The sequence below is a fragment of the Carcharhinus amblyrhynchos genome, chromosome 7 (assembly GCF_965287045.1).
Source record: "Carcharhinus amblyrhynchos chromosome 7, sCarAmb.v2.hapA, whole genome shotgun sequence".
Classification (NCBI taxonomy): Eukaryota; Metazoa; Chordata; class Chondrichthyes; order Carcharhiniformes; family Carcharhinidae; genus Carcharhinus; species Carcharhinus amblyrhynchos.
Window position 1 is genome coordinate 3,979,695 of NC_137330.1, and position 72,089 is coordinate 4,051,783.

The following is a 72,089-nucleotide window of genomic DNA, read 5'->3' on the forward strand; positions in this document are numbered from 1 at the left end:
TGTGTGTGTCTCGCTCTGTCTCTGTCTCTCTCTCTCTGCGTCACTTTCCCTGTGTGTGTGTGTGTCTCTCTCTCTATCTCTCTAACTGTGTCTTTCTCTGTCCTTCTCTCATTGTCTCTCTCTTTCTCTCTGTTTGTCTCTCTCTTTCTGTCTGTCTTTCTCTCTCTGTCACTCTCCTTGTCTTTCTAATTGTGTCCCTCTGTCTGTCTGTCCCTCTCTCATTGTCTGTCTGTCTCTCTCTCTCTCCCTCTCTCTATTTCTCAAAAGGGTGTGGCCGCATTGCAATTTTTCCCTCAAACATCATAGTTCTTGGAGTTAACAGAACGAGCTGCAGGATGAGAGCAGGCCAACACTCCAGTGATCTGGGGAATGTGTTTGGAGTCTGGGAATACATTCCAATGACCAGATGGTGACCCAGCAAGAGAATGTTAACTTTTCATAAGAGAGGGCGGCTCAGAGTGGGGGAGAGAGAGAGAGAAACAGAGAAAGAGAGAGAAATAGAAAAGGAGAGAGAGAAAGAGGGCGAGAGAAAGAAATGGAAAGGCAAAAACACTGAAATGTGTAGAAGCAAGAGAGAGAAGAGGCAAATGAACAGGGATTAGAAAAGGGAGTGGGTTTAAACTGAGAAAGTGTCAAGATGGGCTGGAATACATATAATTAGATATATATTAGATATATATATTCCATTTCATACAATACTAATCAAAATGGAATAGAATGGTTTGAGAAGCATCAGAGGGTTAGCTAGCTGGCTGCCTTGACCACATTCCTACAGCAATCCAGTCAGTAAATACACAGTCACGGAGCATTAAACTGCATTAAACCTGCCGAGCAGGGCATCTCCTATCAGCACACAGGCTCAGCTGCTGTGTGACTGCTAGTAGTACAGGCAAGTCAAAGATAAGAATAGACAGAAAGCGGCCATTGAGCGCATAAAGTCTCTGATAGAGGGTCTGACAGAGAGAAAGAGAGAGACAGATAGAAAGGCAGGCCCACCCCCTGCCTTATCCCGTAACCCCATTTGTCCTGCTAATCCCTGTACGCATCTTTGGGACACTAAGGGACAATTTAGCACGGCCAATCCACCTAACCTGCACATCTTTGGACACATGGAGCACAGTATTCTTGCCCTGCCTGCCACAAGATTCGAAGCAGGTAGGATACGGACTGTGCAAAGGTCCACTGACCTCCAGCGGGATTCTCTGGTCTTGGGGCAAATGTGATTGGAAAAGGCTGACCTGAGGGACAGTCTGATGTGGCCAATCCATCTAACCTGCACATCTCTAGACAAAAAGGGGCAATTTAGTATGGCTAATCCCGCCAATGTAATTTTACCATGGACAATCCACCTAATCTTTGGAATGTGGGAGGAAAGCGGAATACTCAGAGGAAACCCATGCAGACATGGGGAGAACGTACAAACTCCACACAGACTGTCCGGAATTGAACCCAGGTCCCTGGCGCTGAGAAGCTGACATGTAATCAGCCATTGTGACTTTTCCCCAACTGTTTGGCGATCGAATCAGTCATGAGAGTTGAATGAGTCTTTTGTGTTCGTTCTCCCTAAAGGTCAAGATGAAAGGGTGAGGGGGTCACTGTGGCAGGGTACGGGTCACGTCTCTGTGGTGAAGGGTCACGCTGCTGGGGTGAGGGGTCAGTACGGTGGGGTGAAGGGTCACGCTGCTGGGGTGAGGAGTCATTATGGCAGGATAAGGGTTATGTCTCTGTGGTGAGAGGTCACTATGGCGGGGTGAAAGGTCATGTTGCTGGGGTGAGGGGAGGGGTCACTTCGACAAGGTGAGAGGCCATGAATGTGAGAAAGAAATTTGAGCGAGGAAGGTTTCCTTCAGGCCTGACATGCACCACCTCCCCGAGTCAAATAGATACAGTCTCTTTGTCGGTGCGTCTCGAGCTCTCTGCCAACGTCATCCCCTGGTCCGTACGCTCGGCGCTGCTCTGGTACAGCTGGATGAGGGTACTCAGTGACATTGGACAGTCAGCTTGCTTCAGACTCTTGCGCAGGATTCTTATAAACTTCCACTCACAGCGTGATTTCATGGCAAAACTTGGATTCTCCGAGTGAAGGACCTGGAGCAGAGAGAGTGAGAGTGAGAGATAGAGAGAGAAAGAGGGAAAGAAAGAGGCAGAGACAGAAAAAGAGGTAGAGAGAAACAAAGGTCGAGAGAAAGAGATAAAGTGAAAGAAAGAGGCAGAGAGAGAGAGACAGGGAGTGAGAGAGAAGAGATAGAAAATTTCTGAATAAGAGGTAGAGATTTTATATATATAGTGAGAGATAAGGAGTGAAGGAGAGGGAGTGTGAAAGGGATAGTGAGTGAGAGAGAGAGATAGAAATAGAGAGACGAGTGAGACCGAGAGAGATAGAAAATATAGTGAAAGCGAGAGAAACAGAGAGACAGGAAAAGAAAAAGAGAGGGAGAGACAGGAAAAAAGAGAGCAAGACAGAGCCCCTCCCACACTATGTAATTCCTCCTTCCTTCAATCCCCTCTTTCATTCCCTCCTCCCTCATTCACATAACTCACCACGAGTCACGCTTCCTAAGCCTCTCTCGCTCGCTCGCCTCTCAACCCCCAGCCCCTCACCACTCACTCCCCTTCATTCACTTCAATCTCCCTCTGTCCCTCCTCATGCCCTACCCTCTCCCTACCTCATCTCCTCCCTCACTCTCCTCACCTGTCCCACCTTCCCACTCTCCAGTCTCTCAGTCCCTCATGCTCCTTTCATCATTCTGCTGTCCCTCAGTCTCCACCCTCAATCCTTTCCCCATTCCCCCCCACAATCCCTCCCTCGTTCCCCACTCCTTCATCTCCCTCACCTTCGCTTCCCTAACTTCCCATCACTCCTTCCCCTTGCCACTCTCCTCCTCCACCCTTCTGCCCCTCCCATACTTCCCCTCCCTCACTTCCCCTGCCACACTTCTCCCTCCCCAATTCCCCTTCCGTCCCTCACACCCCCTCACTCACCCTCCCACTCCTTCAGTCCCTTCACATCCTCCTGCACCCTCACTCTGCCCATCCTCACTATCCCCTGTCTCACTACCCCCTTGCTTGCTCTTACTCCCTCACTCTGTCACCCCCACCCACTCTTACAGATGACTGCTTGGTCTTCCCCAGTACCCCTCCTATCCAGGCTGCCCCACTTCACCCCTCCCCTCGACCTCTCACTGAAACATTGAAACTAGGATCAGGAGTAGGCCCTTCGAGCCTGCTCCACCATTCATTTTGACCGTGGCTTATCATCGAATTCAATATTCTGATTTCCCCCTTCCCTCCTGTCTCCCCCGATCCCTTTAGCCCCAAGAGCTAGATCTAATTTCTTCTTGAAATCACATAATGTTTTGGCCTCAACTGCTTTCATTGGGAGTGAATCCCACCACCCTCTGGGTGAAGAAATTTCTCCTCGCCTCAGTTCAAAAAGGTTTACTCCCTATCCTCAAACTATAAACCATAGTTCTGGACTCCCCTATCACTGGGAACATTCTTTCTGAATCTAGTCTGTCTAACCCTGTTAGAATTTTATAACTTTCTATGAGATCCCCTCTCATTCTTCTAAAGCACAAGTGAATGTAATACTCATTGACTTAGTCCCTCCTCATATGACAGACCTGCCATCCCGGGAATCAGCCCGTTAAACCTTCACTGCACTCCCTCTAAAGCAAGGACCCCCTTCCTCTGCTGAGGAGACCCAAACTCCACACAATACTCCAGACGTGGCCTCGCCAACAGTTGCAGCGAAACCAGCCCAGCCCGGGCCCAGTCACTCACCTTCACCAGCTTGTTCTCGTATTCTGCAACTTGTTTTGAGACCCACGGGGTTTCAGGAGTGACAGTGGGAGACTGGGCTGTCAGCAAGTGGGGAGCACTGGTTCCACACGGGGCACAGTTGGACTTGCGGACGATCTGGAGGGCCGTCAGAGTCACGTTGACCAGCAAGGCCACTGGTTTCTTGCCGCACCTAGCGTCCAGGCCAACCTGATAGAGGAAGAGGAATTAGATGGGACCAACCAGCTCCAGAGGCATTTCCACAAACGATCCACACAGACAGGAGACAGGAGAGGGGCTGAATGGCCTCCTCCTGTTCCTGTGTGACAGACTCGAGGGGCTGAATGGCCTCCTCCTGTTCCTGTGTGACAGACTCGAGGGGCTGAATGGCCTCCCCCGTTCCTGTGTAACAGACTCGAGGGGCTGAATGGCCTCCTCTTGTTCATGTACAACAGACTCGAGGGGCTGAATGGACCTCCCCCTGTTCCTGTGTAACAGACTCGAGGGGCTGAATGGCCTCCCCCTGTTCCTGTGTAACAGACTCGAGGGGCTGAATGGCCTCCTCTTGTTCATGTACAACAGACTCGAGGGGCTGAATGGACCTCCCCCTGTTCCTGTGTAACAGACTCGAGGGGCTGAATGGCCTCCCCCTGTTCCTGTGTGACAGACTCGAGGGGCTGAATGGCCTCCTCTTGTTCATGTACAACAGACTCGAGGGGCTGAATGGACCTCCCCCTGTTCCTGTGTAACAGACTCGAGGGGCTGAATGGCCTCCCCCTGTTCCTGTGTGACAGACTCGAGGGGCTGAATGGCCTCCTCTTGTTCATGTACAACAGGCTCGAGGGGCTGAATGGACCTCCCCCTGTTCCTGTGTGACAGACTCGAGGGGCTGAATGGCCTCCTCTTGTTCATGTACAACAGACTCGAGGGGCTGAATGGACCTCCCCCTGTTCCTGTGTAACAGGCTCGAGGGGCTGAATGGACCTCCTCCTGTTCCTGTGTAACAGACTCGAGGGGCTGAATGGCCTCCTCTTGTTCATGTACAACAGACTCGAGGGGCTGAATGGACCTCCCCCTGTTCCTGTGTAACAGGCTCGAGGGGCTGAATGGACCTCCCCCTGTTCCTGTGTGACAGACTCGAGGGGCTGAATGGCCTCCTCTTGTTCATGTACAACAGACTCGAGGGGCTGAATGGACCTCCCCCTGTTCCTGTGTAACAGGCTCGAGGGGCTGAATGGACCTCCCCCTGTTCCTGTGTAACAGACTCGAGGGGCTGAATGGCCTCCTCTTGTTCATGTACAACAGACTCGAGGGGCTGAATGGACCTCCCCCTGTTCCTGTGTAACAGGCTCGAGGGGCTGAATGGACCTCCTCCTGTTCCTGTGTAACAGACTCGAGGGGCTGAATGGCCTCCTCTTGTTCCTGTGTAACAGACTCGAGGGGCTGAATGGCCTCCTCTTGTTCCTGTGTAACAGGCTCGAGGGGCTGAATGGCCTCCTCCTGTTCCTGTGTAACAGGCTCGAGGGGCTGAATGGCCTCTTCCTGTTCCTGTGTAACAGACTCGAGGGGCTGAATGGACCTCCCCCTGTTCCTGTGTAACAGGCTCGAGGGGCTGAATGGACCTCCTCCTGTTCCTGTGTAACAGGCTCGAGGGGCTGAATGGCCTCCTCCTGTTCCTGTGTAACAGGCTCAAGGGGCTGAATGGCCTCCTCCTGTTCCTGTGTAACAGGCTCGAGGGGCTGAATGGACCTCCTCCTGTTCCTGTGTAACAGGCTCGAGGGGCTGAATGGACCTCCTCCTGTTCCTGTGTAACAGGCTCGAGGGGCCGAATGGACCTCCTCCTGTTCCTGTGTAACAGGCTCGAGGGGCCGAATGGACCTCCTCCTGTTCCTACGCATCAGGCTGGCGGGCTGGCTGAATGGCCTCACTCTGTTGAGAATGGATTGTAGACGCTGTCCTTTACCGTCACGTTGAGCTGCTCCAAGCCTTTGATGAGCCAGTTGGTTTTGCTAAAGTTCTCTTGATCTTGCCAGAGCTGCTGATGAACAGCCAGCCAGTCCCCCAACAGTAAGGAAAGTGTGGTCCATATACAGAGGGAAGAATTCTAGAGGAGTAAACACCCAGGCGTCAGACACTAGATACCATGGAATTACACAGCGAGAAGATTAGAGCCAAGATATCGGCCAGTCAGACAGGTGTGCAGACTAAAAATGTTTTAGAGGCTTGCAAACCAAAGGATGCCTTAGAGACAGGTCAAACAGTTTTAGGAGAGAAATAGCAAATGGGAATATACTAAGAGGGATAGAGGAAGTGAGAGATCTTGGTGGATAAGTACACAGGGTCCCTGTAGGCAACAGTTCAAGTCACTAACTTTGTAAAGAAGACAGATGGAATACTCTCCTTCATTGAATAGAGTATAAAAGTAAGGATATAACGTTGGAATTGGAGAAAGAACTGGTGAGGCCGCAAAGCTGAAGTATTGCATGCAGTTCTGGTGACCACATTACAGGAAGGACGTAACTGTTTCAGAGAGAATGCAGAGGAGATTTACAACAATGTTGTCAGGGGCTGCAAAAGTGTAGCTATGAGGAGAGACTGGACAGGCTGGGGATATTTTCCTGGAATGTAGAAAGATGAGGGGTGATTTGATGGAGGTGTACAAAATTATGAGGGGCAGAGATTGAGCGGGCAAGATTAAATTGTTTCCCTTGGTGGAGAATTCTAGAGTAAGAAGTCTCACAACACCAGGTTAAAGTCCAACTAGTTTATTTGATAGTAAAACCACAAACTGCCGGAAACGCTGTTCCTTCGTCAGCCATTCACCTGGGGTGGGACGGTGAGTGGTTTGGTGGCGGGAGGGGGGGTTCCTTTCACAGGGGGATTGGTGAGGGGGTCCTTTCTCAGGGGGATTGGTGAGGGGGTCCTTTCACAGGGGGATTGGTGAGGGGGTCCTTTCTCAGGGGGGATTGGTGAGGGGGTCCTTTCTCAGGGGGATTGGTGAGGGGGTCCTTTCACAGGGGGGATTGGTGAGGGGGTCCTTTCACAGGGGGGATTGGTGAGGGGGTCCTTTCACAGGGGGATTGGTGAGGGGGTCCTTTCTCAGGGGGATTGGTGAGGGGGTCCTTTCACAGGGGGGGTTGGTGAGGGGGTCCTTTCACAGGGGGATTGGTGAGGGGGTCCTTTCACAGGGGGGATTGGTGAGGGGGTCCTTTCACAGGGGGATTGGTGAGGGGGTCCTTTCACAGGGGGGGTTGGTGAGGGGGTCCTTTCACAGGGGGATTGGTGAGGGGGTCCTTTCACAGGGGGGATTGGTGAGGGGGGTCCTTTCACAGGGCAGTGGGGTGAGCAGTTGAAGTTGACAATATTAAATGTAAACTCTGACTCATAATGAAAAACGTCTCACTTTGAGATCTTTGAGATTCACCCGGAGCTGCACTCTGTAATTCTTTGGGAACAAATGAACCTGCAAATAAGTAGAAACATTTATTGTGCTATCATATTTAGTACAATATAACCTATATCATTACAGAATATACCATGTCATGTTCAGTACAATAAAATCTTGTTCAGTCCAGACTATATCATATTTGGTACAATCAGGGTTGGCACTGTAGCACAGTGGTTAGCACTGCTGCCTCACAGCGCCAGGGACTCGGGTTCAATTCATGGCTCTGGTCACTGTCTGTGTGAAGTTTGCATGTTCTCCCCGTGTCTGCGTGAGTTTCATTCGGGTGCTCTGGTTTCCTCCCACACTCCAAAGTTCTGCAAGCTTGGCCACGCTAATTTGCCCCTTAGTGTCAGGGGGACTACCTAGGGTAAATGTGTGGGGTTATAGGGATAGGGCCTGGGTGGGATTGTGGTCAGTGCAGGCTCGATGGGCTGAATGGCCTCCTTCTGCTGAGTAGGGATTCTATGATTCCGTGAATAGAATCTGTATCATTACAGACGACAATATCATATTCAGTACAATAAAATCTGCATTATTCTTGAGTTGAACAGGGAGGATGAGAATTGTAGGGGCTGGAAGAAATTACAAAGATAGGGAGCGAGGGAGGCACTTGAACAGGAGGATGACAATTGTAGAGGCTGGAGGAGATTACAGAGATAGGGAGGGAGGTTTTGAAGAGGATGATTTGATAATTAAGGTTTGTGAGACTGGGACTCAGTGTGGGACAGTGAGCACAGATATAAACAGGAGAATGAGAATTGTTAGGGCTGGAGGAGATTACAGAAAAAGGGAGGGAGGGAGCGAGGGAGGGATTTGAACAGGAGGATGAGAATTGTTGGGGCTGGAGGAGATTACAGAGAAAGGGAGGGAGGTTTTGATGTTTTGTTAATTGAGGTTTGTGGGACTGGGAGCCCGTGTGGGTGAGTGAGCATAGGGAGGGGGTGAGGGGTGAGGGTAAGTGAATTATGACACAGGAGCATCAGTTGACATTGATAGTGATCTTTCAATTGTGCCTCAAGAATGCTTACTTACAAATGTGTTGTTCAGAACTGCGGCAGTGTTGTCCACAATATCAGTGCAGTGAGAGTCATTGTTAGCATGAAGGGGAGATATCATCAGAAACATCAAGATCCAAACTGAGGGAAACAAAGAGACGAGGATGAGTTTGGAACTGACAGAGAAATCACTGACGGTGTGTACTACTGACAACAAAACAGCATCAGGAGGTCCATTCAGCCCCTCCAGTCTGTTACACAGTAACAGGACAAGACCCATTCAGCCCTCTCAGGGAGAGGCTGAATTGCTGCCTACATCAATGATATTGTCCAATTCCATCTGCATGCAATTTTGGGTAGGATAAAGGATCAGAAACTCATGGAAGTTAGCCACTGGCAATTCTCTGATTAAAATCTAAACCTCTATGTTGTCCCCCATCAAACAGTCCCAGGACAGTTACAGCACGGGGTTAGATACAGAGTAAACCTCCCTGTACATTGTCCCCCATCAAACACTCCCTGGACAGTTACAGCAGGGAGTTAGATACCGAGTGAAGCTCATTCGACACTGTCCCTATCAAACACTCCCAGGACAGGTACATCAAGGAATTAGATACAGAATAAAGCTCTCTCGACACTGTCCCCATCAAACATTCCCAGGACAGGTACATCAAGGAATTAGATACAGAATAAAGCTCTCTCGACACTGTCCCCATCAAACATTCCCAAGACAGGTACAGCACGGGGTTAGATACAGAGTAAAGCACGGGGTTAGATACAGAGTAAAGCATGGGGTTAGATACAGAGTAAACCTCCCTCTATACTGTCCCCATCAAACACTCCCAGGTAGAGCACAGGAATAGAGATAGAGTAAAGTTTGCTCTAGATTGTCTCTATCAAACACTCCCAAGACAGATACAGCATGGAGTTATATACAGAGTGAAGCACGGGGTTAGATACAGAGTAAAACACGGGGTCAGACCCAGAATAAAGTGCGGGGTTACATACAGAATAAAACATAGAAATAGATACAGAGTAAAGCTCCCTCTACACTGTCCCATCAAACACTGTAAGAAGTCTGACAACAGCAGGTTTAAGATTTATTTGATAGTAAACTCACAAGCTTTCGAGGTTTGCCCCCCAACCCCCACCGCCAGGCGAACGGAGAGTACCGGCCTCAGATAGAGCACACAACAGCCCAAGTTCCGCACACATGAGGACGGTCTCAACAGGGATCTTGGGTTCATGTCACACTATCTGTAACCCCCGTGACTTGCCTGGCTTTGCAAAACCTCACTTACTGTACTGTCTGGAGACAAAACACATCTCTTTAACCTGTGCTCAATGCTCCTTCCACTCACATTGTTGGCCACTTTAAGACTTGAATAGCAGGTTAAGTGTGAAGATTTGCATTCTAATCAGTAATCTGTAAACTGTCTGTGCTGTTGTGTGCTTTATCTGAGGCCAGTACTCTCCATTTGCCTGGTGGGGAGGCAAACCTCGAAAGCTTGTGAGCTTACTATCAAATAAATCGGTTGGACTTAAACCTGGTGGTCAGACTTCAAATGTGTTTACCCCAGTCCAACGCCAGCATCTCCACATCATCAAACACTTCCAGGGCAGGTACAGCACGGGGTTAGATACAGAGTAAAGCCCTCTCTCTCTACATTGTCCCCCATCAAACAGTACAGGGTTAGATGCAAAGTAAAGCTCCCTCTATACTGTCCCATCAAACACTCCCAGGACAGGTACAGCATGGAGTTAGATACAGAGTGAATTATGGGGTTAGATACGGAGTAAGGCATTGGTTAGATACAGAATATAGCATGAGGTTAGCTATAGAGTAAAGCTTGAGGTTAGATACAGGGTAAAACACAGGGTTAGATACAGAGTAAAGCAAGGGGTTAGATATAGAGTAAAGCACAGGATTAGATACAGAGTAAAATGTGGGATTAGATACAGAGTAAAGCGCAGAATTAGATATAGAGTAAAGCATGGGGTTAGATACAGAGTAAAGGATGGAGTTAGATACAGAGTAAAACATAGAATTAAATACAGAGTAAAGTGTGGGTTACATACAGAGTAAAGCATGGGCTTAGATACAGAATAATCTCAATCTCCCTCTTTACTGTCCCCATCAAACATTCCCAGGACAGATACAGCAAGGGGTTAGATGTAGAGTAAAGCACGGGGTTAGATACAGAGTAAAGCACAGTGTTAGATACAGAGTAAAGCACAGTGTTAGATACAGAGTAGAGCACAGCATTAGATACAGAGTAAAGCACAGTGTTAGATACAGAGTAAAGCACAGTGTTAGATACAGAGTAAAGCACGGGCTTAGATACAGAGTAAAGCACAGTGTTAGATACAGAGTAAAGCACGGGGTTAGATACAGAGTAAAGCACGGGGTTAGATACAGAGTGAAGCACAGCGTTAGGTACAGAGTAAAGCACAGTGTTAGATACAGAGTAAAGCACAGCGTTAGATACAGAGTAAAGCACAGTGTTAGATACAGAGTAAAGCACGGGGTTAGATACAGAGTAAAGCACGGGGTTAGATACAGAGTAAAGCACAGCGTTAGGTACAGAGTAAAGCACAGTGTTAGATACAGAGTAAAGCACGGGGTTAGATACAGAGTAAAGCACAGTGTTAGATACAGAGTAAAGCACGGGGTTAGATACAGAGTAAAGCACAGTGTTAGATACAGAGTAAAGCACGGGGTTAGATACAGAGTAAAGCACAGTGTTAGATACAGAGTAAAGCACGGGGTTAGATACAGAGTAAAGCACGGGGTTAGATACAGAGTAAAGCACAGCGTTAGGTACAGAGTAAAGCACAGTGTTAGATACAGAGTAGAGCACAGCATTAGATACAGAGTAAAGCACAGTGTTAGATACAGAGTAAAGCACAGTGTTAGATACAGAGTAAAGCACGGGGTTAGATACAGAGTAAAGCACGGGGTTAGATACAGAGTAAAGCACAGCGTTAGGTACAGAGTAAAGCACAGTGTTAGATACAGAGTAAAGCACGGGGTTAGATACAGAGTAAAGCACAGTGTTAGATACAGAGTAAAGCACGGGGTTAGATACAGAGTAAAGCACGGGGTTAGATACAGAGTAAAGCACAGTGTTAGATACAGAGTAAAGCACGGGGTTAGATACAGAGTAAAGCACGGGGTTAGATACAGAGTAAAGCACGGGGTTAGATATAGAGTAAAGCACGGGGTTAGATACAGAGTAAAGCACAGTGTTAGATACAGAGTAAAGCACGGGGTTAGATACAGAGTAAAGCACGGGGTTAGATACAGAGTAAAGCACGGGGTTAGATACAGAGTAAAGCACGGGGTTAGATACAGAGTAAAGCACAATGTTAGATACAGAGTAAAGCACAATGTTAGATACAGAGTAAAGCACAGCGTTAGGTACAGAGTGAAGCACAGTGTTAGGTACAGAGTGAAGCACAGCGTTAGATACAGAGTAAAGCACAGTGTTAGATACAGAGTAAAGCACGGGGTTAGATACAGAGTAAAGCACAATGTTAGATACAGAGTAAAGCACAGTGTTAGGTACAGAGTGAAGCACAGCGTTAGATACAGAGTAAAGCACAGTGTTAGATACAGAGTAAAGCACAGTGTTAGATACAGAGTAATTTGGGGTTGATATACTGTCCACCATGTCGATTTGGAGATCACACACCTCTCATGACTTCCATCTTCCTTGGCGCAGTTGTTTTTCTCTCTGCCAGTCGTGTCTCTCTGTCTCTGCGATGCCTGAATGTCTCTCTCTCTTGCTGAATATTTGTATTTGTATGTGTGTGTGTGTGTGTGTGTGTGTGTATGTCCCCTTCTCTGCCTCCAGGATGTTGGTTTTCACACCTTGCTCCTAAAATATAATTTCATGACCAGATCATTATCTCTCGTGTTGAGGCCATTCTCCCCTCAGTTCTCGGAAAGTGTTATCTGATTCATTCTGCCCTCCCCTACTGATCCCTCAGCCTGTGGTGTGTGCCTTATTTTCCAATTCCCCACATCCGCTCAGCATCATTTCTATCTTGCTTGCGTTGCCCAAGACAGCCTCTCTCTCAGCTCCCCTGCTGATAAGACTCCCTATCTACATCTTTGTCACACATCCACGTAAACATTGGTCCTTTAGAGGACAAGAAGGGGGATGTAATAACTGGAAATGAGAAAATGGCTGAGACATTGAACAGATATTTTGTCTTGGTCTTCACAGTGGAAAACACAAATAACATGCCAAATATTGATGACAGGAGGGCTATGGCAGGTGAGAACCTAGAAACTATCATTATCACAAAAAATGTAGTCTTGGGTAAGTTAATGGGGCTAAAGGTAGACAAGTCTCCTGGTCCTGATGCATCCCAGGATACTAAAAGAGGTCACGGGAATAATAGCAAATGCACCCATGGTAGTTTACCAAAATTTGCTGGACTCTGGGGTGGTTCCCGCAGATTGGAAAATAGGAAATGTGACGCCACTGTTTAAAAAAGAAGGTAGACAAAAGTATAGACCAGTTAGTTTAACTTCTGTGGTAGGGAAAATGCTTGAATCTATCATCAAGAAAGAAATAGCGAGACATTTGGATTGAAGTTGTCCCATTGGTAAGACGCAGATGGTTTCATGAAGGGAAGGTCATGTTTGACTAATTTGGTGGAATTCTTTGAGAACATTACATGTATAGTGGACAATGGGGATCCTGTGGAAGTGGTGTATCTGCATTTCCAGAAGGCATTTGACAAGATGCCGCACCAAAGACTGTTACATAAGATAAAGTTATATGGTGTTGCAAGTAATAGCATGGATGGAGGATTGGTTAACTAACAGAAAGCAAAGAGTGGGGGTAAATGGGTGTTTTTCTGGTTGGCGATCAGTGACTAGTGGTGTGCCTCAGGGATCAGTGTTGGGGCCGCAATTATTTACAATTTACATAGATGATTTAGAATTGGAGACCAAGTGTAGTGTATCAAAATTCGCAGATGACACTAAGATGGGTGGCAGAGCAAAGTGTGCAGAGGACGCTGAAAGCCTGCAAAGGGGTATAGATAAACTAAGTGAGTAGGCGAGGGTCTGGCAGACGAAGGACACTGCTGGTAGATGTGAGGTCATCCATTTTGGTAGGAATAATAGCAAAATGGACTATTATTTAAATGGTAAAAATTTGCATCATACTGCTGTGCAGAGGGACCTGGGTGTCCTTGTGCAGGAATCACAAGGAATTGGTTTACAGATGCAGCAGGTAATTAAGAAGGCAAATGGAATTTGTCCTTCATTGCTAGAGGGATGGGGTTTATAAACAGCGAGATTATGTTGCAGCTGTATAAGGTGCTGCTGAGGCCACACCTGGAGTACTGTGTACAGTTTTGTTCTCTTTACGTGAGAAAGGATATACTGGCACTGGAGGGGGTGCAGAGGAGATTCACTAGGTTGATTCCAGAGTTGAGAGAGTTGGCTTTTGAGGAGAGACTGAGTGGATTGGGGCTTTACTCATTGGAATTCAGAAGAATTAGGGGAGATCTTATAGAAATATATAAGATTATGAAGGGAATAGATAAGATAGAAGCAGGGAAGTTGTTTCCACTGGCGAGTGAAACTAGAACTAGGGGGCATAGCCTCAAAATAAGGAGAAGCAGATTTAGGACTGAGTTGAAGAGGAACTTCTTCACACAAAGGTTTGTGAATCTGTGGAATTCCCTGCCCAGTGAAGCAGTTGAGGCTACCACACTGAATGTTTTTAAAGCAAGGATAGATAAATGTTTAAACAGTAAAGGAATTAAGGGTTATGGTGAGCGGGCGGGTAACTGGAGCTGAGTCCACAAAAAGATCAGCCGTGATCTTATTGAATGGTGGAGCAGGCTCGAGGGGCCAGATGGTTCTTATGTACTTATGTATCTGTCCTCGGCTTGTTCCCAGCGAAGCCTGACATCAACTGGAGCGGCAGCCCCTCGTTTTCCCATTTTTGCTTTCTGTAGCCTTCAGGACATGACATTGAATTTAACAACCTTGCAGCCCGAACCCTCCCCTCTATTTCCAAAGGTATATAAGTGTACTTCTGTTTGTCTTGCACAGAGCACTCACCCTTGTTTTACAATTAGCACATTCCTTTATGTCACTATTATTACCGTCTTTAGTCTTTAACAATACGATTAACACCCATAGGAACATGGGAATCAGGAGCAGAAGTTGGCAATGCGGCCCTACCAGCCTGCTCCGCCATTCAATCAGACCACCTGTCCCTGGTCTCAGATCATGACATAGAAATGCTGGTGTTGGGCTAGGGTGGGCACCGTAAGAGGTCTGACAACACCAGGTTAAAGTCCAACAGGTTTATTTGGAATCACAAGCTTTTGGAGCTCTGTTCCATCAGGAGTGGACTCACACGATGAAGGAGCAGAACTCCAAGTGCTCCAAATAAATCTGTTAAGACTTTAACTGGTGTTCTGGTCTCAAATCCACCTCCCTACCTGTACTCCATATCACTTTAACCTGTTTTTTTTCAATCAGAAGCATATCTATCTCTTGATTCAGACTCCACTGCATTATAGGACAGTGAGTTCCACAAATTCATCAGCCCTACTCCCTTTGTTTCATATCCAGGACATTGTCCTCCCATCTCTCCTGAGCTCCGTCTATCTGGAGATCCAAGGACGGTACATCTACAGGTTCCCCTTTATCCACAGCACATGTTATTCCTTCAAACAAATCTCATCAGTCAGTGAAACATCATTTGCCTTTCATAAAACCATGATGATTCTTCCCGATCATTTTGAGTGTCCAGCTAGACAATCAAATCTAACAACTTCCCCACGACAGATGTCAACCTAACAGTTTTCTGTGTGCTGCCTCACTCCTTTCCTGAGTAGAGGGGTCACATTTGCTCATTTCCAGTGGAAACTCCCAGGACCTATTGAATTTTGGAAAATTAATACCACCGCATCTATTACCTCATTAGCTACCTCTTTAAGACCCTAGGACCAAATCCTTTAGGACTCAGAGATTTCTCAGTCCCTGACTCTATCACTTTGTTCAATACCACTTCCCTAGCGATTGGAATTTCATTCAGTCCCATCTCCTGATTTACTGCTATTACTGGAAAGCTTTCTTGTATTCTATTGTATTCCATTATGGTGGCACAGTCGTTAGCCCTGCTGTTATACAGTGCCAGGGACTCGGGTTCAAATCTGGCCTTGGGTGAAAATCTGTGTGGAGTTTGCATGTTCTTCTGTGTCCTCCTGGATTTCATCGATCATAGAATCCTACAGTGCAGAAAGAGGCCATTCGGCCCATCAAGTCTGCACAAACCACAATCCCTCCCAGGCCCTATCCCCATAGCTCTACATATTTACCCACTAGCCCCTCTAACCTATGCATCGCGGAACACTAAGGAGCAATTTAGAATGGCCAATCAACCTAGCCCGCACATCTTTGGACCGTGGGAGGAAACCGGAGCACCCGGAGGAAACCCACGCAGACACAGGGAGAATGTGCAGACTCCACACAGACAGCAACCCGAGCCGGGATTCGAACTCAATTCCCTGGAGCTGTGAAGCAGCAGTACTAACCACTGTGCTACTGTGCCACCCACCATTTCTTCCAGGTGCTCCAGTTTCCTTCCACACTGCAAAGATGTTCAGGTTGGGTGGATTGACCATGTAAAATTGACCCTTTGTATCCAAGGATGTGCAGATTAGGTGGATTAGGGATTATGGGGATCGGGTGGGCAGGCAGGGGAATGTGTGGTCCTGGGTAAGATGCTGAGTTGGTGCAGTCCTGATGGGCCAAATGGCCTCCTTCTGCATCGTAGTGACTCTATGATTTATCCCTGACACCAAGCTGGGTGGGTGGCTAAGCTGTGAGGAGGATGTGGAGATGCTTCAGTGTGACTTGGACAAATTGAGTGAGTGGGAAATGCAGGATAATGTGAATCAACGTGAGGTTATCCACTTCGGTAGCCAAAACGGTAAGGCAGATTGTTATCTGAGTGGAGAAGAGAATGTGCAACGAGACCTGGGTGCCCTTGTGCACCAGGTAAGCTGCAAATTGAATTGATTTATTATTGTCAGCTGTGTTGGGATACAGTGAAAAGTATTGTTTCTTGCGCACTATACCGACAAAACTCACCATTCATAGAGCATATAGGGGAGAAAGAAAGGAGAGCATTCAGAATATATTAGTTACTGATGGGTTGCAGAGAAAGGTATATGATAGGACCATGCAAAAGTCTGATGGCAGCAGGGAAGAAGCTGTTCTTGAGTTGGTTGGTGCTTAATCTCAGACTTATGTATCTTTTCCCTGATGGAAGAAGGTGGAAAAAAATATGTCCGGGGTGTGTGGGGCTCTTGATTATGCTGGCTGCTTTCTCCAAGTAACAGCAAGTATAGACAGAGTCAACGGATAGGAAGCTGGTTTGAGTGATGGTCAGGGCTGCATTCACAACCCTTTGTAGTTTCTTGCAGCTTTTGTCAGAGCATGTACAGAAGGCTGTGAATAAGGCCAATGTATGCGGCCTTCATAGCAGGAGGATTTGAGTACAGGAGCACAGATGTCTTGTTGCAATTTTAACAGGCTCTGGTGAGGCCAAACCTGGAATATTGTGTGCAGTTTTGCTCTCCTTAGCTGAGGAAGGATGTTCTTGCTCTCGAGGGAGTGCAGAGAGGTTTTCCAGACTGATTCCTGGGATGGCGGGACTGACGTACGAGGAGACATTGAGTCAATTAGGATTGTATTTGCTGGAGTTCAGAAGATTGAGCGGGGTGATTTCATAGAAACCTACCAGAGTAAGGGCACGGTGGATGTTCCCGATAGTGGGGACATCCAGAACCGGGCTCCCAGTCTGAGGATACAGGGTAGATGGTTTAGGACAAAGATGAGGAGTAATTTCTTCACTAGTCAGCCAATGGAATTCAGTACCATAGAAAGCAGAAAACATTGTATGTTTTCAAGAAGAAGTTAAATATGGCATTTGGGGTGAAAGGGATCAAAGTATATTAGGGTGGAAGATGGGATCAGGATATTGAGTTGCATGATTAGCCATGATCATATTGAATGGCGGAGCAGGCTTGAAGGGCTGAACAGCCTCCTCCTGCTCCTATTTTCTATGTCTCTATTTTAGTCCACCTCCTCGTCAATGATATAAAACTTATCACATTTCTTCCTCTTGTTATTACACATACACTTCTGCCCCTGCACTCGTTTTAAGAATTTTTCCCCTTAGTTTATGTTGTCTCTACATGATCTTCCCACCAAAATGAATCAGCTCACACTCCTCCACACTGAATGTCATCTGCCACCTATCTGCCTACTCCAGCTTCTCTCTTTTGAAGTTCTACACTTTCTTTGTCACAGTTTATAATACTTCCATGTGCGAACTTTGAAATTGTGCCCTGCCCACCACAATCCAGGCGATTAAATTGTATTAGGAAAAGCATGGGTCCCAGTACCAACTACTGGGGACATATCTTCCTCCAGCCCAAAAATACATCCATTGATCATTTATCTCTGCTTTCTATTATTCAGCCAATTTTCTATCCAAATTGCTGTTGTCCCTATTATTCCATGAGCTATAGCTTTGCTGATAAGTCTGTTATAAAGACATAGAAGTTTACAGCATGGAAACAGGCCCTTTGGCCCAACCTGTCCATGCCACCCTTATGTTTTAAACCCCTAAGCGAATCCCAATTGCCCGCATTTGGCCCATATCCCTCTATATCTATGTAACTATCTAAATGCTTTTTAAAAGACAAAATTGTGTCCACCTCTACTACTACCTCTGACAGCTTGTTCCAGACACTCGCCATCCTCTGTGTGAAAAAATTGCCCCTCTGGACACTTTTGTATCTCTCCCCTCTCACCTTAAACCTACACCCTCTAATTTTAGACGCCCTTTGGGAAAAGATGTTGACTATCTAGTTGATCTGTGTCCCTCATTATTTTAAAAATCTCTATAAGATCGACCCTCAGCCTCCTACACTCCAGAGAAAAAAGTCCCAGTCTACCCAGCTTTATAACTCAAACCATCAAGTCCCGGTGGCATCCTAGTAAATCTTTTCTGCATTCATTCTAATTTAATAATATCTTTTCTATAATAGGGTGATCAGAACTATACACATATTCCAAGTGTGGCTTTACCAATGTCTTCTACAACTTCAACAAGATGTCTCAACTCCTGTATTCAATGTTCTGACCGATGAAACCAAGCATGCTGAATGCCTTCTTCACCACTCTGTCCACCTGTGACTCCACTTTTAAGGAGCTATGAACATGTACCCCTAGATTTCTTTGATCTGTAACTTTTCCCAACGCCCCACCATTAACTGAGTAAGTCCTGCCCTAGCTCAATCTACCAAAATGCATCACCTCGCGTTTATCTAAATTAAACTCCATCTGCCATTCGTCAGCCCACTGGCCCAATTGATCACGATCCCATCGCAGTTGGAGATAATCTGTTGTGTGGCACTATATCGACTGCCTTCTGTAAGACAAGTACACCACATCAACAGCGTTATCTTCATCAACCCTTTCTGTTACCCTCTCAAAAATCTCCAACAAGTTAGTTAAACACCATTTCTCCTTTAGAAATCCATGCGGGCTCCTCCTAACCTTCAAAGTGTGCAGAAATTGTTCAGTTTGGAAGCATCATAAAGCGCAAAGAGGACAGTGCACAACTTCAAAAGGACAGAGACAACTTGATGGCGTGGGCTGATAGATGGCAGATGACATTCAATGCAGAGAAATGGGAGGTGATATACTCTGGCATGAAGAACATTTTCCCACCCTATTATAAATGCTGTCACAAGCGATTGTTTGTAGAAGTTTCCCCACCACGGAAGTTAAACTGCAGTTGCCGGCTTATCCTTGCTTCCTTTTTTGAATAAGTGTGTAACATTTGCAATTCTCCAATCCTCTGGTACTGATCCCCTGCCCCACCCCCTTCTTCCAAATCTAGGAAAGATTAGAAACTGATGGCCAGTGCCTCTGCAATTTCCACTCTCAGTTCATTCAGTAAACCTTTGGTGCATCTCACCCAGTCTGGCTGACTTTCAACTCACACACACTCTCTCTTAGACACACACACACACACGCACTCTAACACACACACACACACACACACTCTAACACACACTCACACACACTCTCTCTAAAACACACACGCACACACAAACACACACTCACACACACACTCACAGACACACACACTCTAACACAGACTCACACACACACTCTCTCTAACACACACACACTGTAACACACACTCACACACACACAGTAACACACACACACATACACACACACTCTCTAACACACACACACTCTCTCTAACACACACACACACATACACACATACTCTCTAACACACACACACACACATACACACACACTCTCTCTAACACACACACACACTCTCTCTAACACACACACACATACACACACACTCTCTAACACACACACACACACATACACACACACTCTCTCTAACACACACACACATACACACACACTCTCTAACACACACACACACACACTCTGTCTAACACACTCATACTCTAACACACACTCACACACGCACACAAACTAACACATACACACACTCTAACACTCTAACACACACACGCACACACTCACACTCTAACACACACTCACTCACATACACACATACACACACATGCACACACACACACTCACTCACACACACACACTCTAACACACACTCTACACACACTCACTCACACACACTTTAACTCACACTCACTCACACACACACTCTAACTCACACACACACTCTAACACATTCACACACACACACACACACACTCTAACACACACACACACACACACTCTAACACACACTCACTCACACGCACACACACATCCATACACTAACACACACACACTCTAACACACACTCACTCACACATGCACACACATAGAAACATACATATACGAATACATTCGCACTCTCAGACATTCATTTACATACACAATTGGCATGAATACACACTCACACATACGCACAAACATCCTCACAAACACATACACACACTCTCATGTATACACATTCACATGCACAGACACACACTCCGACACAGCTTCATATACACACACACACTCACTCAAACACTGTCGCGCACACACACACACACACACACACACACACACACACACACACACACACACACACACACACACAGAGAAAAACTGAGATAGAAACAAAGAGAGAGAAATAGAGAGACAGAGAGAAAAAATCCAGAGAAAGAAACAAAAGAAACAGAGAGAGAGAGATGAAGAGACAAAGACACAGACGTCAAGTTTTTACAAAGATGCAAGAAAGCAGACAAGATACCAAAAGGACTACAGATCACGAACCCACTCAGGTCAACCTACATCACAGACTATGCTGAGAGACTTTGCCATCGCACCTCTTTCACACTCCTCAACCACCTCATACACCAGCTCTACAGCAAACACCGCATACTGGAAACCAAGATAGAATACATATTCTCAACTTGCACTCAGGTTGCAGACCAGCTGCAAAACTCTGCCAAGCAGATGAGATAAAGAAACTACACCATCTCCACGCACACCAAGAACAGGAAACTTGAGAAACTCGGCATCACCACCAGCAACAACCAAGCCTCCCCCGGCACCACAGTAGAAAACAGTACCACCGCAGGGAATTCTATCGTTAACTTGTTGGCCTACACACTTCAACCAGATGAAATCGAAGTTCTCAGCCGAGGGCTCAATTTCTGCTCCACCACCAAAATGGACCCCATCAGTCTCGCAGCAGACACAGAGGAATTCATCGGGCGAATGAGGCTGCGGGAGTTCTTCCACAAACCCCAAGAGGCCAACAGCGAATTCAATGAGACAGCCAATGAACTGGAACAGCCGACAGAGAGATCCGCAGTGCAGCGACCGAAGAGGAAAGAGTCCAATTGGACTCCTCCAGAAAGCCGTTGCCCTCAATGAGCATGTCTGCCCAACCCATCAGGAGGTGCGTTAACACCAGATTCATCAGCCGCACTCACAAGATAGCCCCGAACATCACCCAAGCACAAGCAAAACCATCTGCACTCTCAAGGCCAACTGCAACATTGTCATCAAACCAGCAGACAAAGGAGGGGCCATCATCGTACTGAACAGAACGGATTACTGTAAAGAAGTGTACCGACAACTAAACAATGAGGAACACTACAGACAATTACAGACAATTACCCACAGATCTGATCAAAGAACTCACCCGTCAACTCAACACTCTGATCAAGACCTTTGATCCGGATCTTCAGAGCACCCTCCGTGCTCTCATTCCACGTACTCCCTGCCTTGGAGATCTCTACTGCCTCCCAAAGGTACACAAGGCAAACACACCTGGCCGTCCCATTGTATCAGGCAATGGGACCCTGTGCGAGAACCTCTCCGGCTACGTCAAAGGCATCCTAAAACCCATTGTACAAAGAACCCCCAGCTTTTGTCATGACTACAGACTTCCTACGGAAACTCAGCACACATGGAGCAGTTGAACCAGGGAGACTCCTCGTCACAGTGGATGTCTTGGTGCTCTACTCCAACATCCCCCATAACGATGGCATTGCTGCGACTGCCTCAGTACTCAATGCTGACAACTGCCAGTTTCCAGATGCAATTTTACAACTCATCCGCTTTATCCTGGACCACAATGTCTTCACCTTCAACAACCAGTTCTTCATCCAGACACACGGAACAGCCATGGGGACCAAATTTGCACCTCAATATGCCAACATCTTCATGCACAGGTTTGAACAAGACTTCTTCACTGCACAGAACCTTCAACTGATGCTATACACTAGATACATCGATGACATTTTCTTCCTCTGGCCTCATGGTGAACAATCACTGAAACATCTATATGATGACATCAACAGCAAGGATATTTTGGCCCTGGAGGGAGTGCAGAGGAGGTTTACTAGGCTGATGCCGGAGTTGAGGGGATTGAGCTATGAGGAGAGGCTGAATAAACTAGGCTTGTACTCGTTAGAGTTTAGAAGAATGAGGGGAGATCTCATTGAGACGTATAAGATGATGAATGGGATGGATAGGATAGAGGTGGAGAGACTCTTCCCGCTCAAAAAAGACAGTAGGACTAGGGGGCACAGCCTCAAGATAAAGGGGAGGCGGTTTAGAACGGAGTTGAGGAGGAACTTCTTCACTCAAAGGGTGGTGAATCTCTGGAATTCTCTGCCCGTTGAAGTGGTGGAGGCTGCCTCGCTAAATATTTTTAAGAAGCGGGTTGATGGGTTCTTGATAGGAGAGGGGATTAAAGGTTATGGGGAGAGGGCGGGAAAGTGGAACTGAGCCACGACAGATCAGCCATGATCTTATTGAATGGCGGGGCAGGCTCGAAGGGCTAGATGGCCTACTCCTGCTCCTATTTCTTATGTTCTTATGTTCTTATCCCACCATCAGACTCACCATGGACTATTCTTCGGAATTGGTCACATTCTTGGACACACACATCTCCATCAAGGACGGTCACCTCAGCACCTCACTGTACTGCAAGTCCACAGATAACCTCACGATGCTCCACTTCTCCAGCTTCCACTCTAAACATGTTAAAGAAGCCATCCCCTATGGACAAGCCCTCCGAATACACAGGATTTGCTCAGATAAGGAGGATTGCGACAGACACCTCCAGGCGCTGAAAGATGCCCTCATAAGAACAGGATATGGTGCTCTTCTCATCGATCAACAGTTCCGATGCGCCACAGAGAAAAACCACACCGATCTCCTCAGAAGACAAACATGGGACACAGTGAACAGAGTACCCTTCGTCGTCCAGTACTTCCCCAGAGCGGAGAAGCTGCGCCATCTTCTCCGGAGTCTTCAACATATCATTGATGAAGATGAACTTCTTGCCAGGGCCATCCCCACACCCCCACTTCTTGCCTTCAATCAACTGCACAACCTCAAACAGACCATTGTTTGCAGCAAACTACCCAGCCTTCAGAAGAACAGCGACCACAACACCACACAACCCTGCCACAGCAACCTCTGCAAGACACGCCGGATCATCGACACGGATACCATCATCACACGTGAGAATACCATCCACCAGATACACGGTAAATACCCTTGCAACTCGGCCAACATTGTCTACCTGATACGTTGCAAGAAAGGATGTCCTGAGGCATGGTACATTGGGGAGACCATGCAGACGCTATGACAACGAATGAATGAACATCGTTCAACAATCACCAGGCAAGACTGTTCCCCTCCTGTTGGCGAACACTTCAGTGGTCACGGGCATTCAGCCTCTGATCTTCAGGTAAACATTCTCCAAGGCGGCCTTCACGACACACGACAGCGCAGAGTCGCTGAGCAGAGACTGGTAGCCAAGTTCCACACACATGAGGACGGTCTCAACCGGGATCTTGGGTTCATGTCGCAATACCTGTAACCACCATGACTTGCCTGAAATTGCAAAATCTCACTTATTGTCCTGTTTGAAGACAATACACATCTCTTTAACCAATGCTAATGCGATCTCCACTCACATTGTCTGCAGCTTTAAGACTTGAATAGCAGGTTAGCTGTAAAGACTTGCCTTCTGACGAGTATTCTGTAAACTGTGTGTGTCTTTATATGCCCTTCTCTGTTCAGAACCTTCCACACACCTGACGAAGGGACAGTGTTTCCGAAAGCTTGTGGGATTACTGTCAAGTAACCTGGTGTTGTGAGACTTTTTACTGTGTTTAGCCCAGTCCAACGTTAGCATCTCCACATCTGAACTAGTATACAGGGTTCAGTCATTGGCAAAGAGGAATAGTCTCCGAAGAAGAGGGATTGATGGAAAAAGAGAGTGACCAATGAAGGAAAAGATTGTTTGTGGAGAGAGAGGGAGAGAGAGCGAGATGGACAGTGAGTTGAATAGAGAGTAAGACCGGAGGGGAATGTACAGAGTGGCAGACTGCAGTGGCGAGAAGGTGGAGATGGAGGGACAAGAGTGAGTGAGACAGGAAGAAAGAGAGAGTGCATAGGGATTGCGAGAGGGTGTGCAGGGACAGAGAGAAGAACTGAGAATGAGAGTGAGAGAGGCAAAGACTGGAGGAGAGACAGAGGGAGGAAGTGAATCAGTGTGTGAACACACAGTCCAAGGAATATTAAACTCTCTCACCACACTGTGCAGAGGAGCAGAAATTCCTTGTTCCCAGAAGCCAAAACTTGAAGTACGCTGGCAGGAGACAATGTGCTCTCTTGTCTCTCTCTGTCTCTGTCTCTCTCTCTCTGTCTCTGTCTGTCTCTCACACACACACTGTCTGTCTCTTTCTCTCTTGATCACTCTCTATCTGTCTCTCTAAACTTTTCCTGTCGCTTTCTCTATCCCTCTCTGTCTATCATTCTCTGTCTCTCTCGCTGTCTCACTATATATCTCCCTCTCTCCTGCTGTCTCTCTTTCTCTCTGTGTCTATCTCTTTCTTTGTTGATCTCTCTGTCTATATCTCTCTCTCTCCCACTGTCTGTCTCTCTCTCTGTCTATACCTCTCTCTCTTCCACTTTTTCTCTCTCTCTCTCTTTCTATTTCTCTCTATCTCTCTCTCTCTCTCAATCTCTCTCCGTCTCTGTCTGTCTCTCTGACTCTGTCTCTCTCCCTGTTTCTCTCATTGTCTCTCCACTTCTGTCTCTCTATTCCTCTCTATCTGTAACTCCCTATCTCTGCCCACTACACAGCTGCCATTGGGAATCTTCCAACATGGAAAGTTTCACATGACAATGAATGTGTGTGTTTGTGTGTGTGTGTGTGAGAGAGAGAGAAAGGCCCACCCTCATACTGCAGCTAGTTCCCTCTGTAAACAGAGCCTCACCTGCTCACTATCTTGGCTGCCTCCCCCCACCCTCCCCCCCCAACCCCTTGACTGTCCCCATCTTCCCCCCATGTTGGACTGAGACATTGATGGTAGTTCTCAGATGCTCATGGACTCTCCGTCTCCCTCTTTCAACAATTCTGCACCTTGAATATTACTCCGTGACTCTCTCCGCCCCGTCTCTGTCTCTCTCTCTTTCCCTCTTTCTTTATGTGTCCCTCTGTCTGTCTCTTTGGCTCTCTCTCTCTCTCTCTGTCTCCCTCTGCCTGTCTCTCTTTCTCTCTCTCTGTCTCCCTCTGTCGTCTCTCTCGCTGTCTGTCTCTCTCTCTCACTTTCTATCTCTCTCCTCTTTGTCAATTTCTCTGAATCTGTCTCTGTCTCTTAGTCTGTCTCTCTGACACACACACACTTTATTTCTGTCTCTCCCTTTCCCATTTTGTCTCTTTTCCCATCTCTCTCTTTGTCTCGCTTTCTTTATCTTTCTCTGTCTCTCTCTCTCTAAATCTCTCCGTTCTCTGTCTCTTCCTCTGCCTCTACCCCTCTCCCATTTTGTCTCTTCTTTGTTTCTCTCCGTATGTGTCTGTCTTTCTCCTTGAATCTCTCTCTGACTCTCTGTCTCTCCCTCTCTTTTTCTCCCTCTCACTCTCTGTCTCGTTCTCTCTCTCACACTCACCTGCTCTCTCTCTCTCACTCTGTCTCCCTCTCTATCTAAATCTCTCTCTGATTCTTCCTCTCTCTCTGTCTCTCTCTCTCTCCCACACTGTCTATGCCTCTCCCTCTACTTTTCTCTCTCATTCACTTGCTCTCTCTCTCTCTCACTCTCTCTCTCAATCCCTCTTTGATCCTGTCTCTGTACCTCTGTCTCTTTTGCTCCCTCTCTCCCTCTCTGTCTCTCCCTCTCTTTCTCCCCCACACTGTCTCTGCGTCTCCCTCTGTCCATCTCTCTCATTCACTTAATCTCTTCCTTTTACTCTGTCTCTCTCGGTCTCCCTAAATCTCTCTGATTCTCTGCCTCTCCCTCTATTTTTCTCTCTCACTCTGTCTCTCTCTCTCTCTCTCACACTCTCTCTGTCTCACACACACACACTTTCTCTCTCTCTTTCACACACACACACACACACACACACACACACACACTTTCTCTCTCTCTCTCTCACACACACATACACACACACAGAAACACACTTTGTCTCTCTCTGTTTCTTTCTCTCTCACTCACCCTCTCTCTCTCCCACACTCACTCTGTCCCTTTCTCACTATACTAGGGGATATACCAGAGAATTCCAACTTTCCCATCGTGTTTACATGGGGAGCGTTTCTTGAAACGTATCCAGGGGAGGCTTTTGTGTCGATATGTGGAAGGCCCAACAAGGGAAGGTCTCAGTGCTGCATCTGGCTTTGGGAATGAAGCCAAACAAGTGTTCAATGGGGCAGCTCTCTCTCTCTCTCTTTCTCTCTCTCTCTCTTTCTCTCTCTGTCTCTTTCTCTCTCTGTCTCTTTCTCTGTCTCTCTCCCCCCACTACTCTCTCTCTCTCTCTACGCCCCCTCTCTCTCCCCCAATCTGTCTCTCTCTCTCTGGTTAGGACATTCTGGAATTTGGCATTCCTTGAAGGTTAATTTGAAGTTTCATTAGGCACTAGTTCAGTTGGAACTCAGATCCTGTGGAGTTTTCTGTGGTAGTACTCACAACAGTAGGGACGAAAGAAGTCACTACTAATTTGGAGATGATTGGGGGAAATCAATTTAGGATGATAAGAATTGGCCAGCACAGTTTCGCTAAACTAGTTCATCTTCAGTTTGAACCATGTAAGAAATTGGACCTGTTTTTGCCAAAACTATGGGCGGTACCCTTTTCTCACTCATCGTATTATGATAGGCCAACATTCAATGTCCTTATTAAAATGAGTGTTGTTTTGTCCTTGTTTCTCGTCCAGCAACCTGAGAGTGTTGTTGACACTCAGCCATCTCCGAAGTTTCTGCAGCTAATAAGAAACCAAATGAAGCTCTCAACTTTCTCTTTCAGAGTAGTAATGCAGTTGAAGTCTAGGTAGTCACATGAGCAGTGTTTTTATAAGATGGGCAAAACGCCATTGGCACAATGTGTATGGCAGAGTGGTTAGCACTGCTGCTTCACTGCGCCAAGAACTGGGTTCAATTCCAGCCTTGGGTGACTGTGTAGTATTTGCACACTCTTTGTCTGGTTTCTGTGGCTTTCCTCCTGGTGCTTTGGTTTCCTCTCACAGTCCCGAGATGTGTAGGTTAGGCAGATTGGCCATGTTACATTGCTCCTTTGTGTCCCAAGATGTGCAGGTTAGGTGAATTAGCCGTGGTAAATTCACCCTTCGTGTTCCAGTGTGTGTAAGTTAGATGGATTGGCCATGCTAAATTGTCCCTAGATGTGCAGGTTAGGTGAATTGGCCATGCTACATCATCCCTTTCTCCCCTAAGGCGTGTGTAGGTTAATTAGATTGGCCATGTTAAATTGCCCCTTAGTGTCCCAAGATGTGCAGATTAGGTGGATTGACCATGCTGAATTGTCCTGTTCTGTCCTAAGGTGTGCAGGTTAGGGTGAATTGGCTACGCTAAGTTGCCCTTTAGTGTCCCAAGATGTGTAGGTTAGGTGGATTAGCTGTGCTAAATGTGTGGGGTTACAGGGATCGGGCAGAGGGGTGAATCTGATTGAGATACTCTGTCAGACAGTCGGTACAGGTTCGATGGCCTGTTCTTCACTGCAGAGGTTTTATGATAATGAACCTTACTCTTTTGCAGCTTTTAAACAATGTCAAGGCTTCTACAAACCTTTCAGCTAATCCACTGATTGGTGGAGGAGCAGATTTTATATACCATTTACTTGGAGATAATCCTCAAACCTCTCTTACGCTCCTGTCTTGTGCCTTGCTTGGGGAGTCAGGAGGTGAGTTACTCGCTGCAGGATTCCCAGCCTCTGACCTGCTTTTACACACACAGTGTTCATGTGGAGAGTTCCAGTTGAATTTCTGGTTAATAGCGACTTCAAGAATGTTGATTGTGGGAGATTCAGTGATGGTTACATCATCGAACGTCAAGGGGCTGTTGTTAGAGTGTCTCTTGTTGGTGATGATCATTGCCTGGCATTTGTCTGTAGTGAAGGCTAATTGCCACTTGTTAGCCCAAGTCTAGATATTGTCCGGATCTTGTTGCATTTGAACGCAGACTGCTTCAGTACCTGAGAAGTCACGAATGAACATTGTGCAGTCATCAGCCAATATTCCCAAGGAGGGAAGATCATTGATGAAGATGGTTGGGCCTAGGAATTTGCCATTTCCACCACCCTCCCTATCCCAAGAAAGAGGCTAACAACAGTTCAGAGAATGCCGTGGTGAACAGTAGTGCTGTACGTCTGATGAGGATAGAGAGCGTAGTGATCTGCCTCACAGCCCCCACTTCCCATCTGTAACACCCCACACCAAATCTTCACCGATAATATATTTCCTCACAATACAGTCACTCAGTTCCACACTGCCTCATCAGGACAAGCTAGAATCAGAGATAAGAGAAAAGGAGAGAAAGATGCAGGAGGAGTCAGGAGAGAGAAAGATGGAAAGATAAACAGAAAGAGAAAAAAACTGATAGAGAAGACCTGTAGACAGCAAGGGAAACAGAGAAAGAGGTAGAGGCAGATATTGCAAAAGAGAGAGTGAGAGACGGAAAGAGAGGAAGAGATGGACAGACATTGAGAGAGATAGACAAAGAGGCAAACAAAGAGAGAGAGAGAGAAAGACACAGCGAGAGATAACGGAGTGATACATAGGCGCAGAGAATGGGGGACAATGATAGAGAAAGAGAGTGACATTAGCAGAATGGATAAGGGAGGGAGAGAAAGAAGGAGAGAGGGAAAGAGAACGATGGGACAACAGAGGTAGGTAGAGACGGAGTGTGAAGGACAGACGTAAACAAAGGAGACAATTATAAACTGAAAAGCAGGCAGATTTATTAATAGGCTCCCTCAGTACTGACCCTCTGACAGTGCAGCATTCCCTCAGTACTGACCCTCTGACAGTGCAGCAGTCCCTCAGTACTGACCCTCTGACAGTGCAGCACTCCCTCAGTACTGACCCTATGACAGTGCGGCATGCCCTCAGTACTGACCTTCTGACAGTGCAGCAGTCCCTCAGTACTGACCCTCTGACAGTGTGGCACTCCCTCAGTACTGACCCTCTGACAGTGCGGCACTCCCTCAGTACTGACCCTATGAAGTGCAGCACTCCCTCAGTACTGACCCTATGAAGTGCAGCACTCCCTCAGCACTGACCCTCTGACAGTGCGCCACTCCCTCAGCACTGACCCTCTGACAGTGCGCCACTCCCTCAGCACTGACCCTCTGAGAGTGCGGCACTCCCTCAGTACTGACCCTCTGACAGTGCGGCACTCCCTCAGTACTGACCCTCTGACAGTGTGGCACTCCCTCAGTACTGACCCTCTGACAGTGCGGCACTCCCTCAGCACTGACCCTCTGACAGTGCGGCGCTCCCTCAGAACTGACCCTCTGACAGTGTGACACTCCCTCAGCACTGACCCTCTGACAGTGCGGCACTCCCTCAGTACTGACCCTCTGACAGTGCGGCACTCCCTCAGTACTGACCCTCTGACAGTGCGGCACTCCCTCAGAACTGAGCCCCTGATAGTGTGTGTGAGTGTATAAGTTTTTTAGCATGTATAAGAGTGTGTGTGTGTTTATCAGTGTGTGTTTATGAGATTATTTGTGTGTGTGTGTGTGTGTGTGTGTGTGTTTGTATGTGTGTGAGAGAGTTTGTGTGTGTGTGTGAGAGAGTTTATGTGTGTGTGTGTGTGTGTGTGTGTGTGTAAGAGAGACAGAGTGTGTGTGTCTGATTGCTACCCTGTCCACAAACTTTCTTTCCCTCCACCACTGCCTCAAGTCACAGCTGTGTGTACCATGTACAAGATGCTCTACAGGACCTCACCAAGGTTCCTTAGGCAGCACCTTCCAAACCCACAACCACTACCATCCAGAAGGACAGGAGCAGCAGATACCAGGGAACACCACCACCTGGATATTCCCCTCCGAGTCACTCACCATCCTGACTTGTCGCTGGGTCAAAATCCTGGAACCCGCACCCTAACAGCACTGTGGGTGTACCTACAGCACTGGGAATACAGCGGGTTCAGGAAGGTAGCTCACCCACCACCATCTGAAGGGGTAATGGGGGATGGGCAATAAATGGGCCCAGCCAGTGACATCTACATCCTGTAAAAGAATTAAAAAAAGATTGTAGTCTTAAACTGTAAAGTGAAAGTCAGCGATAATCAGTCAGTATGGGGAGAACGAGCAGTTCCTTTTATCTTGCCCTGAATGTTTTTCTCTCTTAACAAGCTAACTTTTAACTTGAAAGCTGCAACTTTTACTGACACCTCCATTTGGACTTTTACTCAGTGATCAAAGCTGAATTTTAATTTGGAATGGTTACTGTTTTTCACCATGAACTGCGTACGGATTTCAAGCGAGCTTTTTATTCTGAGTTTCGGATCACTCCTCTGGATTGGTACAATCTCACACCTTAACATCAGACAGTTCAATCCACAGGACCATATGTCAGGTATTGGGACTGGGTGTTCCCAGTTATTAGCACACTCAATCCTGCCCTTGCAATAATACATCATAGATAACTGTCATTAACTGAGGAAGGATGTCCTTGCTACAGAGGGAGTACAGCGAAGGTTTGCCAGGTGGAGTCCTGGGGTGGCAGGTCTGTCGTATGGGGAGAGATTAAGTCGGTTAGGATTGTATTCACTGGCATTTAGAAGACTGAGAGGGGAATCTCATAGAAAATTATAAAATTCTAACAGGATCAGACAGGCTGGATTCAGAAAGAATGTTCCCAATGGTGGGGGAGTCCAGATCTAGGGATCATAGTTTGAGGATAAGGGATAAACCTTTTAGAACTGAGGTGAGGCAAAATTTCTTCACCCAGACGGTGGTGAGTGTGACCAGTGAGCTTGCACGGGACCAGTCAGTCGGAGTGAGATTGCAGCCTGAGTGAGGGTACCGGGAATATGGAGCTGAGTGGGAATTCAGTGCTGAGTGGAAAGAGGTGCTCATCTTCAGGAGGAGCGGAGAGGTGGGCCTCTAAGGGAGACTCGAGGGCAGAAAGGAATCAAACCCTGATGTCACAGCCAGCAGGTAAGTTCCCGAGAGCGGTGAATCTGTGGAACTCTTTGCCGCAGAAGGCTAGGAAGGCCAGGTCATAAAGTGTCTTTAAGACAGAGATTGATAGGTTCTTGATGAATAAAGGGATCAAGAGTCTCCAGGAAAAGACAGCAGAATGGGGAGGAGAAAAATATCAGCCATGACGCGGAATACAAGGAAAGTAGAAAGAAAGTTAAACAAGAGGGCTAAAAGGGGTCACGAAAAAGCATTGGCCAGCAGGATTAGAGAAAATCCCAAGGTTTTTTATACATATGTAAAGAGCAAAAGGGTAGCCAGGGAGATGGTTGGCCCACTCAAGGATAAGGAAGGGAATCTATATGTGGAGCCAGAGGAAATAAGCGAGATATTAAATGAGTATTTTGCATCAGTATTCACCAAAGAGAAGGACTTGCTGGATGAGGAGTCTGGGAAAGAGTGTGCAGATAATTTGAGTCATGTTGAGATCAAAAAGCATGAGGTGTTGGGGTTCTTGAGAAACATCAAGGTAGACAAGTCCCCAGGGATATACCCTGGAATATTAAGAGAGGCTAGGGAGGAAATCGCTGGGGCCTTGAAAGAAATCTTTGTATCCTCACTGGCTACAGGGGAGGTATGATGTGGAGATGCTGGCGTTGGACTGGGGTAAACACAGTAAGAAGCCTCACAACATCAGATTAAAGTTCAACAGATTTATTTGATAGCACAAGCCACAAGCTTTCAGAGCGCTGCTGCTTCATCAGGGGAGGAATCACCTGATGAAGCACTATGAAAGCTTATGGCTTGTGCTACCAAATAAATCTGTTGGACTTTAACCTGGTGTTGTGAGACTTCTTATAGGGGAGGTCCCAGAGGATTGGAGAATAGCCAGCGTTGTTCCTTTGTTTAAGAAGGATAGCAAGAATAATCCAGATAATTACAGCCAGTGAGCCTGACATCAGTGGTAGGGAAATTATTAGAGAGGATTCTTCAAGACAGGATTTATTGCCACTTGGAAATAAGTGGATATATTAGTGAGAGGCAATATGGTTTTATGAAGGGGAGGTCGTGTCTCACGAACTTGTTCAAGTTTTTCGGGAAGTGACGAAGATGATTGATGAGGATAGGGCAGTAAATGTTGTCTACATGGACTTCAGTAAGGCCTTTGACAAGATCCCTCATGGCAGACTGTGCAGAAGGTAAAGTTGCATGGGATCAGAGGTGAGCTGGCAAGGTGGATACAAAACTGGCTCGGTCAAAGAAGACAGAGGGTAGCAGTGGAATGGTGTGTTTTTGAATAAGAACATAAGAAATAGGAGCAGGAGTAGGCCATCTAGCCCTTCGAGCCTGCCCCACCATTCAATAAGATCATGGCTGATCTGAAGTGGCTCAGTTCCACTTTCCCGCTTTTTCCCCATAACCCTTAATTCCCTTGTTTATCAAAAACCTATCTACCCGTGTCTTAAATATATTTAGCGAGGTAGCCTCCACCACTTCAACAGGCAGAGAATTCCAGAGATTCACCACCCTTTGAGTGAAGAAGTTCCTCCTCAACTCCGTTCTAAACTGCCCTCCCCCTTACCTTGAGGCTGTGCCCTCTAGTCCTGCTGTCCTTTCTGAGCGGGAGGAATCTCTCTACCTCCACCCTATCCATCCCTTTCAATATCTTATACGTTTCTATAAGATTCCCCCCATCCTTCTAAACTCCAACGAGTACAGATCCAATCTATTTAGTCTCTCTTCATAGTCTAATCCCCTCATCTCCGGTATCAGCCTGGTGAACCTCCACTGCACTCTCTCCAAGGCCAAAATATCCTTGTGCAAGTGCGGAAGAATGGAGAGCAGTGACAAGTGGTGTTCCTCAGGGATCAGTGCTGGGACCTTTGCTGTTTGTAACATATATAAATGATTTGGAGGGAAATATAACTGGTTTGATTAGTAAGTTTGCAGACAACACAAAGGTGGTGGATTTGCAGATAGCAATGAGAACCATCAGAGGATACAGCAAGATGTAGAAAGATTGGAGACTTGGGCAGAGAGATGGCAGATGGAGTTCAATCCAGACAAATGTGAGGTAATGAGTTTTGGAAGGTCTAATACAGATAGGAAATATACAGTAAATGGCAGAACGCTTAAGAGTATTGATAGGCAGAGGGATCTGGGTGTACAGGTACACAGGTCACTGAAAGTGGTAATGCAGGTGGAGAAGGTAGTCAAGAAGGCATATGGCATGCTTGCCTTCATTGGCCGGGGCATTGAGTTTAAAAATTGGCAAATCATGTTGCAGCTTTATAGAACCTTAGTTAGACTGCACTTGGAATATAGTGTTCAGTTCTGGTCGCCACACTACCAGAAGGATGTGGAAGCTTTGGAGAGGGTACAGAAAAGATTTACCATGATGTTGCCTGATATGGGGGGCATTAGCTATGAGGAGAGGTTGGAGAAACTTGGTTTGTTCTCACTGGAACGACAGAGTTGAGGGAGCGACCTGATAGAAATTTACAAGATTATGAGAGGCATGGACAGATTGGATAGTCAGAAGCTTTTTCCCAGAGTGGAAGAGTCAATTACTAGGGGACATAGGTTTAAGGTGTGAGGGGCAAGGCTTAAATGAAATATACCAGGCAGGTTTTTTACACAATGTAAAACTCGCTGCCAGGGGAGGTAGTGGAAGCAGATACGATAGTGACTTTCAAGGGGTATCTTGTCAAATACATGAATAGGATGGGAGTAGAGGGATATGGTCCCTGGAAGGGTAGGGGGTTTTAGTTCAGTCGGACAGCATGGTCGATGCAGGCTTGGAGGGCCGAAGGGCCTGTTCCTGTGTTGTAATTTTCTTTGTTCTTTGCTCTTTGATTGAATGGTGGAGCAGACTTGATGGGCCGAGTGGCCTAATCCTGCTCCTATGTCTTCTGGTCTTATTAGCTGGTGACTGATAAGTAGTTTTTCTTTTGGCATTGTAGTTGCTGTTGCAAGTTCACTTCAAGGTCAAGTCAGTGGCAGGAGATCCCAGACCCGTGTTAAGCTCCTCTTGTGCGATGTGGGAATTCAGAAACCCTTCCAGTGTCCCTGACCCCATCACATGCAAGAAGTGTGTCCAACTGTAGCCCCTGTTACACCCCTTGAAGGCTCTGGACTTGTAGGTGGATTCGCTCTGGAGCACCCGCGATGCCGAGGAAGTTGTGGATAGCATGTTCAGTGAGTTGGTCACATCGCAGATAAAAATTACTGAGGGAGATGGGGAGTGGGTGACCACCAGACAGAGGAAGAGAAGGAAGGCAGTGCCGGGTCCTCTGTAGTCATTTCCCTCCAAAACAGATTTGGATGCTGTTAGGGGAGATGGCTCATCAGGGGAAGGTGGCAGCAACAACCAGGTTCATGGCACCATGGCTGGCTCCACTATAGAGGAGGGCAGGAAAAGGAGTGGCAGCGTTATAGCGATAGGGGACACGATTGTAAGGGGAATTATGTGGATGCAAACGAGACTCCAGGATGGTATGTTGCCTCCCTGGTGTAAGGCTCAAGGGTGTCTTGGAGCACCTGCAGGGCATTCTGGAGGGGGAAGAAGAACAGTTAACTGTCACAGTGCATTATAGACACCAATGATATATGTAAAAAAGTGGGATTAGGACCTACAAGCTGAATTTAGGGAGATAGGAGTTAAACTAAAAATAGGACCTCAGAGGGAGCGATCTCAGGATTATTACCAATGCTGGTCGAAATGGTAGGATGGCTAAGTTGAATAGATGGCTTGAGAGATGGTGCAAGAGAGAGGGCTTCAAATTCCTGGGATATTAGAACCAGTTCTGGGGGAGGTGGGACCAGCACAAATCAGTCTGCATCTGGGCAGGACTGGAACCAACGTCCTAAGAGGGGAGTGTTAGCGAATGCTGTTGAGGAGGGTTTAAACTAATGTGGCTGAGGGATGGGAACTGATGCAGGAAGTCAGACGGACGTAAATTTGGGACAGAAACAAAAGGCAGTAAGGGGAAAAGTGTAAGGCAGAGGAACCAATGTCAAAAATGAAGAAGAGCCACAGTATAGAGACTGGAGGACTCAGTGAGTGGGTCCGGTAAGGATAAGAGAAATAAAACACAGGGAGAATGTACAAAACGTGACCTGACAGATGGTCTGAGAAAGCATGGCAGAGAGCACGGAAAGTCGAGATTAAATTGCATTTATTTCAATGCAAGAGGCCTGACAGGCAAGTCTGATGAATTCAGGGCGTGGATGGGTACATGGGACTGGGATATTATCGCTATTACTGAAACATGGCTAAGGGAAGGACAGGACTGGTAGCTCAATGTTCCAGGGTACAGATGCTATAGGAAAGATAGAACAAGAGGTAAGAGGGGGTTGCGCTTTTGATTAGGGAGAACTTCACGGCAGTAATGAGAGGGGATATATCTGAGTCTACATGGGTAGCACTGAGAAATAAGAAGGGGGAAGTCACTTTAAGAACATAACATAAGAACATTAGAAGTAGGAGCAGGAGTAGGCCATCTGGCCCTTTGAGCCTGTCCCGCCATTCAATAAGATCATGGCTGATCTGTCGTGTCTCAGTTCCACATTCCCGCCCTCTCCCCATAACCCTCAATCCCCTCTCTTATCAAAAACCCATCTACCCGTGACTTAAAAATATTTAGCGAGGCAGCCTCCACCACTTCAACGGGCAGAGAATTCCAGAGATTCACCACCCTTTGAGTGAAGAAGTTCCTCCTCAACTCTGTTCTAAACTGCCCCCCCTCCCCGCCTTGTCTTGAGGCTGTGTCCTCTAGTCCCGCTGTCCTTTCTGAGCAGGAAGAATCTCTCTACCTCTACCCTATCCATCCCCTTCATTATCTTATACGTCTCTATAAGATCCCCCCTCATCCTTCTAAACTCCAACGAGTACAGACCCATCTAAACTCCAACGAGTACAGAGGACAGACTTTGATAGAGTTGTACCACAAGCCCCCACATAGTCAGCAGGAAATTGAGAAAGAAATAGGTAAAGAGATTACAGATAGCTGCAAGAAAAATAGGGTGATAATAGTAGCGGACTTTAACTTTCCCAACATAGACTGGGACCGCAATAGCATTAGGGTCTTGGATGGAGAGAAATTTGTCATAGCGAGGGGGATTGAATATAAAAGTAGGGAGGTCTTGCTGCAGCTGTATAGGGCAATGGTGAGGCCGCAGCTGGAGTACTGTGTGCAGTTTTGGGCGCCGCACTTACGCAAGGATATTTTGGCCTTGGAGGGAGTGCGAGGTTTACTAGGCTGATACCGGAGTTGAGGGGGTTGAGCTATGAGGAGAGGCTGAATAAACTAGGCTTGTACTCGTTAGAGTTTAGAAGAATGAGGGGAGATCTCATTGAGACGTATAAGATGATGAATGGGATGGATAGGATAGAGGTGGAGGGACTCTTCCTGCTCAGAAAGGACAGTAGGACTAGGGGGCACAGCCTCAAGATAAAGCGGGGGCGGTTTAGAACGGAGTTGAGGAGGAACTTCTTCACTCAAAGGGTGGTGAATCTCTGGAATTCTCTGCCTACTCCTGCTCCTATTTCTTATGTTCTTATGTTCTTATTATGTATTCAGGAGGAATTTTTCATTCAGTATGTGGATAGCCCAACTGGAGAGGGGGCAAAACTTGACCTCTTCTTGGGAAATAAGGAAAGGACATGTGACAGAAGTGTTAGTGAGGGATCACTTTAGGACATGTGACCATAATTGTATAAGTTTTAAGATAGCTATGGAGAATGATAGGTCTGACCCAAAAGTTAAAATTCTAAATTGGGGCAAGGCCAATTTTGCTGGTATTAAAATTAAGAAGGAACTTTCAAAAGTTGTTGGCAGGCAAAGGGACGTGGTAAGTGGGAGGCTTTTAAAGGTGTATTAACCAGGATTCAGGGTAAGCACATTCTTTTTAGAGTGAAGGGCAAGGCTGGTAGAAGTAGGGAACCATAGATGACTCGGGATATTGAGGCTCTGGTCAAAAAGAAGGAGACATGTGATATGCATAGGCAGCTGGGATCAAGTGGATCTCTTGAAAGTAAAGAAGTTGTCAGAGTAGAGTTAAGAGAGAAAACAGGAGGGCAAAAAGGGGACATGAGATTGCTTTGGCAGATAAGGCAAAGGAGAATCCAAAGAGCTTCTACAATTACATAAAAGTCGAAAGTGTAACTAGGGAGAGAGTGGGGCCTTTTAAGGACTAACAAGGTCATCTTTGTGCAGATCCACAAGAGAATGGTGAGATCCTAAATGATATTTCTCATCGGTATTTACTGTTGAGAAAAGCATGGATACTGGGGACCTTGGGGAAATAAAGAATGATGTCCTGAGGAGTGTACCTATTATAGAGAATGAGGTGCTGGAAGTCTTAAAGTGCAGGAAAAAGCCTGGAACTACAGGCCAGTGAGCCTGACATCTGTCGTGTGTAAGTTGTTAAGCTACATCTATCGTGTTTAATGTAATGCGAGGGAAATCCCAGAGTTAATTTTGTACATAAAGGTGAAATGTGGGCAGCAGTTTCTTTCAGAAGCTTCCACTGACTAATTGGCTGATCTAATGGAATAATGAAGTTAACTCAGTTGTTGTGCTACAGATTGTGTTAACCAGTGACATCCTGTGCTGCCCAGGGTGTTTCTGGAGATCAGTTTCCTGTTACTCAACATGGTGTTAACCACAGCCTGGGTACTGACAGCACTCTTGACGCTCATACTGTCATACACACAGTGTCTCTCTCTCACACACACACACACACACACACACACACACACATTCTCACACACACACACACACACACACACACACATTCTCATACACACAGTGTCTCTCTCACACACACACACACACACACACACATTCTCATACACACAGTGTCTCTCACACACACACACACACATTCTCATACACACAGTGTCTCTCTCTCTCTCACACACACACACACACACACACACACACACATTCTCACACACACACACACTCTAATGCACACAAAGGTCCTGATTTTACCATTTCCATTCTAAGTGCTGATTCTGGGTGTAGTATGGATCCGACTCAGAAATCCACTTTCAGGTGCTCCGATACGCTGTCAGCCATCTCCGGTCCGATTTGCGCTATGGGCAGGGCTTAACGCTGCCGGAACGATCGGCGCTCTGAACTGCACACGCGCAGTTAGAAAAAGATTGGAAAAGGTGCGCCTATGTCTGATCGCAGAAAGCGGAGAAAACAAACCCGGGAACAAAAAGCGGGAGCGAGGGTGTATCTCGGGATTGGGGGAAGATGTATCTCGGGAGGCGGGGAGGGGGGTGGCAGATGGATCTCTGGTGGTGGGGGGAGGGGGAGCGCAGATGGATCTCTGGTGGGGGGGGGTGCAGATGGATCGCTTGTGAGGGGGTAGGATAAGGGACGCACTTCACATCACTGCCCCCCCCCCCTTATCTAACCCCCCCGATACCCAGACTAATCACCATCCCTGCCCCCTCCCCCGCCACCCATTGCCTGCAGAGTAGCAGCGGACACCCCCCGCACCGCCCCCCCCCACCCCCCCCACCCAACCAAACAGTGATCCAACCTCACTCCCCTCCTCCCCCACCCCACCAGAGAATGATCTCACCCACCCCCACCCCCACCACTGACCTGAGTCAGAGAGCCATTGGAAAGACTGAACGCGCTCTTCAGAGGCTGGAGCACCCGACTCAGACTTTTATTTAGCAGGTCCGTAACGGTACGGTGCCAGATTGGCGAACACAGCGGTAAAAGGGGGAAATGCTGATAGAATTGGGCAGGCAGTTCATTAATTCAATTTAAATGCACTCAAGTGCATTTAAATCATCGTTGTACCCGATTTGGGCGCAGAATGGATCTGCACCATTCGCGGGTCTCGGTAAAGTCACAATCTGCTCGGATGTGGATCGCAATAAAGCTCTCACACCCGATTTTACCATGATTTCACACCCAAAAACGGGCACAAACTGTTGGTAAAATCGGGTCCAATGTCTCTCCCCCACACACACAGACACTCATAATCTCAAACACACAAACAGTGTTTATCTCTCTCATGCACACACTCACACACACCCATACTCTCATACACACAAACTGCGTGCCTCTCTCTCTCTCTCTCTCCCTCACACACACATTCAGACACACTCATGTGTCCATACATACAGTGACTCTTTCTCTCACACACACTCACACACAGTCTCTCTCTCACACACACTCACACACAGTCTCTCTCTCACACACACTCACATACAGTCTCTCTCTCACACACACTCACACACAGTCTCTCACACACACTCACACACAGTCTCTCTCTCACACACACTCACACAGTCTCTCACACACACAGTCTCTCTCTCACACACACAGTCACACACAGTCTCTCTCTCACACACAGTCACACACAGTCTCTCTCTCACACACACTCACACACAGTCTCTCTCTCACACACACTCACAGTCTCTCACACACACAGTCTCTCTCTCGCACACACAGTCACACACAGTCTCTCTCTCACACACAGTCACACACAGTCTCTCTCTCACACACAGTCACACACAGTCTCTCTCTCACACAGTCACACATAGTCTCTCTCTCACACACAGTCACACACCGTCTCTCTCTCACACACAGTCTCTCTCTCTCTCTCATATACAGTCTCTCTCACACACACACTCACACAGTCTCTCTCACACACACACAGTCTCTCACACACACTCACACACAGTCTCTCGCTCACACGCACACTCTTGAAACACTTGCATTTAAAAACGCACACACATACACACGTACATAAACCCACACACATTCATACATAAACACACACACACACTCGTACTCCCATACACACACACACGCTTGTACTCATGTACACGAACATAAATTCACACATAAACTCACACACATTCACACACAGACTCAAACGTACATATAAACTCACACAAATTCACACCTAAACTAACTGCAGAGTGTGGTAACAGAAAGTCTGGCCCGATCTGGGCTTCTAACAATAGATCAGTGCACTTCAATCAGGTGCAATGATCTGCTAAGTATCAGTAGGGTGCAACGACCTTTTATAGGAGATTGATGAATCAGGCCCAGACAGGTTTGTGTAATGTACAATTGGCTTGCCTGAGATTTGCGTGTGTTTGATTTTATAATATGCCAGTTCTTTAATTTAGGATATCCAATTTTATCAGCCTTAAAACTAGGCCCTGTTTATATTACAAAATATAACCATTTAAACATTCAGTGATACAAACCCTGGTTAGACCCCACTTGGAGTCACTGTGGGCAGATCTGGACACAACAGCTTTGCAAGGATATATGTGTTTGCAGCATTCTACTATATCCCTTACACACCTATGACTGTGCAGTCAAATTCTTCTCCAACTCGACTTTCAAGTTTGCTGACGACACCACCGTAGTGGGTCGGATCTCAAACAGCAATGAGACAGAGTACAGGAATAAGACAGAGAATCTGGTGAACTGGTGCGACGACAGTAATCTCTCCCTCAATGTCAACAAAATGAAGGAAATAGTCGTCGACTACAGGAAGCATAAAGGAGAACATGCCCCTGTCTACATCAACAGGGACGAAGTAGAATTGAGAGCTTCAGGTTTTTAGGTGTCTAGATCACCAACAGTCTGTCCTGGTCCCCCCATGCTGACACTACAGTTAAGAAAGCCCATCAATGTCTCTAATTTCTCAGAAGACTAAGGAAATTTGGCATGTCAACTATGACTCTCACCAACGTTTACAAATGCACCATAGAAAGCATTCTTTCTGGTTGTATCACAGCTTGGTATGGGCTCCTGCACTGCCCAAGACTCTACAAAAGGTTGTGAATATAGCCCAAATCATCACACAAACCAGCCTCCCAATCATTGACTCTGTCTACACTTCTTACTGCCTCAACAAGGCAGCCAGCATAATTACGCCACGCACCCCGGACATTCTCTCTCCCACCTTCTTCCATCGGGAAAAAAGGTAGAAAAGTCTGACGTCACATACCAACCGACTCAAGGACAGCTTCTTCCCTGCTGCTGTCAGATTTTTGAATGGACCTACCTCACATTAAGTTGATCTTTCTCTACACCCCAGCTATGATTGGAACACTACATTCCGTAGTCTCTCATTTCCTTCTCCATGAATGTTATGCTTTGTCTGTATAGCGCGTAAGAAACAATACTTTTCACTGTGTACAAATACATGTGACAATACTAAATGACCTTGGAGGGAGTGAGTGAAGGTTACAAGAATGGAACCTGGACTTTAGAGGTTAAGTCATGAGGAGAGATTGTACAAACTACACCTGTTTTCTGTAGAATTTAGAGGTTAGGAGGCTATCAGATCAAAGTCTTCAAGTTAGTAACAGGAAAAGCCAGGCGAGATAAAGATAAACTATTTCCGTTGGTTGGAAATTGTCACATTAGGGGGCATAGTCTAAGTATTAGGGCCAGACCATTCAGGAGAGATGCAAGGAAGCACAGTGGGTAGTAGATACTTGAAACTCTCTGCCACAAATGGCAGATGATGCTAGACCAGTTGCTATCTTTAAATCTGAGGAAGATAAGATTTGTGAAGCAAAGTTATTAAGAGATATGGGCCAAAGGCAAATATACGGAGTTAGGCTCCAGATCAGCTGAGATCTCATGAAATAGTGGAACAGGCTTGATGGGCTGAATGGCCTACTCCTGTTCCTTTGTTCTTATCCATTAAAGTCACAATTGAATTTACATTGGAACATATGCAACTTAGCACGGTCAATCGACCTAATCTTTGAACACTATGGGGAATTTTGGAATAGTCAAATTGACTCAAAGGGACAACACAGTTGCTATCACTGCAGTCTCACAGCGCCAGGGATATGGATTTAATTCCAGTGTCTGGCCACTGTCAGTATGGAGTTTGCATGTTCTCTGCGTGGGTTTCCCCAGGGTGTTCCGGTTTCCTCCCACATTTCAGAGACTTGCGGGTGTTAGCGCGAGTGGGCGAAATGACCACTACGGACTCAGGGTGAAGTTCAATAATGGCACAGCTTTATTTTCTTTATATACAGTCAGGACATACAATCGGACTGTCCCGAAAGCGCTCTAAAGACTCCCCCACAACGGGCTACAGTTACACCTGAACTTCGCGTTTCAAATGCTAATCCTTTATTTACAGTATTTGACTTCAGCCATTCTGTCTCGATGTTTTCGAGTGTTGGAGCAATTGTTTTAAGTGTGTGTTATATCGTTTTTCTCTGATTGGTTATTAATGATCTGGAATCTCTGGGGTTTGAACCATAGGTGTGTCATTGATCTCAAAAGAGGTGTGAGGGGCCAGGGATGTTTCCCTGACTATGCTAATTTTAGGTGTCTCCATGGGTTGTTTGACTGTTTAGAAGTGCTGATTTTGATGGGGTGGGGATGTGTTCTTTAATGTAGTTCCTGTAGGTGCCATCCTGTCCAACTTCCCTTATGTGCTAGCCCTCATTTGCATTCTAAAAGCATGCTCTTGCCTACTGATCAGTGATGCATCTTGAGGACAATTTTTGATAGAGCAGACGCAGCACGGTTTCATAAGAACAGAAGAACATAAGAAATAGGAGCAGGAGTAGGCCATCTAGCCCTTCGAGCCTGCCCCGCCATTCAATAAGATCATGGCTGATCTGTCGTGGCTCAGTTCCACATTCCCGCCCTCTCACCATAACCCTTAATCCCCTCTCTTATCAAAAACCCATCAACCCGCTTCTTAAAAATATTTAGCAAGGCAGCCTCCACCACTTCAACGGGCAGAGAATTCCAGAGATTCACCACCCTTTGAGTGAAGAAGTTCCTCCTCAACTCCGTTCTAAACCACCCCCCCTTTATCTTGAGGCTGTGCCCCCTAGTTCTACTGCCCTTTCTGAGCGGGAAGAGCCTCTCCACCTCTATCTTATCCATCCCATTCATCATCTTATACGTCTCAATGAGATCTCCCCTCATTCTTCTAAACTCTAACGAGTACAAGCCTAATTTATTCAGCCTCTCCTCATAGCTCAACCCCCTCAACTCCGGCATCAGCCTAGTAAACCTCCTCTGCACTCCCTCCAAGGCTAAAATATCCTTGCGTAAGTACGGCGCCCAAAGCTGCACACAGTACTCCAGCTGCAGCCTCACCAATGCCCTATACAGCTGCAGCAAGACCTCCCTACTTTTATATTCAATCCCCCTCGCTATGAAGGCCAGCATCCCATTCGCCTTCCTGACCACCTGCTGCACCTGCAAGCTGGGTTTTTGCGACTCATGCACAAGGACCCCGAGGTCCCTCTGCACCGTTGCCTGCTGCAGTTTTTCACCACGTAAGTAATAACCCTTCCTACCATTATTCCTACCAAAGTGGACCACCTCGCACTTGCCAACATTAAATTCCATTTGCCATTTCCTGGCCCATTCGCCCAGCCTATCTAGATCCTTCTGCAGACTCTCCACACCCTCCGCACAATTTGCCGTTCCACCAATCTTGGTGTCATCAGCAAATTTCGACACCATACACTCGGTTCCCTCCTCCAGATCATCTATATAAATGGTAAAAAGCTGAGGCCCCAGCACCGACCCCTGGGGCACTCCACTAGTCACCATCCACCAATCCGAATAGCACCCATTGACCCCCACTCTTTGCCTCCTATTTGACAACCAGTCCTCTATCCACGCTAACACCCTACCCCCAACTCCATGTCCCCTGACCTTCTGCAATAACCTCTTGTGAGGTACCTTGTCAAACGCCTTCGGAAAATCAAGGAAGACCACATCCACCGCCCAAGACATATCCTCATAGAACTCCAGTAAATTTGTCAGACACGACTTCCCTTTAACGAAACTGTGCTGCGTCTGCTCTATCAAGCAATTCCTCTCAAGATGCCTCGCTATTTCCTCTTTGATGACGGATTCTAACATTTTACCTACAACAGACGTTAAACTAACAGGCCTATAATTCCCCGCCTTTTGCCTGGCACCCTTCTTAAACAACGGCGTAACATTAGCCGTTTTCCAATCTTCCGGCACTTCCCCGGAATCCAGCGACGTCTGGAAAATAACCACCAAGGCATCCACTATCACCTCCACCATTTCTTTCAGAACCCTCGGATGCATTCCATCCGGTCCTGGCGACTTGTTCACAATCAGCCCCTCCAGTCTGTCGAGCACCTCCTCTCTAGTAACAGTAATGTCATTGAGACCCTCCAGTCCTACCACCTTTCCATCTCTAACACCCGGCAAATTATTCACGTCCTCCTCCGTGAAGACAGAAACAAAAAAGTTATTCAAGACCTCAGCCATATCCCCATCCCCTACCACTAAGTCCCCCTTCTCATCCTCTAAGGGACCAACGTTCACCCTAGCCAGCCTCTTCCTTTTTATATATTTATAAAAACTCTTGCTATCCTTTTTTATATTATGCGCTAGCCCAGCTTCATAGTTTCTCCTACCCTTCTTTATCAACTTCTTTGTCAATCTTTGTTGACATTTAAACCTCTCCCAATCCTCTTCTCACCCACTACTCTTAGCTACTCTAAACGCCTCCGCTTTTAATTTAACACTTTCCTTCACCTCCTTCGTTATCCACGGCTTATTACCTCTCCTCCTACTGTCCTTTTTGACCATCGGAATAAATTTCTGCTGAGCACCAAGAAAGACCTCCTTAAAGATCCTCCACTGCTCCTCAGCAGACCTACCTTCCAACGCGCTCCCCCAGTCCACATTCGCCAATTCTTCTCTCATCCTACCGTACTCCCCTCTGTTCAAACAAAGGACGCGCGTCCGGGAACCCACTTTCTCCTCCTCCATCTGCACCAGAAACTCCACCATACAATGATCGCTCTCCCCAAGAGGATCCTTCACCACAAGGTCCCTAATTCTACCCGCCTCATTACATAACACCAGATCCAAGATAGTTCGCTCCCTCGTCGGCTCCAACACACACTGTTCAAGGAAACTATCCCGGCAGCATTCCAAGAACTCCTCCTCAAGCCCACCGTGTCCAACATGGGTCGACCAATCTAAATGTAGATTGAAACTCCCCATAACTACGGCCGTCCCATTCCTGCACGCCGCACTTATTTGTGCATTAACAGCCTGCCCCACCTCCAGATCATTATTCGGGGGCCTGTAGACGACACCCACCAGCGTCTTCCTCCCTTTGCTGTTCCTAATCTCTACCCACAACGATTCCACTTTCTGCTCCTTGGCTCCAATATCATCCCTTGTTACCACCCTGATGCTATCCTTAATCAGCAGAGCTACGCCCCCCCCTTTTCCTTCCCGCCTATCCTTCCTAAACACTTGATACCCCTGGACATTCAGCTCCCAGTCCCTGTCACCTTGCAGCCACGTCTCTGTAATGGCCACCAGATCATATCCATTTTGTCATGTCTGACAAATTTATTGGAATTCTATGAGGGTGGATAGAGGGGAACCGGTGGATGTGGTGTTTCTTGATTTTCAGAAGGCGTTTGATAAGGTGCCGCACAAGAGGTTATTACAGGAGGTCAGGGGGCATGGAGTTGGGGGTAGGGTGTTAGCGTGGATAGAGGACTGGTTGTCAAATAGGAGGCGGAGAGTGGGTGTCAATGGGTGCTATTCAGATTGGCGGTTGGTGACTAGTGGAGGGCCCCAGGGGTCGGTGCTGGGGCCTCAGCTATTTGCCATTTATATAGATGATCTGGAGGAGGGAACCGAGTGTATGGTGTCGAAATTTGCTGATGACACAAAGATTGGTGGAACGGCAAATTGTGCGGAGGGTGTGGAAAGTCTGCAGAAGGATCTAGATAGGCTGGGCGAATGGGCCAGGAACTGGCAAATGGAATTTAATGTTGGCAAGTGTGAGGTGGTCCACTTTGGTAGGAAGAATGGTAGGAAGGACTATTACTTACGTGGCGAAAAACTGCAGCAGGCGACGGTGCAGAGGGACCTCGGGGTCCTTGTGCATGAGTCGCAAAAACCCAGCTTGCAGGTGCAGCAGGTGGTCAGGAAGGCGAATGGGATGCTGGCCTTCATAGCGAGGGGGATTGAATATAAAAGTAGGGAGGTCTTGCTGCAGCTGTATAGGGCACTGGTGAGGCCGCAGCTGGAGTACTGTGTGCAGTTTTGGTCGCCGCACTTACGCAAGGATATTTTGGCCTTGGAGGGAGTGCAGAGGAGGTTCACTCGGCTGATACTGGAGTTGAGGGGGTTTAGCTATGAGAGGCTGAATAAACTAGGCTTGTACTCGTTAGAGTTTAGAAGAATGAGGGGAGATCTCATTGAGACATACAAGATGATGAATGGGATGGATAGGATAGAGGTGGAGAGGCTCTTCCCGCTCAGAAAGGACAGTAGGACTAGGGGGCACAGCCTGAAGATAAAGGGGGGGCAGTTTAGAACGGAGTTGAGGAGGAACTTCTTCACTCAAAGGGTGGTGAATCTCTGGAATTCTCTGCCCGTTGAAGTGGTGGAGGCTACCTCGCTCAATATATTTAAGACGCGGGTAGATAGGTTTTTGACAGACAAGGGAACTAAGGGTTATGGGGAGAAGGCGGGAAAGTGGAACTGAGCCACTTCAGATCAGCCATGATCTTATTAAGAACATAAGAACATAAGAAATAGGAGCAGGAGTAGGCCATCTAGCCCTTCGAGCCTGCCCCGCCATTCAATAAGATCATGGCTGATCTGTCGTGGCTCAGTTCCACTTTCCCGCCCTCTCCCCATAACCCTTAATCCCCTCTTTTATCAAGAACCCATCAACCCGCTTCTTAAAAATATTTAGCGAGGCAGCCTCCATCACTTCAACGGGCAGAGAATTCCAGAGATTCACCACCCTTTGAGTGAAGAAGTTCCTCCTCAACTCCGTTCTAAACCGCCTCCCCTTTATCTTGAGGCTGTGCCCCCTAGTCCTACTGTCTTTTTTGAGCGGGAAGAGTCTCTCCACCTCTATCCTATCCATCCCATTCATCATCTTATACGTCTCAATGAGATCTCCCCTCATTCTTCTAAACTCTAACGAGTACAAGCCTAGTTTATTCAGCCTCTCCTCATAGCTCAACCCCCTCAACTCCGGTATCAGCCTAGTAAACCTCCTCTGCACTCCCTCCAGGGCCAAAATATCCTTGCGCAGGTGCGGCGCCCAAAACTGCACACAGTACTCCAGCTGCGGCCTCACCAATGCCCTATACAGCTGCAGCAAGACCTCCCTACTTTTATATTCAATCCCCCTCGCTATGAAGGCCAGCATCCCATTCGCCTTCCTGACCACCTGCTGCACCTGCAAGCTGGGTTTTTGCGACTCATGCACAAGGACCCCGAGGTCCCTCTGCACCGTCGCCTGCTGCAGTTTTTCGCCACGTAAGTAATAGTCCTTCCTACCATTCTTCCTACCAAAGTGGACCACCTCACACTTGCCAACATTAAATTCCATTTGCCATTTCCTGGCCCATTCGCCCAGCCTATCTAGATCCTTCTGCAGACTCTCCACACCCTCCGCACAATTTGCCTTTCCCCCAATCTTGGTGTCATCAGCAAATTTCGACACCCTGCACTCGGTTCCCTCCTCCAGATCATCTATATAAATGGTAAATAGCTGAGGCCCAGCACCGACCCCTGGGGCACCCCACTAGTCACCAACCGCCAATCCGAATAGCACCCATTGACCCCCACTCTCTGCCTCCTATTTGACAACCAATCCTCTATCCACGCTAACACCCTACCCCCAACTCCATGTCCCCTGACCTTCTGCAATAACCTCTTGTGAGGTACCTTGTCAAACGCCTTCTGAAAATCCAGAAAGACCACATCCACCGGCTCTCCTCTATCCACTGCCCTAGACACATCCTCATAGAACTCCAGTAAATTTGTCAGACACGACTTCCCTTTAATGAAACCGTGTTGCGTCTGCCCTATCAAGCAATTCCCTTCAAGATGCCTCGCAATTTCCTCCTTAATGACGGATTCCAACATTTTACCTACCACAGACGTTAAACTAACCGGCCTATAATTCCCCGCCTTTTGCCTGGCACCCTTCTTAAACAACGGCGTAACATTAGCCGTTTTCCAATCTTCCGGCACTTCCCCGGAATCCAGCGACGTCTGGAAAATAACCACCAAGGCATCCACTATAACCTCCGCCATTTCTTTCAGAACCCTCGGATGCATTCCATCTGGTCCTGGGGACTTGTCCACAATCAGCCCCTCCAGTCTGTCGAGCACCACCTCTCTAGTAACAGTAATGTCATTAAGACCCTCCAGTCCTACCACCTTTCCATCGCTAACACCCGGCAAATTATTCACGTCCTCCTCCGTGAAGACAGAAACAAAAAAGTTATTCAATACCTTAGCCATATCCCCATCCCCTACCACTAGCTCCCCTTTCTCATCCTCTAAAGGACCAACGTTCACCCTAGCCAGCCTCTTCCTTTTTATATATTTATAAAAACTCTTGCTATCCTTTTTTATATTAAGCGCTAGCCCAGCTTCATAGCTTCTCCTACCCTCCTTTATCAACTTCTTTGTCAATCTTTGTTGACATTTAAACCTTTCCCAATCCTCTTCTCGCCCACTGCTCTTAGCTACTCTAAATTCCTCCGCTTTTAATTTAACACTTTCCTTCACCTCCTTCGTTATCCACGGCTTATTACCTCTCCTCCTACTGTCCTTTTTGACCATCGGAATAAATTTCTGCTGAGCACCAAGAAAGATCTCCTTAAAGATCCTCCACTGCTCCTCAGCAGACCTACCTTCCAACGCGCTCCCCCAGTCCACATTCGCCAATTCTTCTCTCATCCTACCGTACTCCCCTCTATTCAAACAAAGGACGCGTGTCCGGGAACCCACCGGGGGCAGGCTCGAAGGGCTAGATGGCCTACTCCTGCTCCTATTTCTTATGTTCTTATGTCTGTTACTTTGTGATTTTTTTAGTGGAGGGCTCTGAGGGTAGCTTTAGTTAGCTTCCATTTTGTGTGCCCAATTTCATAAAATTTGTTGTCCGATAACACGGGTTAGGTGGATTGGCTAAATTATCCCTTCGTGTCAGGTGGATTAGCAGGACATGTTTGTGGGGTTGTGGGGTTAGGGCCTGGGTGGGATTGTTGTCGGTGCAGACTTGATGGGCCAAATGGCCTCCTACTGTACTGTAAGGATTCTATGATTCCAGTCCACCTAATATGCACATTTTTGAACACCAAAGGAAAATTTAGCATGGCTAATCCACCGAAACTACACACCTTTGATTTGATTTATTATTGAAATACAATGAAAAATATTGTTTCTTGCACACTTAACAGACAAAGCATTCTTACATAGAGTGCATAGGAGAGAAGGAAAGGCGAGGGTGCAAATGTAGCGTTGCAGTTATGGATAGGATGTCGAGAAGGATCAGCTTAATATATAATAGGTCCATTCAAAAGTCTGATGGCAGCAGGGAAGAAGCTGTTCTTGAGTCAATTGATACGTGATCTCAAACCTTTGTTCTTTTTCCCAATGGAAGAAGGTGGAAGAGAGTATGTCTGGGGAGTGTGGGGGCCTTGGTTATGCTGGTTGCCTTTCGAGGCAGTGGGAAATGTACAGAGTAAGTGGATGGGAGGCTGGTTTGTGCGATGGATTGGGCTACATTCACAACTCGGTGTAGTTTCTTGCCATTTTGTTCAGAGCAGAAGCCACATCAAGCTGTGATACATACAGAAAGAATGCTTTCTATGGTTCAGCTGAAAAAAGTGGTGAGAGTTCTAGTGGACATGCCAAATTTGCTCAGCCTTCTGAGAAAGTAGAGGCATTGGTGGGCTTTCTTCACTATCATGTGGGCATGGGGGGACCAGGACACCTAAAAATTTGAAGTTCTCAACCATTTCCACTTCATCACTGTGGATAGGGACAGGTCCTCCAATATACTTCCTGAAGTCAATGACAATCTCTTTTGTTTTACTGACATTGAGGGAGAAATTATTAACATCACACCATTTCACCAGATTCTCAATCTTTTTCCATCTGATCATTGTTTCAGGTCTGACCCACTACGATGGTGTCATCAGCAAACTTGAAAATTGTGTTGCAGGGGAATTTGCCCACAGGGTGTTAATGTAAGCCTTGCTAGTGACTAATAAATAATTTTTAGCTTTAACAGTCATAGGTTTATAAGGAGTACAGTAAGGGGCTGAGGACACAGCCTTGTGCGGTACAGTGTGGGATGACCTTGGAGGAGGTGTTGTTGCCTATCCTTACTGACTGTGGTCTGTGGATTAGGAAGTCTAGGATCCACTCACAGAGAGAGGCGCCAAGCCTTAGGCCACGGAGATTGGAGATGGGTTTTGTTGCGATAATGGACACTAAGGGGGAATTTAAAATCACTGGTACCAATGCACCTCTCCCCGATGAGCTCAACACATTCTACGCCTGTTTTGAGCAAGAGGTCAGCGAGAGCACTCCCTCCATTCCGAAAGCCCCGGACAAACCTGATTCCGAGATCACCATCGCAGAGCAGCCTTCTCAAAACTCAATCCATGTAAAGCAACCTGGCCCAGATGGGATACCCAAGCGAGCATTGAGATCCTTCATGAACCAGTTGGTGGGGATATTCACAAACATCTTCAGCCTCTCTTTACATTAATCTGAGGTCCCGACCTGCTTCAAGAAGATGATCATCATCCCAGTACCAAGGAAATGCCAGGCAGTGTGCCTTAATGACTATCGTCTGACGCCCATCATAATGAAGTGCTTCAAAAGGTGAATCATGGCACGAATCAATTCCGGCCTCCCTCCTGGATCCACTACAGTTCACCTATCGTCGCAACGAGTCCACAGCAGACGTCATCTCCCTGGCCCAACACTCAACCCTGGAGCATCCGGATAACAAAGACACCTATGTCAGACCCCTATTTATTGACTACAGCTCAGCCTTCAGCACCATTATTCCTACAAATCCCATCTGCAAACTCCCTGGCTGGGCCTCGGCACCTCCCTCTGCGACTGGATCCTGAACTTCCCAACCCACAGATTGCAATCAGTAAGGATACACTTCATCCACGATCACCCTCAACACCGGTGCCCCACAAAGTTGTGTCCTCAGGCCCCCTACTCCACTCCTTATACACCTATGACCGTGTGGCCAAATTCCCCTCCAGATCGTCTGGGAGTTTGTGCATTCTCCCTGTGGATGTGTGGGTTTCCTCCGGGCGCTCCGGTTTCCTCCCACACCCCAAAGATGTGCTCTTAGGCTGATTGGTTTTACCAAATTGACACTATTCTCCCCTGAATCTGGCTAAGTCAGGGGTTCTATTCGTAGACACGCGGGTAGAATAGGTGTAGGATGATGCGGCGGCACAGGCTTGTTGGGTCGAAGGGCCTGTTTCCCGTGCTGGGTTGTTCTTTGTTCTTTGTTCTTTGTAGATCGATTTTCAAGCTTGCTGACGACACCACCGTTGTGGGTCAGATCTCAGACAATGATGAAACAGAGTACAGGAAAGAGATGGAGAATCTGGTGAACTGGTGCAACGAAAATAATCTCCCCAAAGGAATGAAGGAGATAGTTATCGACTTCAGAAAGCATAGCAGAGGGCATGCCCTGTCAATGAGGACAAAGTGGAAATGGTCAGGAGCTTCGAGACTCTAGGTGTTCAGATCACCAACAAGATGCCTTGGTCCTTCCATGCCGACGTTATAGTTAAGAAAGCTCTCCAACATCTCTACTTTTTCATGAGGCTAAGGAAATTTGGCATGTCCACTACAACTTTCACCAATCTTTACAGGTGCACCATATAAAGCATTCTTTCTGGTTGTACCACAGCTCGGTATGGCTGCTGTTCTGCCCAAGAGTGCAATGAACTACAAAGGAACGTAAATGAATCCTAGTCCATCACTCAAACCAGCCTGCCATCCACTGACTCTGTCTACTCTTCCTGTTGCCATGGAAAAGCAGCCAGCATAATCAAGGATCCTACGCACACTGAACATACTCTCTTCCACCTTCTTCCATCAGGAAAAAGATACAAACATCGGAGATCGTGTACCAACTGATTCAAGATCCCCGCTGCCAGCAGGCTTTTGAATGGACCCACATCATATTAAGTCGATCTTTCTCTACATCCGAGCTATGACTGTAATGCTACATTCTGCATCCTCTCCTTTCCTCCTCTATGAATGGTATGCTTTATCTGTATAGTGCACAAGAAACAACAGTTTTCACTGTACACTAATACATGTGACAGTAATAAATCAAATTTAGCTTGGCCGATCCACCTATCCTGCTCATCTTTGGACACAAAGGGGAAATTCAGCATGGCCATTCCACCCAACCTGCTTATCTTTGGATTATGGGAGGAATCTGGAGCACCTAGAGGAAACCCACGCAGACACGGGGAGAATGTGCAAAGTCCACACAGACAGTCACCCAGGCCAGGAATCGAACCCTCGGTTCATGGGAGTGAAACCTGTTGATGACAAATGGACGAGCAATACATCCTACCATTCACTCCCCTCACCCCGCCTTCCCATCTTCACAAAACTCCAGTGCAGAAGGAGGCCATTTGGCCCATCACGTCTACACTAGCTCTGGCAACATGACTCAGTGCCATTCCATCGCCTTTTCCCCCTACCTCTGCACACTGTTTCTATTTAAATAATCATCTCTCGAATGCCTCGGTTGAAGCTGCCCCCACTACAATCCCAGGCAGCGCATTCCAGACCCCAGCCACTCGCTGGGTGAGAACGTCTTTTCTTACGTCACATTTGCAAATCACTTTAAAATCTGTGCCCTCGATCCTCTTTTGAGCAAGAACAATTTCTCCCTATTTTCTCTCTCCAGCCCCTTCCCCCACCCCTGTGATGGAATCATGCGAATGATACACGATTTCATACCAATCTCCAGCCTGTCTGTCACAGTGTAGAAGTTAATACGGATAAGGCGTAGGCCACTCGGTCCCTCGAGTCTGCTCTGCCATTCAATCAAATCGTGTCTGGTCTGATTTTAACCCCAACCCCACATTAGTGCCTCCCCTCGATAAACTTTCACCCCCTCAGTGATCAGGAATGTATCCTGCTCTGTCTTAAAAATATTGAGAGTCTCTGCTCCCACTGCCTTTTTAGGAAGACAGTTCCAAAGACTCACCACCCTCTGAGTGAAAACATCTCCATCTGACATGGGCCACCCCTTAGTTTAACACAATCTTTTTAAGAGTTTATTTACAAGAGTCACAAGTAGGCTTACATTAACACTGCAATGAAGTTACTGTGAAACTAAACAATGGAATCCTGACAATGCAGAAAGACGCTATTTGACCCATCGTGTCTGCACTGATTCTCCAAGAAAGCATCCCACCCAAGCCCTCCCCTCCAGCCTATCATCGTAACCCCACAAATTTACCATGGACTATCCACCTAACCTATACATATTTGGACACAGAGACAATTTAGCATAACATGGAAGAAAGAGAAAGACAGACAGACAGAGCGAGGAAGAGACAGAGATAGAGAGACACACACACACACAGAAGCAGAGAAAAATATATAGAGAGAGACAGAGAGAGAGAGACACACACACACACACACACACACACGGAGAGGGATAGAGAGAGAGAGAGTTGGACAGAGAGAGTAGGGGACACAGAGAGAGAGAGAAACAGAAAAAGACAGAGTGAGAAACGGTGAGAGAGACAGACAAAAAAGACAGAGAGAGACAGGGTGAGAGAGAAAGGGGAGAGAGAGGGAGAGAGTGATAAGGTAAGAGAGAGGCTGACAGACAGGCTGACAGTGAGAGAGAAATGGGGTGATAGGGAGAGAGAGAGGTGGAGAGAAAGAAAGAAAGAGCGGGTGACTGAGAAAGAGGGAGAGAGGGAGGGTGAGAGAGAGAGACAGGGTGACACTTAGAGAGACAGGGAGAGAGAGAGAGACACACACAGATAAACAGAGGGGGAGACACAGAGTTACAGACAGACACAGAGAAAGACAGACAGAGAGTGAGAGACAGCGAGAGGGAGACAGACTTAATTTGATTTATTGTCACAAGGATTAGTTTACAGTGAAAAGTACTGTTTCTTGCACACTATACAGAGAAAGCATACTGTTCATAGAGAAGGGAAGAAGACAGTATAGAATGTAGTGTTACAGTTATAGCTAGGGTGTAGAGAAAGATCAACTTAATATAAGATAGGTCCGTTCAAAAGTCTGATGGCAGCAGGGAAGAAGCTGTTCTTGAGTCGGCTGGTTCCTGACCTCAGACTTTTCTACCTTTTCACTGATGGAAGAAGGTGGAAGAGAGTATGTCCAGGGTACATGAGTCCTTGATAAGCTGGTTGCTTTTCTGAGGCAGCAGGAAATGTAGACAGAGTCAACAGATGGAAGGCTGGTTTGCATGATTGTCTGGGCTATGTTCCTTTGTAATCTCTTGTGATCTTAGACAGAGCAGGCACTATACCAAACTGTGATACATCTGAAAAGAATGCTTTTCATGTTGCATCAACAAAAATTAGAGAGGGTCAGAGCAGACATGCCAAATTTCCTTACTATCAGACAGAGAGTGAGATTGAGAAAGAAACAGTGTTAGAAAGATAGAGCGAGACGAAGAGAGAGAAACAGTCAGATAGACAGAGAGAGAGTGAGACAGAGAAACAGAGTCAGATAGACAGAGAGAGTGAGACAGAGAGAGAAACAGAGTCAGAGAGAGTGAGACGGAGAGAGAAACAGAGTCAGAGAGAGTGAGACGGAGAGAGAAACAGAGTCAGAGAGACAGAGGGAGAAACAGAGACAGAGAGAGGGAGAGAGAGACAGAGAGAGAAACAGAGAGAGAAACAGAGTCAGAGAGACAGAAAGAGAAACAGAGAGAGAAACAGAGTCAGAGAGACAGAGAGAGAGAGAAAGTCAGATAGAGACAAAAAGGGAGCGATAGAAAGTGAGACAAAGGGAGAGAGGGAGACAGAGAAAGGGACAAAGAGACAGAAAGAGAGAGAGTCACAGAGAAAGACAATGCGATAGAAAGAGAGAGAGAGAGATAAAGGGGGAGATAGAGGGGCAGAGACAACCCCCCAGCTGTAACTGGATTTCAGTGAGTGCAGTCAGATTGTCAACTTGCTTCGGCTGAGAATAGTTCCAAAAATAGTTCCAAAAAATAGTTCCACACCAAGATTGTGTCTGTTCAGAACGTTTATTTTTATCTATTTGTTTCCTTCCAACAACCAACCAAGAAAGCTGATAAGATGCAATGCTTTATCACTAGAGAAATCTAACATCAAAGTAAAGATGTTACACTTCAGTTAGACATTGACAAGACCACACCTCGAATAGTGTGTGCAGTTTGAGTCTCCGGATTTAAGAACATAAGAACATAAGAAATAGGAGCAGGAGTAGGCCATCTAGCCCTTCGAGCCTGCCCCGCCATTCAATAAGATCATGGCTGATCTGTCGTGGCTCAGTTCCACTTTCCCGCCCTCTCCCCATAACCCTTAATCCCCTCTCTTATCAAAAACCCATCAACCCGCGTCTTAAAAATATTTAGCGAGGCAGCCTCCACCACTTCAACGGGCAGAGAATTCCAGAGATTCACCACCCTTTGAGTGAAGAAGTTCCTCCTCAACTCTCTCTCTCCTCTCTCTCCTGAGAGGGCACCCTCTCTCCCCCTGATGAGCCTCAGTGTCTGTAGCTCAGAGGCCAGCTCATCTACCTTGAGCTGGAGCTCCTCCAGCAACCTGCACTTACTGCAGACATGGTCACTGGGAAGGACCCTGGGGTCCACCAGTTCCCACATCATACAGAAACAACACATCACATGCCCCTCCATTATTCACTGTAGTAGTAGTGAAAATTTCCACACGAACTCACCTGGCCCTTTTTCTCCCCAGCCCTTTTGCTCCGAAGCCCTAATAGCTCACTCTGCTTCCCTCTCACTCCGCTGCCCGCTCCGACGCTGCCCGCTGTCTACACCAGGCCTCCTTTTAAACCTGGCGCTGTTTTAAAGCCTGCTCCCCCACAACTCCCTGCTATCCACTCCCTTAGAATTCTTAAAGTGGTAGATACAAAAAGCCCGCAGAAATGCTATTAAATGATTTAAACAGTTCTACAAGGTAAGTTCTTACTACGAAAGTGCTTTAAACTTATTTAAACAGGTTTTTAACAGGTAACTTCTTATCTGTCGCTCTGCTCCTTCACTCGCCTGCTCCAGCAAACAATGGAAGGCTTCACCGTGTGACAAAAGGTGTTGAGGTATTGCAGGCGGTTCATAGGAGGTTTACATTGGATTGACCTGGAATGAGTGAGGTTTACGTTGGATTGATTCCCGGAATGAGTGAGGTTTACGGGATTGATTCCTGGAATGAGTGAGGTTTACGGGATTGGTTCCTGGGAATGAGTGAGGTTTACGGGATTGATTCCTGGGAATGAGTGAGGTTTACGGGATTGATTCCTGGGAATGAGTGAGGTTTACGGGATTGATTCTTGGGAATGAGTGAGGTTTACGGGATTGATTCCTGGGAATGAGTGAGGTTTATGGGATTGATTCCTGGGAATGAGTGAGGTTTACAGGATTGATTCCCGGAATGAGTGAGGTTTACAGGATTGATTCCTGGAATGAGTGAGGTTTACAGGATTGATTCCTGGAATGAGTGAGTTGGGGAGGAAAGGTTGGAGGGACTGGACTTGTTTCCGCTGGAGTTTAGCAGATGTGCTCGAGGTTACAGAATGGCCTCAACAGGGTGGCTGTGGGAAGGATGTTTCCTCTTGTGAGAGAGTCCAGAACTTGTTTAAAATCACGGGCCTCTCCTTTTGAACAGAAATGAGAATTGCTCTCTGTCCGAAAGTGTTGTGAATCTTTGGAATTCTCTGCTCCAGAAGGTGGCTGGTGGGAGGAGGGGGGCAGGGGGCTTACTAAACATTTTTAAGGTGGAAGTAGATAGATGCTTGTTAAAAAATGGAGGATTGGGACACTCCAAATTTACATTGTGGGAACAGCAGGATAAAGAGAGTTCAAAATAGGAGCAGGAGGCAGCTATCTGGCCCTTCATGGCTGATCATCAATCTCAATATCCTGATCCCGCCTTCCCCTCCGTATACTTTGATCCCCTTCACCTCCGGTGCTTTATCTAACTGCAAATGTATTAGCATACAGTGAAAAGTATTACTTCTTGCAGGCGATACAGACAAAGCATTCATTCATGGAGAAAGAAACGAGAGAGAGCAGAATGTAGTGTTACAGTCATAGCTAGGGTGTAGAGAAAGATCAACTTAGTGTGACGTAGGTCCAATCAAAAGTCGAACAACAGCAGGGAAGAAGCGGCTTTTGAATTGGTTGGACGTGACCTCCGATTTGTTTATCTTTTTCCTGACAAGAAGATGGAAAAGAGAATGTCTGGGGTGCGTGGAGTTCTTTAATTATGCTGACTGCTTTTTGGAGGCAGCGGGAAGTGTGGACAGAGTCAGTCATTGGGAGATTGGTTTGAGTGATGGACAGGGTTTCGTTCACGACCCTTTGTAGTCTCTCGCGGTCTTGGATAGAGCAGAAGCCATACCCCACTGTGGTACAAGTGGAAAGAATGCTTTCTGTGGTTGGTAAAAATTGACAAGCATCGTAGCTGACATATCAAATTTCCTTGCTCTTCTGCGAGATGGTGGACGTTTTTGTAGGTTTCTATGAGTTTCCCCCTCATTCTTCTGAACTCCAACAAATACCATCCTAACAACTCAAGGCAACTCAATCTCCCCTAGTACATCAGTCCTACTATTCCAGAAATCAGTCTGGAAAACCTTCTCTGCAGTCCCGTCAGAGAAAGAATGTCCTTCCTCAGAGACAAAAGAAGGAGACAAAAAAAAGCTACACAGAAGGCAGTACGGTGGCACAGTGGTGAGCACTGCTGCCTCACAGCGCCAGGGACCCCAGTTCAATTCCGGCCTCGGGTCACTGTCTGTGTGGGCTTAGCACATTCTTCCCATGCCTGTGTGGGTTTCCTCTGGGTGCTCCACTTTCCTCCCACAGTCCAGAGATGAGCAGGTTAACTTGATACGCCATGTTAAATTGTCTCTCAGAGTCAGGGGAATTAGCAGGGTAAATACATAGAGTTATGGGGACAGGGTCTGGATGGGATTGTTGTTGTGCAGGTTCGATGGGCCCAATGGCCTCCTTCTGCACTGTTGGGATTCTTTCCGTTAACTGATGGATAGAGAGAGAAGGGAAAGCGATTTTACCTTAACCTCCCTCCTGTTCATAACACCAATGACTCCAACACACCCAAGAGAACACTTTTTTACAAAGGAATTTTGAGAATGTGTTGTCCAGAATCAAAACGCTAACTCCTTTTCTGCCAAGGAGTTGGAGTTTAAAAGCAGGGAAGTTTTGTGGTAATTGTACAGGTGTTGCTGAGGCCTCATCTGGAATGCTGTGTAGTTTTGGTCCCCTTACCTTAAAGAGGATATAGTAACAAGGAGATTCACCGGGCTAATTCCCAGAACCGGCATGAGCAGGGAATCGAATCCAGGTCCGTGGCACAGTGGTTAACCCTGCTGCCTCACAGTGCCAGCCACCCGGGTTCAATTCCTGGCTCGAGTCACTGTGTGTGGAGTCTGTACATTCTTCTTTTGTCTGCAAGGATTTCCTCCTTGCATGGTCTTTAGCATGGTCAATCCACCTAACCCGCACATCTTTGGAGTGTGAGAGGAAACCCATGATGTGGGTATGCCGGCGTTGGACTGGCGTAAACACAGTAAAAAGTTTGACAACACAAGAGTATTATCAAATAAATCGGTTGGACTAAAACCTGGTGTTGTCAGACTTTTTACAGAGGAAACCCATGCAGACACGGGGAGAAAGTGCAAACTCTACACACAGTGGCCCGAGGCTGGAATTGAACTTGCGTCCCTGGTGCTGCGAGGCAGCAGTGCTAACCACTGCGCCACCCGTGCTGCCCTTTCTGCTTTGAAAATGTGTCACCCACACTTGAAACGCTAGCTCTGCTTTTTTTCTCTCTCTCCCCGCAGACCTGCTGAGCACTTTTTCCCCTAAGTGGTTTCTCATTTCAGTTTCAGAATTGCAGCGCCCAGAGTATTTTGCTTTTATTCTTCGCTCCGATACTCCGGTCACCATCTCACCTCCTCATGGGAAGAGCCAAGAAATGCAGCTTTATCACACTCGCTTTGAAGTTGCCCCAGAACCCAAATCCAAAATGGTGAACTGAGTCCAAGGGCAGCACAGTGGCTAGCACTGCTACCTCACAGTGTCAGGGACCCGGGTTCAATTCCCGGCCTGGGTCACCGTTTGTGTGGAGCTTGCACGTTGTCTGAGTGGGTTTCCTCCCACAGTCCAAAGATGTGCAGGTTAGGTTGATTGATCATACTAAATTGCTTCTTAGTTTCAGGGGAACTAGCCAGGGTAAATGCATGGCCGTATGGGAATAAGGCTTGGGTGGGATTGTATTCGGTGCAGTCTTGATGGGCTGAATGGCCTCCTTCTGGACTGTAGGATTCTATGATTCTTGGAGTCAGGAGGAGTGACTGGCAGAAGTTAAAGGGGGAGGCAGCTGGAGGTGGGATACAAATGCCCATCCTCCACAGAACAAGTGGGCAGCATGGGTGTGAAGTGGGCTAGGGTGACTGGGGAGGGAGGGGTCGGGATCCAGGGCAGAGCACAGGTTCATAAACCAATAAGACTTGGGAAATCAAGGGTTGAATCAGCAAAATGTGTCAGAGCTGAATTTGTGCATCATAAAATGTCAACTCCAGTAGCGTTGATGCCTGTGTTACTGGGACTTTTATTGGGATTTGAACATTTTTTTCTGCTGGCTTCCACCACACCGCCCCCCCTCCCTCCAAGAGCGCAAATCGGCAACAGTGTGCATCGTAGAGCGATGTTGATTGACCAGGATTGGAGTTTTGGGGAGAGCGGAGTGGCACAAGTGGCACATTTGCTTTTAAACAGTCAAACCCATCAGCAAAGCATTGAATTCCCACAGTGCAGGAGAAGGCCAGTGTGAGAAACGCAGCTCACAGTCAAACAATTTAGTCAAGTCAAGTTCTGAAGGAGCAAGATATTTTATTTAACGTTCTTGCAAGACCGGGTGTCCAATAAAATACGCACACCTTACATCGATTTGCAGCACATTTTTATACTTTTTTACAAGCGTTGTAATGGCTTTGCAATGTGTTGTTCTCCCCTAATTGGTGATCCCTGTCCCATCTATGTGTTGTCATTCCCCTATTGGCTCGAGGTGCCCCAAGTTTCCATCCCCTCTACTCCCCATCTAACAATGTCTCCTGTTATCACAAGAGTGCATTAGCAAACTCATCCATCTTATCCAACACTGTTACATGTCCAGTTCAGATTGGCAGTAATCAATCCTTTGCCAACTTAATCACTGCTGTCCTGACTATCTCAGTGACCTTTTTCCCCCTTTTATGCTTAGTTGTAGAAACAACACATCTTGCATACCATTTGCTTTTTGTAACTTGGACCTCGTACATTCCTTCAAGATGTGGTGTATGCTTCACTGCACGCCACACCTCTGGTGTTATTTCTACACCACAGGCAGTCTTTTTATTATCCCTAACTATTGCTGTGTTAGCAGCAGCGAATCTTATGCCCTATGTTTGTGACTAAACTCACAGTTGTTTCCATAATGTGGGTTATCAATGTGCCTGGTTATATCCAGTCTACCTGACTTTAAGCTATTTCTCTATGGTGTACAGATATATGTGTTAACAGCATCTTTACCTGTTGCTCACAGCCAGTTAGCCCAAGGAATCTGCACTGACTTTCTGAATCTCGGTAAAAAGTCTGACAACACCAGGTTTTAGTCCAACCTATTTATTTGATAATATACTCACAAGCTTTCGAGGGACACCCTCTTCGTCAGGTCACCCTCTTCACCTGACGAAGAGGGTGTCCCTCGAAAGCTTGTGAGTATATTATCAAATAAATAGGTTGGACTAAAACCTGGTGTTGTCAGACTTTTTACTGTGTTTATGCCAGTCCAACGCCGGCATACCCACATCATTTCTGAATCTCCTGTGTGCTGTGAGGCAACAGTGGTAACCACTGTGTCACCCCTAAGAATCCCACCTAACCCAGCCACAGTGCAAACACTCACCCCAAAGGTTTGCCTTTAAGGTGCTGGGAAAATGAGCTGATATCACGAGGGCAACAGCCTTGATCAAAGATGGCGGCTCCCTGTTCACAGAAAACACATGCATGTCCCTCTTCCCACGTGCGAGCCCCCCTTCCCTCCATCAAAGATGACGGCGCCCTATTTGTCACAGCCAGCTCCTTAACATGGAAGGGTCCTTCCTCCTTGCCAGTTATGTGTGTGGTGTCTAGCCTAGGCGCCTGAGTGCCAGTTGGGAAAAGATGGCGGACGAGCAGCCGAGCGGCGGCAGCGAGGAGGGGATGGAAGAAGATGAGGCGATGGAGGAGGAAGAAGAGACCGATTCTGAAGGCGCCCCGGCCCGTGTCTACCTGCCCGGGCAGCCGCTGGCCGAAGGCGAGGAGCTGGTGCGGGACGAAGCGGCCTACCGGCTGTACCAGCGAGCGCAGAGCGGTGAGAGAGCGCAACACGTGGGCATTGGGGGAGCGCACCGCGAAATCAGGAGCGGTTAAAGGGGAATTGTGGTTGTACACCTGAAAATCGGGATTTAAAGGTGGAATTGTGGTTGTACACCTTACAGTCGGGACGTAAAAGGGGAATTGTGGTTGTACACCTCAAAAACGGATTTAAAGGGGCAATTGGGGTTGGAGACCTGAGAAAAGGGATTTAAAGGGGGAATTGGGGTTGTACACCCGCAAATCAGGATTGGCACAGGGACACCACAGACCAAGTTGGCTGTGTCCTAAAGGATATAACCTCTAGACTGAATCTGTGGCAGGTGATGAGGGAACCAACAAGTGGCAGAAACATACTTGACCTTGTCCTTACCAGTTTGCAGCTGCATCGGTCCATGAACTGTATTGGTAACAGTGACCAATGCACAGACCTTGTGAAGTCCCACCTTCACATTGAGAATAATGTCCGTCGTGTTGTGTGCCACCATCACTGTACTGAATGGGACAGACTTCAGACAGATCTAGCAACACCCGACTAGGCATCCATGAAGCACTGTGGGCAATCAGTAGAATTGTACTCAAACCACAGTGTGCATCCCCAAAGCATAACACTACCAATGCTGGGAATCTGGAATAAAAACAGGAATATGTTTGTAGAACTTGTGGAGAAAGAGAAAAACACACACGGTTTTGGGTCTGGTGACTTTTCATCAGAAGTTCTGGCACAAAACATGATTGGCATCCCATCCACCACATTAAGCATTCATTCACTACTTCCATCACTGACGCATCATGACAACAGCATGTACCATCTATAGGATGCACTGTAGGAGTTGGGGGTAGGGTGTTAGCGTGGATAGAGAATTGGCTGTCTAATAGGAGGCAGAGAGTGGGGGTCAATGGGTGCTATTCGGATTGGCGGTTGGTGACTAGTGGAGTGCCCCAGGGGTCGGTTCTGGGGCCTCAGCTATTTACCATTTATATAGATGATCTGGAGAAGGGAACCGAGTGTAGGGTGTCAAAATTTGCTGATGACACCAAGATTGGTGGAACGGAGGGTGTAGAGAGTCTGCAGAAGGATCTAGATAGGCTGGGCGAATGGGCCAGGAACTGGCAAATGGAATTTAATGTTGGCAAGTGCGAGGTGGTCCACTTTGGTAGGAATAATGGCAGGAAGGACTATTATTTACGTGGCGAGAAACTGCAGCAGGCGACGGTGCAGAGGGACCTCGGGGTCCTTGTGCATGAGTCGCAAAAACCCAGCCTGCAGGTGTAGCAGGTGGTCAGGAAGGCGAATGGGATACTGGCCTTCATAGCGAGGGGGATTGAATATAAAAGTAGGGAGGTCTTGCTGCAGCTGTGTAGGGCACTGGTGAGGCCGTAGCTGGAGTACTGTGTGCAGTTTTGGTCGCCGCACTTATGCAAGGATATTTTGGCCCTGGAGGGAGTGCAGAGGAGGTTTACTAGGCTGATGCCGGAGTTGAGGGGGTTGAGCTATGAGGAGAGGCTGAATAAACTAGGCTTGTACTCGTTAGAGTTTAGAAGAATGAGGGGAGATCTCATTGAGACGTACAAGATGATGAATGGGATGGATAGGATAGAGGTGGAGAGACTCTTCCCGCTCAGAAAGGACAGTAGGACTAGGGGGCACAGCCTCAAGATAAAGGGGGGGTGGTTTAGAACGGAGTTGAGGAGGAACTTCTTCACTCAAAGGGTGGTGAATCTCTGGAATTCTCTGCCCGTTGAAGTGGTGGAGGCTACCTCGCTAAATATATTTAAGACGTGGGTTGATGGGTTTTTGATAAGTGAGGGGATTAAGGGTTATGGGGAGAGGGCGGGAATGTGGAACTGAGCCACGACAGATCAGCCATGATCTTATTGAATGGCGGGGCAGGCTCGAAGGGCTAGATGGCCTACTCCTGCTCCTATTTCTTATGTTATGTTCTTATGAACTCACCAAAATTCCTTAGGCAGCACCTTCCCACCTAGAAGGACAAGGGCAGCAGATACCTGGGATTACCACCATCTGGACGTTCCCCTCCAAGTCACTCACCCCCCGACTTGGAAATAGATTGGCGATTCCTTCACTGTCGCTGGGTCAAAATCCTGGAACATCCTTTCCTAACAGCACTGTGGGTGTACCTACACCACACAGACTGGCTGGTATCCAATAACAGTCCTTGAACTCCTTCCCTAACAGCACTGTGGGTGTACCAACAGCACTGTGGGTGTACCTACACCACACAGAACTGACTGATGTCCAATAGCAATCCTGGAACTCCCTTCCTAACAGCACTGTGGGTGTACCTACAGCACACAGACTGTCTGGTACTCAAGAAGGCAGCTCATCACCACGTTCTTGAGGGGCAATTAGGGATGGGTAATAAATACTGGGCCAAACCAGCAGCACCCACATCCAGTGAATGAATAGCGATTTTTGTTGGGATGAGTGTTATGTATTTGAATGGGAAATATAAAAGGAGGGATTTGATTTGGGAGCTGTGGGTGTCCCGATTATCTGTGGGCTAAGGTAGAGAATTTGATGTGGAGGTGAGTTGTGTGTTCAAATTGGGGAGGGGGTTTGCTAGTGTTTAGGGCAGAGTGGGCTGGCTTTCTGATCTATTCTCTCCCCACCCCTGCTGACAGGTGCCCCATGTCTGAGTTTCGACATCATCCGAGACAACCTGGGGAGCGAGCGCACCGACTACCCCCTGACCCTGTATCTGTGTGCGGGGACCCAGGCCGAGACAGCACAGGGGAACAGGTCAGCACCAGAGGGCGGAGCGATCGCTGCAGACTGGGGGAAGTGTGCGGGAGTGGGGCTGGGCCGGGCGTGGACCAGAGATCAGTGAGAGGCAGAGAGAAATGGGGACAGGGGAGAGGGAGTGTGTGTGAGGGAGACAGAGACAGAGCAGGAGGGTGGGTGTGAGGGAGAGACAGACAGCAGAGGATTGGGTGTGAGGGTGAGAGGGACAGAGCAGAGGGGTGGGTGTGAGGGGGGAGAGAGAGAGAGACAGTGAGGGGGGTGGAAGAGGGGTCGATGGGAGTCAGGGGGAAATGAGAACCAAAGTACAGGGTCCTTCAGTGAAGTCACCAAGGTTCAGCGGCTGTGGTCAATGAGGGGTGAAGAGCAGGGTCAATGAAGGGTTGAGTTTGGGGCCGGGGGTGAGGTTGGGGTTGAGACGGGGGTCACGGGCTGATTCTCAGATATCTTCACTGTCCTGTCAGGTTGCTGGTGATGAAAATGCACAATCTCTGGGGCACCAAGGAGACTTGTTCAGACTCCGAGTCGGAGAGCAGCGAGAGTGACGAAGAGGAGGAAGAGCAGAGAAAACCACTGCTCGATATTGCCATGGTGCCACACTATGGCGGAGTGAACCGTGTGCGGGTGAGAGGCAGGAACAATACACTCCATCCCTGTCATCTTCCTCCCTCCATCTTTACCTCCCCGTCCTCCCCCCACCCCCCCATCTGCTACCTTCCCTCCTCCCCCCCCCATCTGCTATCTTCCCTCCTCCTCCCCCCCCATCTGCTACCTTCCCTCCTCCCCAATGTCTCTCTTTCTACCCTACCCTTAGCTCTGTCTCTCCTCCCCCCGCCCCTCTGTTATGCCTCTCTCTCTTTCTCCCTTGCACCCACTCTCCTGCTCTGTCTCTCTCTCCCTCACACCCACCCCTGACTCTGTCTCTCTCTCTCTCCCTCACACCCACCCCTGACTCTGTCTCTCTCTCTCTCCCTCACACCAACCTCCCTGCCCTGTGTCTCGTCCCTCACACCGACCCCCCCCCCCGCTCTGCCCCTCTCTCCCTCTTACCCACTCTCCTTCTCTGTCTGTTTCTCTCCCTCACCCCACCCTGCTACTCTGTCTCTCTCTCTCTCCCTCACAGACACTCTATCCCCCACCCCCATTTCTCTTTGCCTCTCACTGATCCCTGTTCTCTCTCTCTTTCTCACTGATCCCTGTTCTCTCTCTCTCTTTCTCACTGATCCCTGTTCTCTCTCTCTCTTTCTCACTGATCCCTGTTCTCTCTCTCTCTTTCTCACTGATCCCTGTTCTCTCTCTCTCTCTCTTTCTCACTGATCCCTGTTCTCTTTTTCTGCCTCTCACTGACCCCTGTTCTCTCTCTGTCTGCATCTCACTGATCACTTTTCTCACTCTCTCTCTTTCTCACTGATCCCTGTTTCCTCTTTCTCTGCCTCTCACTGATCCCTGTTCTCTCTCTCTCTCTGCATCTCACTGATCCCCGTTCTCTCCCTCTCTCTCTCTGCCTCTCACTGATCCCTGTTCTCTCTCTCTCTCTGAATCTCACTGATCCCCGTTCTCTCCCTCTCTCTCTCTGCATCTCACTGATCCCTGTTCTCTCTCTCTCTGCCTCTCACTGATCCCTGTTCTCTCTCTCTCTCTGCATCTCACTGATCTCTTTTCTCTCTCTGCCTCTCACTGATCCCTGTTCTGTCTCTCTCTCTTCATCTTACTGGTCACTTTTCTCTCTCTCTCTCTCTCTTTTTCTCACTGATCCCTGTTTTCTCTTTCTCTGCCTCTCATTGATCCCCGTTCTCTCTCTCTCTGCCTCTCACTGATCCCTGTTCTCTCTCTCTCTCACTGATCCCTGTCCTCTCTCTCTCTCTCTGCCTCTCACTGATCCCTGTTCTCTCTCTCTGCCTCTCACTGATCCCTGTTCTCTCTCTCTGCCTCTCACTGATCCCTGTTCTCTCTCTCTCTCACTGATCCCTGTCCCCTCTCTCTCTCTCTGCCTCTCACTGATCCCTGTTCTCTCTCTCTCTCACTGATCCCTGTCCCCTCTCTCTCTCTCTCTCTCTGCCTCTCACTGATCCCTGTTCTCTCTCTCTCTCACTGATCCCTGTCCCCTCTCTCTCTCTCTGCCTCTCACTGATCCCTGTTCTCTCTCTCTCTCACTGATCCCTGTCCCCTCTCTCTCTCTCTGCCTCTCACTGATCCCTGTTCTCTCTCTCTCTCACTGATCCCTGTCCCCTCTCTCTCTCTCTCTCTCTGCCTCTCACTGATCCCTGTCCCCTCTCTCTCTCTCTGCCTCTCACTGATCCCTGTTCTCTCTCTCTCTCACTGATCCCTGTCCCCTCTCTCTCTCTCTCTCTCTCTCTCTGCCTCTCACTGATCCCTGTTCTCTCTCTCTGCCTCTCACTGATCCCTGTTCTCTCTCTCTGCCTCTCACTGATCCCCGTTCTCTCTCTCTCTGCCTCTCGCTGATCCCTGTTCTCTCTCTCTCTCTTTCTGCCTCTCGCTGATCCCCGTTCTCTCTCTCTGCCTCTCGCTGATCCCCGTTCTCTCTCCCTGCCTCTCGCTGATCCCCGTTCTCTCTCCCTGCCTCTCGCTGATCCCCGTTCTCTCTCCCTGCCTCTCGCTGATCCCCGTTCTCTCTCCCTGCCTCTCGCTGATCCCCGTTCTCTCTCCCTGCCTCTCGCTGATCCCCGTTCTCTCTCCCTGCCTCTCGCTGATCCCCGTTCTCTCTCCCTGCCTCTCGCTGATCCCCGTTCTCTCTCCCTGCCTCTCGCTGATCCCCGTTCTCTCTCCCTGCCTCTCGCTGATCCCCGTTCTCTCTCTCTTTCTCTGCCTCTCACTGATCTCTTTTCTCTCTCTGCCTCTCACTGATCCCTGTTCTGTCTCTCTGTCTTCATCTCACTGGTCACTTTTCTCTCTCTCTCTCTCTCTCTTTTTCTCACTGATCTCTGTTTTCTCTCTCTCTGCCTCTCGCTGATCCCCGTTCTCTTTCTCTGCCTCTCGCTGATCCCCGTTCTCTCTGTCTGCCTCTCGCTGATCCCCGTTCTCTCTGTCTGCCTCTCGCTGATCCCCGTTCTCTCTGTCTGCCTCTCGCTGATCCCCGTTCTCTCTGTCTGCCTCTCGCTGATCCCCGTTCTCTTTCTCTGCCTCTCGCTGATCCCCGTTCTCTCTCTCTGCCTCTCGCTGATCCCCGTTCTCTCTCTCTCTGCCTCTCGCTGATCCCCGTTCTCTCTCCCTGCCTCTCGCTGATCCCCGTTCTCTCTCTCTGCCTCTCGCTGATCCCCGTTCTCTCTCCCTGCCTCTCGCTGATCCCCGTTCTCTCTCTCTGCCTCTCGCTGATCCCCGTTCTCTCTCTCTGCCTCTCGCTGATCTCTGTTTTCTCTCTCTCTGCCTCTCGCTGATCCCCGTTCTCTCTCCCTGCCTCTCGCTGATCCCCGTTCTCTCTCTCTCTGCCTCTCGCTGATCCCCGTTCTCTCTCCCTGCCTCTCGCTGATCCCCGTTCTCTCTCTCTCTGCCTCTCGCTGATCCCCGTTCTCTCTCCCTGCCTCTCGCTGATCCCCGTTCTCTCTCCCTGCCTCTCGCTGATCCCCGTTCTCTCTCTCTCTGCCTCTCGCTGATCCCCGTTCTCTCTCCCTGCCTCTCGCTGATCCCCGTTCTCTCTCCCTGCCTCTCGCTGATCCCCGTTCTCTCTCTCTCTGCCTCTCGCTGATCTCTGTTCTCTCTCTCTCTGCCCCTGTGCAGGTGAAGGATCTGGGTGAGACCCAGGTTGCTGCGATCTGGTCTGAGAAGGCTCAGGTTGAGGTGTGGGAGCTGAAGGAGCAGCTGAAGGCTGTGTCGCAGGCTGAGGCCATGTCCACTTTCCTCCGGGAGAAGCAGTCCAAGCTGCAGCCAATCTTCGCCTTTGGAGGTCACATGATAGAGGGCTTCGCTATCGATTGGTCGCCCACAGTTGCCGGTAAGGGCAGGGTGCGGTCCTGGAGTGGCAGCCAGTCCCTGACTATTCTCCTTCAGGGGGCATCACGTTAATATTCAGTCCAGTCTCCATTTGGTGGGAGTGGGGGCGGGGCGGGGTGTGGGAATCTCTCCTCAGTATCAACTTCTGGGAACATGGAGATACCTGAGGACACTGTCAGGCCCTCCCTGGTCCTCCTCAGACAGGCTGGAGAACTCAGTGACCCTGAGAGGGAGGGACCTGCTCACTGCCTCCTCTGGCTGGTAACCAATGTAAGAATTCTGACAACACCAGGTTTAAGTCCAACCAATTTATTTGATAGTAAACTCACAAGCTTTCGGGGTTTCTCTCTGCGTCAGGTGAATGGAGAGCTCTGGCCTCAGACAGAGTAAATAACAGCACAGACAGTTTACAGATTACTGATTAGAATGTGAGTCTTTACAACTAACCTGCTGTTCAAGTCTTAAAGTGGCCAACAATGTGAGTGGAAGGAGCGTTAGGCACAGGTTAAAGAGACGTGTATTGTCTCCAGACAGTACAGTAAGCGAGGTTTTGCAAACCCTGACAAGTCATGGGGGTTACAGATATTGTGACATGAACCCATCTGTAACCCCCATGACTTGCCTGGGTTAGCAAAACCTCACTTACTGTACTGTCTGGAGACAATACACATCTCTGTAACCTGTGATCAATGCTCCTTCCACTCACATTGTTGGCCACTTTAAGACTTGAACAGCAGGTTAGTTGTAAAGACTCGCATTCTAATCAGTAATCTGTAAACTGTCTGTGCTGTTATATACTCTGTCTGAGGCCAGAACTCTCCATTCACCTGACGCAGAGAGAAACCCTGAAAGCTTGTGAGTTTACTATCAAATAAATTGGTTGGACTTAAACCTGGTGTTGCCAGACTTCTTACTGTGTTTAACTCAGTCCAATGCCGGCATCTCCACATCATGGTCAACAGTGTAACATGGCTACCTCTACATCGAGCAGGTGTAATTATAAGAACGTAAGAACATAAGAAATAGGAGCAGGAGTAGGCCAACTAGCCCTTCGAGCCTGCCCCGCCATTCAATAAGATCATGGCTGATCTGTCGTGGCTCAGTTCCACATTCCCGCCCTCTCCCCATAATCCTTAATCCCCTCTCTCATCAAAAACCCATCAACCTGCGTCTTAAAAATATTTAGCGAGGCAGCCTCCACCACTTCAACGGGCAGAGAATTCCAGAGATTCACCACCCTTTGAGTGAAGAAGTTCCTCCTCAACTCTGTTCTAAACCGCCCCCCCTTTATCTTGAGGCTGTGCCCTCTAGTCCTACTGTCCTTTCTGAGCGGGAAGAGTCTCTCCACCTCTATCCTATCCATCCATTCATCATCTTATACGTCTCAATGAGATCTCCCCTCATTCTTCTAAACTCTAACGAGTACAAGCCTAATCTATTCAGCCTCATAGGTCAACCCCCTCAACTCCGGTATCAGCCTAGTAAACCTCCTCTGCACTCCCTCCAAGGCTAAAATATCCTTGCGTAAGTACGGCGCCCAAAACTGCACACAGTACTCCAGCTGCGGCCTCACCAATGCCCTGTACAGCCACAGCAAGACCTCCCTACTTTTATATTCAATCCCCCTCGCTATGAAGGCCAGCATCCCATTCGCCTTCCTGACCACCTGCTGCACCTGCAAGCTGGGTTTTTGCGACTCATGCACAAGGACCCCGAGGTCCCTCTTCACCGCCGCCTGCTGCAGTTTTTCTCCATGTAAGTAATAATCCTTCCTACCATTATTCCTACCAAAGTGGACCACCTCGCACTTGCCAACATTAAATTCCATTTGCCATTTCCTGGCCCATTCGCCCAGCCTATCTAGATCCTTCTGTAGACTCTCCACACCCTCCGCACAATTTGCCTTTCCACCAATTTTGGTGTCATCAGCAAATTTCGACACCCTACACTCGGTTCCCTCCTCCAGGCCATCTATATAAATGGTAAATAGCTGAGGCCCCAGCACCGACCCCTGGGGCACTCCACTAGTCACCATCCGCCAATCCGAATAGCACCCATTGACCCCCACTCTCTGCCTCCTATTTGACAACCAATCCTCTATCCACGCTAACACCCTACCCCCAACTCCATGCCCCCTGACCTTCTGTAATAACCTCTTGTGAGGCACCTTGTCAAACGCCTTCTGAAAATCCAGGAAGACCACATCCACCGGCTCTCCTCTATCCACCGCGCTAGACACATCCTCATAGAACTCCAGTAAATTTGTCAGACACGACTTCCCTTTAATGAAACCATGCTGTGTCTGCTCTATCAAGCAGTTCCCCTCAAGATGCCTCGCTATTTCCTCCTTGATGACGGATTCTAACATTTTACCTACAACAGACGTTAAACTAACAGGCCTATAATTCCCCGCCTTTTGCCTGGCACCCTTCTTAAACAACGGCGTAACATTAGCCGTTTTCCAATCTTCCGGCACTTCCCCGGAATCCAGCGACGTCTGGAAAATAACCACCAAGGTATCTACTATCACCTCCGCCATTTCTTTCAGGACCCTCGGATGCATTCCATCCGGTCCTGGGGACTTGTCCACAATCAGCCCCTCCAGTCTGTCGAGCACCACCTCTCTAGTAACAGTAATGTCATCAAGACCCTCCAGTCCTACCACCTTTCCATCTCTAACACCCGGTAAATTATTCACGTCCTCCTCCGTGAAGACCGAAACAAAAAAGTTATTCAAGACCTCCGCCATATCCCCATCCCCTACCACTAAGTCCCCCTTCTCATCCTCTAAGGGACCAACGTTCACCCTAGCCAGCCTCTTTTTATATACTTACAAAAACTCTTGCTATCCTTTTTTATATTAAGCGCTAGCCCAGCTTCATAGTTTCTCCTACCCTTCTTTATCAACTTCTTTGTCAATCTTTGTTGACATTTAAACCTCTCCCAATCCTCTTCTCACCCACTACTCTTAGCTACTCTAAACGCCTCTGCTTTTAATTTAACACTTTCCTTCACCTCCTTCGTTATCCACGGCTTATTACCTCTCCTCCTACAGTCCTTTTTGACCATCGGAATAAATTTCTGCTGAGCACCAAGAAAGATCTCCTTAAAGATCCTCCACTGCTCCTCAGCAGACCTACCTTCCAACGCGCTCCCCCAGTCCACATTCGCCAATTCTTCTCTCATCCTACCATACTCCCCTCTGTTCAAACAAAGGACACGTGTCCGGGAACCCACTTTCTCCTCCTCCATCTGCACCAGAAACTCCACCATACAATGATCACTCTCCCCAAGAGGATCCTTCACCACAAGTTCCCTAATTCTACCTGCCTCGTTACATAGCACCAGATCCAAGATAGCTCGCTCCCTCGTCGGCTCCAGCACACACTGTTCCAGGAAACTATCCCGGCAGCATTCCAAGAACTCCTCCTCGAGCCCACCGCGTCCAACATGGGTCGACCAATCAATATGCAGATTGAAATCCCCCATAACTACAGCCGTTCCATTCCTGCACGCCGCACTTATTTGCGCGTTAATAGCCCGCCCCACCTCCAGATCATTATTCGGGGGCCTATAGACGACACCCACCAGCGTCTTCCTCCCTTTGCTGTTCCTAATCTCTACCCACAACGATTCCACGTTCTGCTCCTTGGCTCC

At 47.7% G+C, this 72,089-nt stretch overlaps 2 protein-coding genes across 2 annotated transcripts in view; one reads left to right on the top strand and one right to left on the bottom strand.

The window, feature by feature from the left end:
* Positions 1–1,875: 1,875 nt before the first annotated feature.
* Positions 1,876–24,492, bottom strand: LOC145345313 (uncharacterized). The gene is made up of 7 exons (XM_080193129.1): positions 24,387–24,492; positions 11,919–12,104; positions 8,261–8,364; positions 7,184–7,243; positions 5,744–5,884; positions 3,784–3,990; positions 1,876–2,088 (listed from the first exon to the last, which is right to left on the bottom strand). The coding sequence occupies exons 2-7, from the start codon at positions 11,932–11,934 to the stop codon at positions 1,876–1,878; spliced, it is 741 nt and encodes a 246-aa protein (XP_080049255.1). The 5' UTR covers positions 11,935–12,104; positions 24,387–24,492.
* Positions 24,493–61,488: 36,996 nt separating this feature from the next.
* The window catches only part of grwd1 (glutamate-rich WD repeat containing 1), a 15,884-nt gene continuing 5,283 nt past the window's right edge, over positions 61,489–72,089 (top strand). Inside the window, exons 1-4 of the mRNA XM_080191823.1 lie at positions 61,489–61,718; positions 64,367–64,484; positions 64,949–65,108; positions 68,220–68,433. Of these exons, the coding sequence (XP_080047949.1) occupies positions 61,529–61,718; positions 64,367–64,484; positions 64,949–65,108; positions 68,220–68,433 (682 nt within the window). The 5' untranslated portion in view covers positions 61,489–61,528. The remainder of the gene's footprint in view (positions 61,719–64,366; positions 64,485–64,948; positions 65,109–68,219; positions 68,434–72,089) is intronic.

Bases quoted from the DNA above. Each gene is read 5' to 3' on its own strand.
- LOC145345313 (XM_080193129.1), bottom strand. The intron at 7,244-8,260 runs GTAAGTAAGCAT...ACTTATTTGCAG, and splicing joins CAGTTCTGAACAACACATTT to GTTCATTTGTTCCCAAAGAA. The intron at 2,089-3,783 runs GTGAGTGACTGG...TCTCTGCTCCAG, and splicing joins ACGAGAACAAGCTGGTGAAG to GTCCTTCACTCGGAGAATCC.